Source organism: Lipophrys pholis (genome assembly GCF_963383615.2).
Source record: "Lipophrys pholis genome assembly, chromosome: 23".
NCBI classification, from domain to species: Eukaryota; Metazoa; Chordata; class Actinopteri; order Blenniiformes; family Blenniidae; genus Lipophrys; species Lipophrys pholis.
Genome location: NC_137645.1, coordinates 2,770,168 through 2,842,256, shown reverse-complemented (window position 1 = coordinate 2,842,256; position 72,089 = coordinate 2,770,168). Strand labels below are relative to the sequence as shown.

Below are 72,089 nucleotides of genomic sequence, written 5' to 3'. Positions count from 1 at the left end.
TAAAAAATGGGAGGATGATGGAAATGGGTCAGAATTGGGTCAGAAATGATGGTAAGGCTATAGACTTACCAAAAATGCTGGAAAATATGAAAAATTGGGATGATGATGGAAATGGGTCAGAAATGATGGTGAGGCTATAGACTTACCAAAAATTGTGAAAATATGAAAAATGGGATGATGATGGAAATGGGTCAGAAATGATGGTGAGGCTATAGACTTACCAAAAATTTTGAAAAAAATAAAAAATGGGAGGATGATGGAAATGGGTCAGAATTGGGTCAGAAATGATGGTAAGGCTATAGACTTACCAAAAATGCTGGAAAATATGAAAAATTGGGATGATGATGGAAATGGGACAGAAATGATGGTAAGGCTATAGACTTACCAAAAATGGTGAAATTTGTACACATTTAGCCAAATTGGGATGATGATGGAAATGGGTCAGAAATGATGGTAAGGTTATAAAATGCTGAAAATATGAAAAATGGGATGATGAATGAAATGGGTCAGAAATGATGGTAAGGCTATAGACTTACCAAAAATTTTGAAAATATGAAAAATGGGAGGATGATGGAAATGGGTCAGAATTGGGTCAGAAATGATGGTAAGGCTATAGACTTACCAAAAATGCTGGAAAATATGAAAAATTGGGATGATGATGGAAATGGGTCAGAAATGATGGTGAGGCTATAGACTTACCAAAAATTGTGAAAATATGAAAAATGGGAGGATGATGGAAATGGGTCAGAATTGGGTCAGAAATGATGGTAAGTCTATAGACTTACCAAAAATGGTGAAATTTGTACAAATTTAGCCAAATTGGGATGATGATGGAAATGGGTCAGAAATGATGGTAAGGTTATAAAATGCTGAAACTATGAAAAATTGGGATGATGATGGAAATGGGTCAGAAATGATGTTGAGGCTATAGACTTAACAAAAATTGTGAAAATATGAAAAATGGGATGATGATGGAAATGGGTCAGAAATGATGGTGAGGCTATAGACTTACCAAAAATTGTGAAAATATGAAAAATGGGAGGATGATGGAAATGGGTCAGAATTGGGTCAGAAATGATGGTAAGGCTATAGACTTACCAAAAAATGTGAAAATATGAAAAATGGGAGGATGATGGAAATGAGTCAGAAATGATGTTGAGGCTATAGACTTAACAAAAATTGTGAAAATATGAAAAATGGGATGATGATGGAAATGGGTCAGAAATGATGGTAAGGCTATAGACTTACCAAAAAATGTGAAAATATGAAAAATGGGAAGATGATGGAAATGGGTCAGAAATGATGTTGAGGCTATAGACTAAACAAAAATTGTGAAAATATGAAAAATGGGAGGATGATGGAAATGGGTCAGAATTGGGTCAGAAATGATGGTAAGGCTATAGACTTAACAAAAATTGTGAAAATATGAAAAATGGGATGATGATGGAAATGGGTCAGAAATGATGGTAAGTCTATAGACTTACCAAAAAATGTGAAAATATGAAAAATGGGATGATGATGGAAATGGGTCAGAAATGATGGTAAGGCTATAGACTTACCAAAAATGGTGAAATTTGTACACATTTAGCCAAATTGGGATTATGATGGAAATGGGTCAGAAATGATGGTAAGGCTATAGACTTACCAAAAAATGTGAAAATATGAAAAATGGGATGATGATGGGAATGGGTCAGAAATGATGGTAAGGCTATAGACTTACCAAAAATTGTGAAAATATGAAAAATGGGAGGATGATGGAAATGGGTCAGAATTGGGTCAGAAATGATGGTAAGGCTATAGACTTACCAAAAAATATGAAAATATGAAAAATTGGGATGATGATGGAAATGGGTCAGAAAGACACTTAGCTCAGTGGGAAGCTCTGCTGTCTCCGGTCCAACATGTCAAGGGTTCAAGTCAAGAAGGGACTGAACTTTGGTCCTCGAGACTTTATGATTTTCATAGTGCAAAAAATATAACAGACAAAAGCGCCAGGAGAAGTGAGAGAAGAAGAAGACACAGTGGTGAAGTGGTTTAAGACTGTCATGCACGCTTTGGTGCTGGTGGACAGGTGGAGGTTCAAGTATTCCTCATGGTGGTTCCTGATCACTAAAGGGCCTGAGAATACAGATTGAGGTCAATGGGGTGGGGTAGGGCAGGAGAGGGTAAGTTGGATGGAGACAGGGGAGGGAGATGGGTGGCAAAAAAAAAGACAATGGTCATTTTTTTCTAAACACAAATTCCAAAAGTTCTATTCGATGTGTTTCTATATCCATAGAAAGGTGTTTAAGGTTGTAACGGAGTTCAGATCGTGGACGTTATATGTCTCTTTCTGGAATTGTTTTATGAGACCATCCTGTTTAGCTCGGTGAGGAAGGACGCTGCTCCTGGTGCAGCAGGACGTGGGTTCTGTTCCACTTGAAGAACTTATGTCTCTTTATTGTTTGAGATAAGAGTGTGACTATAGAGCTGAACCCGTCCATGTGTCCCTGAGACAGACTGATGGCTCAGTGGACAGCACTGCTGTCACTAAACTTACACAACAAGCGAAGGGTTGATGGTTCAAACTTTACCATTTTCAAAGTGCAACCTGTAGAAAATAAAAGACAAAAGCGCCAGGAGAAGTGAGCAAAGAAGAAGACACGGTGGTCAAGTGGTTTAAGACTGTCATCCACGCTTCGGTGCTGGTGGACGGGCAGCGGCTCAAGTCCTCCTCACGGTGGTTACTGATCACCAGAAGACTCAGAGGGCTTGTTGTCGGGGTGTGGCAAGCCAATGGGGGTGTGTGGCAAGCCAATGGGGGTGTGTGGCAAGCCAATGGGAGTGTGTGGGAAGCCAAAGGGGGTGTTTGGGAAGCCAAAGGGGGTCTTTGGGAAGCCAATGGGGTGGGGTCAAAGGATAGGAGAGGGTAGGTGAGTAGGATGGGAGAGGGAAGGCAACAACAAAAGACCATGGTAATTTTTTTAAAATCACAAAAAAGGGTTGTTAATAATCATATTTGCCAGCCCTTTTTCCCCTCCCTCTCTTTCCCTGTACTCCCCTACCCTACCTCACCTGGACCCACCCACCACAAACTCCTAACTCCATAATTGGCCAAAATGTGAAAAATTGGGATGAAGATGGAAATGGGTCAGAAATGATGGTAAGGCCATAGCCTATAGGTAGGGTTCCGCTTAGATTCAGTTCCTGGCCTGTTCAGGGCCTACATTTAGTTCCTGGTCTTCCAGACCAGTTCCTTCAGACCAGTAACTGAACCTAACCCTAACCCTAGCTTTAGGGACCCGGGATTACAGAAGGTGAACCTCAGTCTCCCACACCAAGGTCGTTGGTCTTTGGTCATTTTTCTTCAACCACTAAGGACAAAGGCTGAAGTGTCCAGAGGGACACCTGTCTGATGTTTAGCTCAGTGAGAAGCACCGCTCTCATTGTCATAAAGTGTCAGTGGTTCAAGTTCTGGTCAGGGAGCACCCTGATTCCAAAAGTTCTATTTGACGTGTTTCTATATCCATAGATCGGTGAGACCGATGACACCATCCTGTTTAGCTCAGTGAGGAAGGACGCTGCTCTTTGATGCAGCAGGACGTGGGTTCAATTCCACTTGACGAACTTATGTCTCTTTATTGTTTGAGATAAGAGTGTGACTATCAAGCAAAGGGTTGATGGTTCAAACTTTACCATTTTCAAAGTGCAACCTGTCGAAAATAAAAGACAAAAGCGCCAGGAGAAGTGAGCAAAGAAGAAGACATGGTGGTCAAGTGGTTTAAGACTGTCATCCATGCTTCGGTGCTGGTGGACGGGCGGTGGTTCGAGTCCACCTCACGGTGGTTCTTGATCACCAGAAGACTCAGAGATGCGGGAAGCCAATGGGAGCGTGCGAGAAGCCAATGGGAGCGTGCGAGGAGCCAATGGGAGCGTGCGAGGAGCCAATGGGAGTGTTTGAGAAGCCAATGGGAGTGTGTGGGAGAAGCCAATGGGAGTGTGTGGGAGAAGCCAATGGGAGTGTGTGGGAGGAACCAATGGTGGGAGGAGCCAGTGTGTGAGAAGCCAATGGGAGTGTGTGGGCTTAAAACAGGAGGAGGGAAAAGGGTGGTAAGTAGGAGAGGGGAAAAAATGACAAAGGTACTTTTTTTTTTTTTAATTTATAAACTCAATAAGGGATTTAGTTTTGCCAGCCCTTTTTCGCCTCCCCCTCCCCTTCCTCTCTCTCTCTCTCCCTCTCTCTCTCTCTTCCTCTCCAGACCCATCCACTCTGACCAACCATCCGAACCTGACCAACCATTCCAATTCCTGCTATCCAACACACCCCACTTGGGGAAGTGTCCTGGTACTGGAGGGATTCGAACCTCCGTCTGTCTGAGTCCTCCAAAGCGAGGAACCCAGAACAAACCGCTATGCCACAAGCACCTGGATACAGAGAACACTTCTCCTGGCGTATTTAAGTCTTCGATTTTAGGTTTGACCATCAAAATTTGGCACATCAAAGACTTGAACACCCTGCTATCTAACACCACCCACTTGGGGAAGTGTCCTGGTACTGGAGGAATCGAACCTCCGCCTGTCTGAGCCCTCCAAAGCGAGGAACCCGGACCAAACCGCTGCGCCACAAGCACCTGGATACACAGAACACTTCTCCTGGCGTATTTAAGTCTTCGATTTTAGGTTTGACCATCAAAATTTGGCACATCAAAGACTTGAACCGTGACCTCTCAAACACGAAGCGCCATCCTGACTGTGTGAGCTACACATCCTCACACACTGCTGCTCTTCATTACAGCTTTTCATGCTTTGAGTGGAGAACAGCAAAGCAGAATATTTCTGCACCAACCTTTAAATGCAGAGGGACAGAGTGATGGTAAGGCTATAGACTTACCAAAAATTGTGAAAATATGAAAAATTGGGATGATGATGGAAATGGGTCAGAAATGCTGAAATTTGTATGGTAGGTAAGTTGGAGGAAGCGAGAGAAGTGAGAGGAGAGGAGAGGAGAAGGAAAAAAAAAAGCCAACACTGCTTTTTCCCTCTCTCCCTCTACCCTACCTCACATGGACCCATTCACCACTAACTCCTACCCTGACTGACCATCCCAATCCCTGCTATCCAACACCCCCCACTTGGGGAAGTGTCCTGGTACTGGAGGAATTGAACCTCCGTCTGTCTGAGTCCCCCGCAGCGAGGAACCCAGACCAAACCACTACACCACAAGTACTAGGCGCCATCCTTACTGTGTGAGCTACACATCCTCACCAGTGACGTGCGGTGAGGTTCATGGCTGGTGAGGCACTGACTTCATCACAGTCAGATTTAAAAACATATGAACCCTAAAGAGTATCTTATTCACCATTTGATTGGCAGCAGTTAATGGGTTATGTTTAAAAGCTCATACCAGCATTCTTTACACATACAAACTGGAGCACACAAAAAAGCACATTTAATAAAAAAAAAAACGTTATTATGGTCTTACCTTTACTTATAAATGAAGTCGAGAGGAAAAAATAAACGATCGCTGCCGCTGCACTTGACTTGCTAACTGTAGCTTGTTGTCACTTATTCTGCAGCCGACGAGTCGCAAGAAGGAACCCTGGGATCACTAGCGCCCTCTACCATGAGGCAGGAGAACTGCGTGCCTCACCCAGTGCGTCTTCGCAGCCGTTTTATGATTACTCAGCACAAGAAACACGTTACACACATACAGTTGTTGACAAAATACACTGTACATTATATACCTCAGTTAACTAAACTATGGAAATTTATAATATAATTCATATAGCAAAAGTGTTTGAACATTTTAATAGCGACATACAGAGAGATAGCAATACGGTCTCACTGCACAGCAGGCCAGCAGTTAGCCGAGTCATTGCGCAATCCATGGTGAGGCTCAGCTGGCTGCTGCCTCACCGCAAGTCTGAAATGTGAAAATTCAGCGATTTTGAATAAAAATAATCTAAAACTGGTGAAGGTAAATGGAAAATAACTTTATAGTATAATCACTGGATACATATAACAATTTAATACATTTTTTTTCTTTTTACATTTTTTTTCTTTCCATGATGGCAGGTGAGGCACTGCCTCACCTGCCTCCCCTGACTGCACGTCACTGATCCTCACACACTGCTGCTCTTCATTACAGCTTTTCATGCTTTGAGTGGAGAACAGCAAAGCAGAATATTTCTGCAATATTTCTCCATGTCTGAAATCGTTGCACCTCGACATTTGTTTTTGCTTTATTCTCCGTTGCCACATGTATTCATCATTACATCAAAGTATTTTTCCAGATCACTTTTTCCTGCGTCAAGTAGTTTATTTTCCCCCCCATACATTTAAGTCACAGTGAAATTGTTATGATAAATAAATAAGAATAAATAAATGTACGATTAAATACATTTATATAAGTGAATGAAAACATCATGAAACGTGGAGAGAAATATTGAAATAATAGAGGTTTAAAATCAGAATAAAAACACTTTAAAAAGGGTCAAATCTGGTCAATTTGGTTATATTTACAATTAATTACTGTCAAGTACAACAAGTACACACAATGAAGCACTTTGACCAGTTTGAGGATCTGTTTTAAATTAATTCCAGACTTGATTTGAGCCTCAGAATAACTTCTGGACAGGATGAAGTTGAAAGAGTGTTTAAGGTGCGTTTGTTTTCCTCACTGTGTCCGCAGGAGCGGGCGGGGTAGAGACCTTCTGACACATATACACACACAATCACACCCAAACAAACGCATCTGATCCAAGAATGAAGTTAATATGAATGTTGTGGTGTTTACAGAGTGAAACCTGGAGTTTGAGGAGGTTTCTGGACGTTGGGAGTTTGTAGTTTGGTGGAGTTAAAACAGTCACATGTTTGGTTTTATAAATATATATATTTAAGGAACTATTGCAGGGTACGACTAAGATATTGTATAGATGTATATATTTAAGATATTGCTTTTTTTTTTCTTTAATTATATCTGAATGTTTGGTGAATTAATGTCTCAAACACCCCCTGATGTTTTGGTTCAGCCCGTCCTGTCCTGATTGGACCAATTAGTGGGTTTGATTTAATCACCTGCAGACGCAGAGGTTCCTCTCTCACGTCCTCTTCCTCTTCTGGTGACACTGCGGATCCCTCAACTCCAGATTAAAAACCAGGCCCTGACCATCTTTGGATTGTAAACAATTTTCACTGAGAAAACAGATCCAGCAGAAGCTGAGGCCTCCAACCGTCTGCAGCTCTCCCCCCTTTGTTTTTCTACCCCCGCAACCAACCAACAAGTTCCCCCCTCCCCCATTACTGACCTTATCAGGACATTCAAATTGCAAACTGGGAAAAACAAACAAACTGCTGCATTCCAAATTCTCTGTTGCCTCTCCAACACTAACTGATCCGGTCTGCCGTCATGAAGGAGGCTGTTACATAATGATATTGCCGCTAACACTGTTTTTAACAGAGTGACAATAAAGACTTAATCTATTCTTTTTTATTTTATTCTTTTTTTCCGGCAGAAGAACGTCGTACTTTAGATTTCACTGAACTTATTTGCAGAGCCAACTGGTGACGATATGGACCGTTGTTGTAATTCCCACATTCGTCCACAAGATGGCAGTAAAAAGGCGCTGTCAACTGAGAAATGGAAGTTTGCCATCTGGTGAAAATGTATTTGTTATGTCCTTTGAGATGATATTGTCATCCTGGCATCCACTGGGTCAGTAGTTACTTTCACTGATGTCACTATCCAATGTCAAGGGTTCAACTTCTGACCAACTTGTATCTATATTGTGTACTCATAAACTCTGTATATACATTAAGGTGTGTTCATGGTTTGCTTTCATTAGAGGTGTGGCTCAGTGGGTAAGACCTCAAACTGGAGAGGAGCACTTCAGAAGGTCAGTGGCCTCCCTCCTTATATGTTTTCTATATCATGAGTTGCTATTACATAGATGTGTGTATCAAGTTGTAGCTGTTCATCCATCAGGGAGACAGAGAGGTATCTCAGTGGAGAGCACTGCTGTCACTGATCCAACACCTTCAAGTTTAAGTCATGAGAGTTTTTCTCAAACTGTTTCTATCACGTGAAAGTATAAAGGTGAATCTTTCTGCAGGTGTCAGAGTAAAGGTTCAGCTCAGTCGGTAAGGCAGATGTAACACCAACGTTTGGGACAGAAACTTTGTAATTTTCAAGAAGTGCAACCTCAAAAAAATGAATGACAAAAGCGCCACGAGAACAAAGTGAAGAGGAACACATGGTGGTGAAGTGGTTCGAGGCTGTTGCGCACGCTTTGCTGCTGGTCGATGGGCGGGGGTTTGATTCCCCCCTGCTGGTTGGGATGTTGGAAAGGAGGGTGTTATGTCGAAAGGAGTCATTTTAAAAACTAACTTACATGACAAAAGTTGCCAATGTTGGAGTTTCATTTTGAAAGAGCTGAAAGGAAATTGAGTGTCTGTGTACAGTGTGTAAATTACACTGCGTGTAGTTGCTGTGTATGGCCACAAGAGGGCAGAAACACACCCACAAGACGTGAACGTTAATATGATTTTATTTGGTCAAACTTGTTTTGCTCCTTAAACTACAAGACAAACACAGGGACACACTACTTTACTTTAAGACTTTAATCCTGAATTCAACTGAAAACCAGCTGAAAGTATTTTATTTACAAGACAGCCGGCCACAACACCTTTCATGGTCGCTGAATGAAGAAATATGTGAGGTCGTTTTGGCAAATTAATCAAAGTTTGTTTAAAGCAATACAGACAAGTAGGAGAAGAAAATGCCATCCTGTGATTGTTGTTCCTGTTCTACAAAAAAGAAATATATATATATATGACTGTATTCATTTTACAGATTCAATATATATAATATTATTTCTATATCTTCCTGCATGTTTTCAATGTTCCACTTCATCACTGTTATAGCTTATGTAGCCCAGCTATTCCTATTCTCTATTGTAACGGGCTCTGAGTTCTGTGACACATAACTCTTGTATTTTGTTAAGTCTCACGTGACTATCTTTTGTGTCTTTCTGTGCTTGGGCTTCTGATATTGTTTACACTAATGGCACAACTACTTATTTGAAATGAATACTTCCTGGAAAACAGTTAACTAAAATCATTCCCATTTTAATAAACAAACAAACTCCATTAAACAGGCGCGTAAACAAAAGATACTGGCACCAATTCACAATAACTCAAAATTATCCAATTGATATAATCAGGTTAAATAAAATGTATTTTCTATCAGAGTGTGCACACTGGTAATTAGTTCATAATCATTTTAACCCAAAAAACTCAAAGCGCAGGCCTGCTTCGTTGCCCGGGATTCCACACAGCAAAATAAGGAATATCCTCAGTCCTTTTCCTCACTGAGGAGGAGAAAAAAACAAAACAAAGTGGTACCTGGTCCCACGGAACTGGAAGGATTCCCTCCTACCCGTCTGACAGGCTCAGTCCGGGAACAGCTGATCGGCGCCACTGCAGCACCAGCGGAGCGTCCTTCCCGTTGCCAGAGGAACTCTCCGGTCACTCAGAGCTATCTGGTTTCGTCTCGCTGTCTCCAGGTGGGAAACAGCAGGGTGAGCTACCTGCTCAGCTGGGGTGGCTGCCCCTGAAGCCGCTGGCCGGTGGTGAGGTGAATCAATCACTCACTGAACTAGTGAGTCATCTTCCAGCTGTCAAAGCCACAGATCGCAACTTCGGGTGGAAGTTATCTGTTGCGCATCCAGCGGTCCTTTCACAGTCCTCTCCCAGATCGTCTCACCGACAGATCTGTCCACCGCGGCACGCAAAACACCCGCTTCGCTCCCTGGGTGCGGACCGGTGTGTCTCAATCACCAACGCCCCTCGAGTCTCCAGCTGACCTCCTAATTAAATCAACAACTCCCTTCACCTGATCTCTGACGCTCCTTTCCCCGTCACAGGTGAAGGTTCACACAACAAATCAAAACAGAACAACCTGAAGCATTACTGCCATTGAAATAAAAAGGAACTAAAAAATCACAGACTTGAAATTGACATTTTAACTTAAATGAAATACATGAAAAAAAAACCCCATTATTTTACACAATTTTCAACCTGGCTACACACTCCCCCTTCTAAATGTCTGTTGTCCTCACCAGACTTGAAGAACAATATCTAGTCGAGTTAATATTAGGGCTCAGTTTCAATCAGATTCAATTTAAAATTTCCCCTATGCTTATGGTAACACCTCTGTGTACGATTGTGAGGGGTTTATCTCAAGATTTTCCTTGTTCATCGTACGTGAGTCTCACCACTGGTTTGATTGATCTTTTAGGCCCAGTCTGTGTCTGAGTCACTTTTCGACCAGAACTGCTTGGCTTCTGAGATCTTCACTTGAACTACTTTCTGGTTCAGAATGAGTCTTTGGATCATTTGTATTGGTTTCTGGTTCTGAATCAGCATCAGTAGCAGGATGATCTTCCAGAACAAGATTAGTTCTCCCAGGTAGATGGTCATCTGGGGAAAGGCAGATTTCGGACCCTTCATGCCTATTGATGTTAGTTTTGCGTCTTCTTTGAATCATTTCCTCCAGAACTTTAGACAGTTTTGAGTTTTTTCTCTCTCCTGTAATTAGAACAAAAACAGACACACAAGCAGTCAAAAAAAAAAACCTTTAATAGTGAACATTGATATTTTGTAAAAATGCACAGTATTGTAAAAATTACAGTTTATACCGTCAGTATTTGTGTCTTATAATCCGCTTGTTTTCTCTCTTCCATACTCACTGCATGCGTCTGTTGTTCTTCAGGCGTTTCTCTGTCCGCAGGCAAATTAAAACGGCCTCTGCATCAGGAGCGAACGTGCTTTGTTGTAGCTGATGATCCTTTGTGTGTCCTCCCGCGCTCAGAAAGATTTGTGGGGGGGTGAAAATTCTGGATCTCCATGATCTCTGACCTCCACGGATGCAAAGATGTAAAAGTTTCTGTAGGTCCTCTGCGGCCGGACACACTCAAGCTCAGAAGATTCTGTTGATGACTTATACTTCAGCCGTGCCGAGTGATCTGAAGCACCTCTCGTGTGCGTGGGTGCGTTCACTCGAGTAGAGAGCTGGTCTGGTCCCTCTTCCAAGTCCTCCCACACTGGGAGGCGCACCAGGTCTCCTATTGACAGAATATTGTCTCGGTGCAACGTCTTTAACTTGCCTTTTCCCGTCTGAGGCTTCAGCTTATAAACAGGCAAATTTGGCATCTTCTTCACGATGACATAAGGAACGTCACACCACCGATTCTGAAGTTTGTGCTTCCCTTTCACTCCCAGATTCTTCAGCAACACTCGATCCCCAGGCTCTAGGTTCTGGAACCCAAGCCTCTTGTCATATGCCATTTTGTTGCGCAGGTGTGTCTGGTTGGAAGTCTCTGTAGCCATCTTGTATGCCTTTTGCAGACTTTCCCTCAGCTTGGCAACGTACGATGAGTGCTTTTCTCCATTTCCATCAGAGCCTGTTCCAAAACATACATCCACTGGGAGTCTGGCTTCTCTTCCAAACATCAGAAAATATGGGGAGTAACTGGTGGCATCACATTTAGTGCAATTGTAGGCATGCACAAGGTGTACCACATGTTGGCTCCATTGCCGTTTCTTCTCCTGGCCAAGTGTGCCCACCATGGATAGTAATGTTCGATTGAATCTTTCCGGCTGAGGGTCACCCTGAGGATGATAAGGAGTAGTCCGAGATTTTCTTATGCCCAATATCCTCAGCAGCTCTTTGATGAGCCGGGATTCAAAATCCCTCCCTTGGTCAGAATGGATTCGAGTGGGTAGTCCATAATGCACAAAATACTTCTCCACCAGGACCTTGGCAACTGTAAGGGCTTTTTGGTTTTTTGTCGGAAAGGCTTGTGCATATCTGGTAAACTGGTCAGTGATGACCAACACATTTCCGAGACCTTTGGAATCAGGTTCCACGGAGAGGAAGTCAATGCAAACCAAATCCATTGGTCCGTTGCTTACAATTTGATGCAATGGAGCGACTCTTTTGTATGGTATTTTCCTCAGGATGCACTCTCCACAATTTATGTATCTTTCAGCATCTGTAGACATCTTGGGCCAAAAGAATCTACGTCTGAGCATGTCAACAGTCCTTTCTGCTCCTAAATGACCCAAGTCATCATGCAATGATTTGAGTACAACTTCCCGGAATTCCGCGGGTAGCACCAGCTGATGAATTTTCTCTCCATCACGACCAGTACTCACACGGTGAAGAAGTCCATTTCTCATGACCAACTTTCCTTTCTCTCTTTTCATAGCCAGCCCCTGCGGGTTTGACTTTAAATCATCTGGCCATTGGCCACTTTTTACAGCAACGATGGTTGGTCCAATCAACAAATCTTGGCTTTGACCTGCCATCAACTCCTGCCTGGACAGTTGACCCAGCGTGTTAAACTGTATACGGGTAGGAAAAGCATACACATCAGGAATGCATTCAGGAGGAGCTCCCAACTGTTCTGCATAGCTAGCGAAGTCATTAACAGGATTAAGAACCCCAACTCGATGACATATGGATTTAACTCCAGCCTGGGAGATACTTTGCCATCCAGTCTCTCCATTGCATGAGTCTCTTCTTGACAACAAATTGGCATCAATGTTATTCCTACCCGGTCGGTAGAGAATGTCAAAGTTGTGGACTGATAAACCTGCTCACCAACGATGCCCGGTGGCATTAAGCTTTGCTGTGCTGTGGTCAAGGGATTGTTATCGGTGCGTACCGTGAAACGGGCTTCATAAAGGTAGTCATGGAATTTGTCAACAACAGCCCACTTGAGAGGCAGGAATTCCAGCTGATGAATAGGATGGTTCTTCTCTGAAGTGCTCAGTTTACGACTTGCAAAGGCTACTGGACCGAGTCCTTCTGAGTGTTCCTGATAAAGAACAGCTCCAAGGCCAACTAGACTGGCATCCACATGTAGCACATATGTTTGCTGGGGTCAGCAAAAGCTAGTACCGGGGCATTGGTAAGGCATTGCTTTATTTTTTCGAAAGCTTCCGTGCACAGGTGGTCCCATCTATCTCCAAATGGAGCTCTATCATCCAGGTAAGTGTTTGATTTTCCTTGGTTCTGTTTCTTTACACGGTGAGTGGGGCCGTACCCTCTTGTGAGATCAGTCAAAGGACGAACGACAGATGAGTAATTGTGGATGAAGCGTCGATAATATCCACAAAATCCTAAAAAGGAACGCAAAGTCTTCAGATTTGTGGGCTTGGGCCACTTGGTGACAGCTTCGATCTTTGCTGGGTCGGCTGCGACACCCTCTGCCGAGACGATGTGACCCACATATTTCACTTTTGATTGACAGAACTGGCATTTGTCAAGTGAAATCTTTAATCCAAAATCTTTGAGTCTGTCAAGCACTTTCAGCAGTCTCTCCTCATGTTCCTCTAGTGTCCTCCCAAATACAATCAGGTCATCAAGGTAAACGAGCACTTGGAGCAAATTCATATCACCCACTGCCTTCTACATCAACCGTTGGAAAGTTGCGGGGGCACCTGTGATTCCTTGAGGCGTCCTCTCAAACTCAGAAAATCCTAGAGGGCAAATGAAAGCAGTCTTTTCCTTGTCCTCTTCATTCATAGCGATTTGGTAATAGCCACTTCTGCGATCTAAAACAGAGAACCACTTACTGCCTGATAGACAGTCCAGAGCTTCATCGATGCATGGTGTGGTATACTGATCGGGGACTGTACGGCTGTTAAGTGTGCGGTAATCAATGCACATCCTCACGTTTCCATTTTTTTCCCGAACAATCACTATTGGTGACGCATATGGACTTCTGGACTCTCTAACGATGCCTGCTGCTAACAACTTTTGGATGTGACGTCGTACATCATCAATATCTGCTGGAGCGAAACGTCTAGAACGCTCACGGAAGGGTCGGGGATCTGACATACAAATTGTGTGTTCCACACCCCTGGCCAGTCCAACATCCCATTCATATACAGAAAAAACACCTGCTCTCTCCGACAGTTTCTGACGAAGTCTTACTTTCCACTCCTCACTGACAGTTGAGTCCCCAAAGTTAATCATGCTGCCATTAAACTCAGTCCCGGGCTGCTGTGAGGTTGTGGTCGCTACATCAGCAATATACAACTGACCTATGACCGTGCCAACTGGTATAGTTGCCTCTTTTAAAGATTCATTCTGGATCAGGACTGTGAACTGACCAACATCAACAGCATGGCTTGGAATGACCATGGATTGTAATAACAAACCGTTAGGAAGAGGATTGGTGGTTGAGGCTTCAACCATCAAAATGTCATTAGGGAGTGACTGCTCCAACACAACCTGGCATATTGCTTTACAGCTGCCCCCTGCAGCTATCATGAGGGATCCAGGGCCCTCCCATTTCACACATCCCACTCTGTCATCTTCATCCACTAACTCTGCAGTGCTCAACAGTCCCTCTTTTACTGGGCAAGTGCTTTGTATCCCTAAGGCCTGGGCTACAGACCTTCCAGAGTTATCCACACATAACTGAGCCAATCGTTTCAGGAGATTGGCGTTAACATTAGTCCCTATAATTACTGGTGTCTGATCTGGGCCTGGGGGGTCAGGACAAATCAACGCTAGGCCAGACATAGTGGTGGGGGCTCCAGCCACTTTCCTAGGAAATTCCATATTCACCACTGCATAGCCAAGATAGGGATAACTCGAGTCACTCAAGCCCCATATGTCAAGTTTGCTCACAGGATTGATGGGGACGTCTGACAAATATCTTTTGTGCCAGGACTCAAATATTTTGGTCACTCGAGAACCGCTGTCCAACAATGCATCACACGGGTGGCCATTAACTCTCAGGGGTTCTAAGGATGGCGGCCCTACCAATCCCTCTGGTATACTGACCGACTCACACCTGCCCACTGCACTTTTCCTCACTGTGCATCCTGTTCCTTTTGATGCCCCATCACTAGACTGTGAGTTGGTATTCTTAGCTTTTTTTTAGAGCTTGGATCAGTCTCTGAATTACTTTATTTTGATTTTCAGGATTTCTGCATTTTCCTGCCATGTGCCCATTTTCACCACATCAGTAGCAGAAGCGTTCCTCAGACTCACCAATGGGTCTGTTTAATGTGTTAACCGTCATAGTGTGTGGAGTATGTGTGGCTTGATGAGAAACCTTTGACTTTACTTTTTGTTGTAACTGCTTCACTTGTTTTCTTAAGGCTGCTACTTCCGGGTCTACACTGTTCTCAGCGGGTAGCTCTCGGCTAACTGAGCCTTTTCCACTACTGTCCTCAGCATCTAGAAAAGAATGAGTGGTGAGAGATGCAAACATTGATTTTATGGCTTTAATCTCAGCTCTCAGACTTTGTATTTCAGATTGTTTAGCTTCAGTCGGCTGTTTGATTTGAACTGTGCGCACTGATTGGTTCAACTTTGCCTGGGAAGCCTCATATTCCTCTTCTGTGCGTATTTCACGCAGGAGTTCCAGGAACGTTGGAGGGTTAGTACGTCTCTCTCTCAACCGCAGCTGAAATAACATGAGATCAGAACCCACTGCACCTTTTAGCAGCTGATCTATCCGTGCTCTATCCATAGTAATAGCTGGGAGTCCTCCTTTTTGGACAACTTTAGACAAACAGCGCTCCAGTCTCCTCATGAACTCGGACAACTTTTCCCCCGGGTGTTGCTGCTGAAGTCTAAAGGTAAAGTACAAGTCATCACCTGACTCTGCCAGTCCAAATGCACTTTCAAGCGCTTCCAAGCATCTATCTGGGTCAGATAAACGTACAGCTTTTATTACCTCTAAGGCTGGACCCTTTAAACTTTCCATAATTCTCCGCCGCTTATCTTTTGCAGATCCATCACTCTCTTCCACCATCAGATAGGCTTGCTCCAACCAATGGTCAAATTGTTCCTCTCCAGCAGGAGTGGGCACAATACCTGAGAAGATTCGCAGGCGGCGGTATCCTCCACTTTCCTGAGTCGATCTGTTAGTTTTGTCCAACAGGTCACCAACCGCACGAAGGATGGATTCAGTGGGAGAAGGAGCCGACTGCAGCCCAGGAAGTAGAGCTTGCACATCATCCATAGTTTTCCCTTCAGCCTTTAATAGAGCAATCAGTTTTATGTTGAAGTCATCTTCAGAGTTTGCACTTTCAACGCTTGTAGCTACAGTGATTGGCCAAGTTGTTTGTCCATCTGGTGCCAACACTTCTGGTGGCAGATTTGCATCAGTCGTCTTTTCTCTGCACTCACAGAGCACCAACACTTCATTTCCTGCTTCACTCAACGTTCGGCCCATAACACGTACACGTCCAAGACATTGTATAGTCTGCAATATCTCTTCTATTAATGCAATGTCTGTGTTTTCTGGAACCACTACAAGTAAGGCATGACTCTCATCCAATGCTTCTCCTCTGCTCCAGTTCTTCAACTTATTAATAAACATCATGCAACTCTGTGTTAATTATTTTGTTTTGTTTTGAGAACTACAATCACTGAAAGGTTTGGCGTAATTTTAGTGTAAATCAGACCCAAGACACCTATGAACATCCCAGCAGTGCCTCCATTTATGTAGCCCAGCTATTCCTATTCTCTAGTGTAACGGGCTCTGAGTTCTGTGACACATAACTCTCGTATTTTGATAAGTCTCACGTGACTATCTTTTGTGTCTTTCTGTGCTTGGGCTTCTGATATTGTTTACACTAACGGCACAACTACTTCTTTGAAATGAATACTTCCTGGAAAACAGTTAACTAAAATCATTCCCATTTTAAGAAACAAACAAACTCCATTAAACAGGTGCGTAAACAAAAGATACTGGCACCAATTCACAATAACTCAAAATTATCCAATTGATATAATCAGGTTAAATAAAATGTATTTTCTATCAGAGTGTGCACACTGGTAATTAGTTCATAATCATTTTAACCCAAAAAACTCAAAGCGCAGGCCTGCTTCGTTGCCCGGGATTCCACACAGCAAAATAAGGAATATCCTCAGTCCTTTTCCTCACTGAGGAGGAGAAAAAACAAAACAAAGTGGTACCTGGTCCCACGGAACTGGAAGGATTCCCTCCTACCCGTCTGACAGGCTCAGTCCGGGAACAGCTGATCGGCGCCACCGCAGCACCAGCGGAGCGTCCTTCCCGTTGCCAGAGGAACTCTCCGGTCACTCAGAGCTATCTGGTTGCGTCTCGCTGTCTCCAGGTGGGAAACAGCAGGGTGAGCTACCTGCTCAGCTGGGGTGGCTGCCCCTGAAGCCGCCGGCCGGTGGTGAGGTGAATCAATCACTCACTGAACTAGTGAGTCATCTTCCAGCTGTCAAAGCCACAGATCGCAACTTCGGGTGGAAGTTATCTGTTGCGCATCCAGCGGTCCTTTCACAGTCCTCTCCCAGATCGTCTCACCGACAGATCTGTCCACCGCGGCACGCAAAACACCCGCTTCGCTCCCTGGGTGCGGACCGGTGTGTCTCAATCACCAACGCCCCTCGAGTCTCCAGCTGACCTCCTAATTAAATCAACAACTCCCTTCACCTGATCTCTGACGCTCCTTTCCCCGTCACAGGTGAAGGTTCACACAACAAATCAAAACAGAACAACCTGAAGCATTACTGCCATTGAAATAAAAAGGAACTAAAAAATCACAGACTTGAAATTGACATTTTAACTTAAATGAAATACATGAAAAAAAACATTCTTTTACACAATTTTCAACCTGGCTACACTTATTTCACTTTTATTTAACATGTTTTTTTTAAAACATGTGTTTAAAAAAAACAAAAGTGAAAATGTTAAATAGCTAGAATGTTCCACAGCTCCATAACATCTGGATCCCCTGTTTCCAGCAGAAGGACGTCTCCTTTAGATTTCACTCGAAGCTTCTTTGCAGAGCAACCTGTCGAGTCTGTTCCGTTGTTGTAATACACACATCTGGCCACAAGATGGCGATAAATCAGGAGCTGCCCTTTAACAAAATGGAGGTTTGCCCTCTAGTGGTCAAAAGTAGTAACTACTACCAGGGTATAGCAGAGAACTAGTGACCACAGGAGGTCAGTAAATCATCTTAGCGAGTCTGGATGAGAAATATTTACTTTATGGATCAGTTTTGTTTCTTGTGTTGTATTTGCAGATGATGTCCTCCGGGCATCGTCACATGAGAGCGCTCAGTATTCACTGCTGTGACTTTGTGGAGGACATAGCTCAGTGGTCACCTCCACTGACGTCACTGTCCAACGTCAAGGGTTCAAGTCCACCTCTGATTGGATAGTGTCTTTATTGTGGAATATTGTGTGTTCATATACGTATGAAGGTGTGTCCATAGCTTGTATTGGTCCGAGCTGTAGCTCAGTGGGTGAGACCGCTGACCTGAGTGTCACACACCAAGAGTTCAAGTCCTGGTCAGTGACCCCCCCCCCCCCCCCCCCCCCCCCCCTTCTTATACATGTTCTATGTTTCTATTGCGTAGGTATAAATATAAAGTTGTACCATTCATGCATGTCTCAAGTAAAGAGTAATAGCTCAGTGGGAAGCACTACTGTCACTCATCCGTCACGTCCAGGGTTCAAGTCCCCAGATTCTAGTGTTTTCTCAAACTGTTTCTAACACGTGGAAATATAAAGGTGAACCTGTCTTCAGGAGTCACAGTGACTGTTTAGCTCACAGCGTAAAACCAAAGGTAACAAGGTTGTGTTAGAAAATTTATGATTTTCAAAGTTCAACCTCAAAAAAATAAAAGACAAAAGCACCATGAGAAGTGGGTGAAGCTGAGCAGGTGGTGGTGAAGTGGTTTAATACTGTCGTGCACACTGTGGTGCCGGTGGACAGGCGGAGGTTCAAGGACAGGAAACAAGCTCAGAGTTCTACAATTGATCCAGTGATTTATTGTAAAGATCAGAGATCATCACTGTGTTGATGTTTTTTTATATTGTGGTTCAGGTTGAAAGAATTCATGAATGGAATCCTTGTTTGATTTGGGTGGGGGGTAAACAGTGGCCTCTTATCTCCACAGGCATGGACTTCATAGATGTCCAGTATTTCCTCACTGCGGCAGCAGCAGCGGATGTCACGTGACCCCAGTAGGAACGTTCGTTCACTGTCACTGTTGCGCTGAACTGCAGTGCCTCTCTCTGACTCAGTGTGTCAGGTTGTGGGTGTGGCTTCCAGGCTGAAGGCAGCAGCTCAATTGCATCAGGTGGAGGTGATCTGCTAATCAAGGAGGTGTGGAGGCGTTCACTCAGAAAGCAGTGAGCAGGGAGTCTGGACTGCAAAATCAAGAGGAACGGAGACTGCGACAGAAAGCTTGCATCAAAAACAGGAAGAAGGAGCCGGTGAGCTTTGGGCATGAGTGTTTCTTGCATTTGGACTGCCATGCGCTGTTGTTAGGCATGTGGTTTAAAAGGCCATTAAAATGTTATGGTAACATGTTGGTGGGAGAGACATTTAAAAGAATGTGTATCTTTAAAAGTAATTTAATATTCTTGTTCTCCTATAATGATGTCACTGCATATAAACCTTGATTATTCAAAATAACTCATCGATTCAGGTGATTCTTCTGCTCCACATTCTCACTGATGATAATTTGGAAGTCATTCAGAGTCTTCTAGATGAATCTCCAACTAAAAAACAAAAATAAAACTTGTCTAAAATCCAATCTGAAACTTCTCTGAAAAAGTGTTTACTTGTGTTTCCTTGTTGTACTTGACAATAATTAATGATAAAGATAATTGGCTGTAAAGAAAGGCAGTGGACTCTGTCTCCTTCTTGTTGCAGAATTATGTCTCTGCATTCTTTGACACGTTTCCAGATTTTCTTTTGGAGGAAACTTTGTTTTTTGTACTCAAATATAATGTTTGTACTGTTAATTGTTATTGTGAATACTGTATATTGGCTTTAAGATGATAAAAATCTGAAAGTATACTTTACATAATTGACTGAATTGATTATTTCTTTGTCATGCAGCTTCTTGTTGTTATGTTTGTATTGAGCCACCAGGTGGCGCCACAGACTGTCAGAGGATCTGTGTAGAAACCTGAGTGTGTTTTCTGAACGTGTTGTTTCTGTGTTCAGGGTCCTGAGTGACGTCACCACCTGGGTTGATCGTGGAGCGACAAACAACGTCCAGCCCTTCCTTCCAGAGCGGCGAGTGGAACATGTGGAAATGAACTGTAGTCCTCTGTCTGACTCCTCCCACTGTTCCACTTCCCTCCGGAGTGGAACCCGAGCTAACCCTGGAGAACCGGCAGCACTACCAGATGATCTAGAGCACACGTGTCGAACTCCAGGCCTCGAGGGCCGCAGCCCTGCAGGTTTTGCATGTCTCCCAGCTTCAACACAGCTGATTGCAATGAGCAGCTCGTTATCTGGCTTTGTGCTGAATGTGATGATGAACCATCAGGACATTCAGGGGAGGGAGACATTGAAAACGTGCAGGGCTGCGGCCCACGAGGATCTGAGTTTGACACCCCTGATCTAGAGGGAGGACCAGGAGACCGCCGTGTGACCGCCGACCGCCACCCCCCGCCGTGCCAAACGCAGATCCAGTCATTCCAGCGGTTTGTTCCTGAGGCAGTCAAAAACTGTCATATCAAAGAAATTCCAGCCCGGCTGACGTTCCGTGTTTGTGTTCCATGAATGGACTCGTCGAATGCGATCAAAACCAAAGCAGCAGTGCATGCTGGGACGTGAACCCTGTCAGGCGGTGAGTTTGAGCGCGGCGGGACGCCTGTCGGCGTGAAGCGTCACGCCTGGGAACACGCAGCGATTCCAAAAAAAGACCTGCAGACCTTCATTCCGTTTGTGCCAAATGAAGACGTTGGATTAAAGGAGATCAGACTTCATTACAGCTTTTCATGCTTTGAGTGGAGAACAGCAAAGCATAATATTTCTGCACCAACTTTTAAATGTAGAGTGACAGAGTGATGGTAAGGCTATAGACTTACCAAAAATGGTGAAAATATGAAAAAGTGGGATGATTATGGAAATTGGTCAGAAATTATGGTAAGGCTATATAGACTTACCAATAATTATGAAATTTGTACAAATTTAGACAAATTGGGATGATGATGGAGATGGGTCAGAAATGATGGTCAGGCTATAGACTTACCAAAAATGGTGAAAATATGAAAAATTGGGATGATGGAAATGGGTCAGAAATTATGGTAAGACAATATATACTTACCAAAAATTTGGAAATTTGTACAAATTTAGCCAAATTGGGATGATGATGGAGATGGGTCAGAAATGATGGTAAGGCTATAGACTTACCAAAAATGCTGAGATTGGTACTAATTTAGCCAAATTGGAATGATGATGGAAATGGGTCAGAAATGATGGTAAGGCTATAGACTTACCAAAAATTGTGAAAATATGAAAAATTGGGATGTTGATGGAAATGGGTCAGAAATGATGGCCAGGCTATAGACTTACCAAAAATGGTGAAAATATGAAAAATTGGGATGTTGATGGAAATGGGTCAGAAATTATGGTAAGACAATCATTACTTCCCAAAAATTTGGAAATTTGTACAAATTTAGCCAAATTGGGATGATGATGGAGATGGGTCAGAAATGATGGTAAGGCTATAGACTTAACAAAAATGCTGAGATTGGTACTAATTTAGCCAAATTGGAATGATGATGTAAATGGGTCAGAAATGATGGTAAGACTATATAGACTTACCAAAAATTAGGAAATTTGTACAAATTTAGCCAAATTGGGATGATGATGGAGATGGGTCAGAAATGATGGTAAGGCTATAGACTTACCAAAAATGCTGAGATTGGTACTAGTTTAGCCAAATTGGAATGATGATGGAAATGGGTCAGAAATGATGGTAAGGCTATAGACTTACCAAAAATTGTGAAAATATGAAAAATTGGGATGTTGATGGAAATGGGTCAGAAATGATGGCCAGACTATAGACTTACCAAAAATGGTGAAAATATGAAAAATTGGGATGTTGATGGAAATGGGTCAGAAATGATGGTAAGTCTATAGACTTACCAAAAAATGTGAAAATATGAAAAATTGGGATGATTATGGAAATTGGTCAGAAATTATGGTAAGGCTATATAGACTTACCAAAAATTATGAAATTTGTACAAATTTAGACAAATTGGGATGATGATGGAGATGGGTCAGAAATGATGGTCAGGCTATAGACTTACCAAAAATTGGGATGATGGAAATGGGTCAGAAATTATGGTAAGACTATAGACTTATCAAAAATGCTGAGATTGGTACTAATTTAGCCAAATTGGAATGATGATGTAAATGGGTCAGAAATGATGGTAAGGCTATAGACTTACCAAAAATGGTGAAAATATGAAAAATTGGGATGATGATGGAAATGGGTCAGAAATGATGGTCAGGCTATAGACTTACCAAAAATGGTGAAAATATGAAAAATTGGGATGTTGATGGAAATGGGTCAGAAATGATGGTAAGACTATGTAGACTTACCAAAAATTAGGAAATTTGTACAAATTTAGCCAAATTGGGATGATGATGGAGATGGGTCAGAAATGATGGTAAGGCTATAGACTTACCAAAAATGGTGAAAATATGAAAAATGGGATGATGATGGAAATGGGTCAGAAATGATGGTAAGGCTATAGACTTACCAAAAATGCTGAGATTGGTACTAATTTAGCCAAATTGGAATGATGATGTAAATGGGTCAGAAATGATGGTAAGGCTATAGACTTACCAAAAATTGTGAAAATATAAAAAATTATGGTAAGTCTTACCATAAATGGTGAAAATATGAAAAATTGGGATGTTGATGGAAATGGGTCTGAAATGATGGTAAGGCTATAGACTTACCAAAAATTGTGAAAATATGAAAAATTGGGATGTTGATGGAAATGGGTCAGAAATGATGGCCAGGCTATAGACTTACCAAAAATGGTGAAAATATGAAAAATTGGGATGTTGATGGAAATGGGTCAGAAATGATGGTAAGGCTATAGACTTACCAAAAATGGTGAAAATATGAAAAATTGGGATGATGATGGAAATGGGTCAGAAATGATGGTAAGGCTATAGACTTACCAAAAATGGTGAAAATATGAAAAATTGGGATGTTGATGGAAATGGGTCAGAAATGATGGTAAGACTATATAGACTTACCAAAAATTAGGAAATTTGTACAAATTTAGCCAAATTGGGATGATGATGGAGATGGGTCAGAAATGATGGTAAGGCTATAGACTTACCAAAAATGCTGGAAAATATGAAAAATTGGGATGATGATGGAAATGGGTCAGAAATGATGTTGAGGCTATAGACTAAACAAAAATTGTGAAAATATGAAAAATGGGAGGATGATGGAAATAGGTCAGAATTGGGTCAGAAATGATGGTAAGGCTATAGACTTACCAAAAATGGTGAAATTTGTACAAATTTAGCCAAATTGGGATGATGATGGAAATGGGTCAGAAATGATGGTAAGGTTATAAAATGCTGAAACTATGAAAAATTGGGATGATGATGGAAATGGGTCAGAAATGATGGTAAGGCGATAGACTTACCAAAAATGGTGAAAATGTGAAAAATTGTGATGATGATGGAAATGGGTCAGAAATGATGTTGAGGCTATAGACTTACCAAAAAATGTGAAAATATGAAAAATTTGGATGATGATGGAAATGGGTCAGAAATGACGGTAAGGCTATAGACTTACCAAAAATGGTGAAATTTGTACAAATTTAGCCAAATTGGGATGATGATGGAGATGGGTCAGAAATGATGGTAAGGCTATAGACTTACCAAAAATGGTGAAACTATGAAAAATTGGGATGTTGATGGAAATGGGTCAGAAATGATGGTAAGGCGATAGACTTACCAAAAATTGTGAAAATATGAAAAATGGGAGGATGATGGAAATGGGTCAGAATTAGGTCAGAAATGATGGTAAGGCTATAGACCTACCAAAAATTGTGAAAATATGAAAATTGGGATGATGATGGAGATGGGTCAGAAATGATGGTAAGGCTATAGACTTACCAAAAATGCTGGAAAATATGAAAAATTGGGATGATGATGGAAATGGGTCAGAAATGATGTTGAGGCTATAGACTAAACAAAAATTGTGAAAATATGAAAAATGGGAGGATGATGGAAATAGGTCAGAATTGGGTCAGAAATGATGGTAAGGCTATAGACTTACCAAAAATGGTGAAATTTGTACAAATTTAGCCAAATTGGGATGATGATGGAAATGGGTCAGAAATGATGGTAAGGTTATAAAATGCTGAAACTATGAAAAATTGGGATGATGATGGAAATGGGTCAGAAATGATGGTAAGGCGATAGACTTACCAAAAATGGTGAAAATGTGAAAAATTGTGATGATGATGGAAATGGGTCAGAAATGATGTTGAGGCTATAGACTTACCAAAAAATGTGAAAATATGAAAAATTTGGATGATGATGGAAATGGGTCAGAAATGACGGTAAGGCTATAGACTTACCAAAAATGGTGAAATTTGTACAAATTTAGCCAAATTGGGATGATGATGGAGATGGGTCAGAAATGATGGTAAGGCTATAGACTTACCAAAAATGGTGAAACTATGAAAAATTGGGATGTTGATGGAAATGGGTCAGAAATTATGGTAAGACAATCATTACTTCCCAAAAATTTGGAAATTTGTACAAATTTAGCCAAATTGGGATGATGATGGAGATGGGTCAGAAATGATGGTAAGGCTATAGACTTAACAAAAATGCTGAGATTGGTACTAATTTAGCCAAATTGGAATGATGATGTAAATGGGTCAGAAATGATGGTAAGACTATATAGACTTACCAAAAATTAGGAAATTTGTACAAATTTAGCCAAATTGGGATGATGATGGAGATGGGTCAGAAATGATGGTAAGGCTATAGACTTACCAAAAATGCTGAGATTGGTACTAATTTAGCCAAATTGGAATGATGATGGAAATGGGTCAGAAATGATGGTAAGGCTATAGACTTACCAAAAATTGTGAAAATATGAAAAATTGGGATGTTGATGGAAATGGGTCAGAAATGATGGCCAGACTATAGACTTACCAAAAATGGTGAAAATATGAAAAATTGGGATGTTGATGGAAATGGGTCAGAAATTATGGTAAGACAATCATTACTTACCAAAAATTTGGAAATTTGTACAAATTTAGCCAAATTGGGATGATGATGGAGATGGGTCAGAAATGATGGTAAGGCTATAGACTTAACAAAAATGCTGAGATTGGTACTAATTTAGCCAAATTGGAATGATGATGTAAATGGGTCAGAAATGATGGTAAGACTATATAGACTTACCAAAAATTAGGAAATTTGTACAAATTTAGCCAAATTGGGATGATGATGGAGATGGGTCAGAAATGATGGTAAGGCTATAGACTTACCAAAAATGGTGAAAATATGAAAAATTGGGATGATTATGGAAATTGGTCAGACATTATGGTAAGGCTATATAGACTTACCAAAAATTATGAAATTTGTACAAATTTAGACAAATTGGGATGATGATGGAGATGGGTCAGAAATGATGGTCAGGCTATAGACTTACCAAAAATGGTGAAAATATGAAAAATTGGGATGATGATGGAAATGGGTCAGAAATGATGGTAAGGCTATAGACTTACCAAAAATGGTGAAAATATGAAAAATTGGGATGTTGATGGAAATGGGTCAGAAATGATGGTAAGACTATATAGACTAAGCAAAAATTAGGAAATTTGTACAAATTTAGCCAAATTGGGATGATGATGGAGATGGGTCAGAAATGATGGTAAGGCTATAGACTTACCAAAAATGGTGAAAATATGAAAAATTGGGATGTTGATGGAAATGGGTCAGAAATGATGGTAAGGCTATAGACTTACCAAAAATGGTGAAAATATGAAAAATTGGGATGATGATGGAAATGGGTCAGAAATGATGGTAAGGCTATAGACTTACCAAAAATGGTGAAAATATGAAAAATTGGGATGTTGATGGAAATGGGTCAGAAATGATGGTAAGACTATATAGACTTACCAAAAATTAGGAAATTTGTACAAATTTAGCCAAATTGGGATGATGATGGAGATGGGTCAGAAATGATGGTAAGGCTATAGACTTACCAAAAATGCTGGAAAATATGAAAAATTGGGATGATGATGGAAATGGGTCAGAAATGATGTTGAGGCTATAGACTAAACAAAAATTGTGAAAATATGAAAAATGGGAGGATGATGGAAATAGGTCAGAATTGGGTCAGAAATGATGGTAAGGCTATAGACTTACCAAAAATGGTGAAATTTGTACAAATTTAGCCAAATTGGGATGATGATGGAAATGGGTCAGAAATGATGGTAAGGTTATAAAATGCTGAAACTATGAAAAATTGGGATGATGATGGAAATGGGTCAGAAATGATGGTAAGGCGATAGACTTACCAAAAATGGTGAAAATGTGAAAAATTGTGATGATGATGGAAATGGGTCAGAAATGATGTTGAGGCTATAGACTTACCAAAAAATGTGAAAATATGAAAAATTTGGATGATGATGGAAATGGGTCAGAAATGACGGTAAGGCTATAGACTTACCAAAAATGGTGAAATTTGTACAAATTTAGCCAAATTGGGATGATGATGGAGATGGGTCAGAAATGATGGTAAGGCTATAGACTTACCAAAAATGGTGAAACTATGAAAAATTGGGATGTTGATGGAAATGGGTCAGAAATGATGGTAAGGCGATAGACTTACCAAAAATTGTGAAAATATGAAAAATGGGAGGATGATGGAAATGGGTCAGAATTAGGTCAGAAATGATGGTAAGGCTATAGACCTACCAAAAATTGTGAAAATATGAAAATTGGGATGATGATGGAGATGGGTCAGAAATGATGGTAAGGCTATAGACTTACCAAAAATGCTGGAAAATATGAAAAATTGGGATGATGATGGAAATGGGTCAGAAATGATGTTGAGGCTATAGACTAAACAAAAATTGTGAAAATATGAAAAATGGGAGGATGATGGAAATAGGTCAGAATTGGGTCAGAAATGATGGTAAGGCTATAGACTTACCAAAAATGGTGAAATTTGTACAAATTTAGCCAAATTGGGATGATGATGGAAATGGGTCAGAAATGATGGTAAGGTTATAAAATGCTGAAACTATGAAAAATTGGGATGATGATGGAAATGGGTCAGAAATGATGGTAAGGCGATAGACTTACCAAAAATGGTGAAAATGTGAAAAATTGTGATGATGATGGAAATGGGTCAGAAATGATGTTGAGGCTATAGACTTACCAAAAAATGTGAAAATATGAAAAATTTGGATGATGATGGAAATGGGTCAGAAATGACGGTAAGGCTATAGACTTACCAAAAATGGTGAAATTTGTACAAATTTAGCCAAATTGGGATGATGATGGAGATGGGTCAGAAATGATGGTAAGGCTATAGACTTACCAAAAATGGTGAAACTATGAAAAATTGGGATGTTGATGGAAATGGGTCAGAAATTATGGTAAGACAATCATTACTTCCCAAAAATTTGGAAATTTGTACAAATTTAGCCAAATTGGGATGATGATGGAGATGGGTCAGAAATGATGGTAAGGCTATAGACTTAACAAAAATGCTGAGATTGGTACTAATTTAGCCAAATTGGAATGATGATGTAAATGGGTCAGAAATGATGGTAAGACTATATAGACTTACCAAAAATTAGGAAATTTGTACAAATTTAGCCAAATTGGGATGATGATGGAGATGGGTCAGAAATGATGGTAAGGCTATAGACTTACCAAAAATGCTGAGATTGGTACTAATTTAGCCAAATTGGAATGATGATGGAAATGGGTCAGAAATGATGGTAAGGCTATAGACTTACCAAAAATTGTGAAAATATGAAAAATTGGGATGTTGATGGAAATGGGTCAGAAATGATGGCCAGACTATAGACTTACCAAAAATGGTGAAAATATGAAAAATTGGGATGTTGATGGAAATGGGTCAGAAATTATGGTAAGACAATCATTACTTACCAAAAATTTGGAAATTTGTACAAATTTAGCCAAATTGGGATGATGATGGAGATGGGTCAGAAATGATGGTAAGGCTATAGACTTAACAAAAATGCTGAGATTGGTACTAATTTAGCCAAATTGGAATGATGATGTAAATGGGTCAGAAATGATGGTAAGACTATATAGACTTACCAAAAATTAGGAAATTTGTACAAATTTAGCCAAATTGGGATGATGATGGAGATGGGTCAGAAATGATGGTAAGGCTATAGACTTACCAAAAATGGTGAAAATATGAAAAATTGGGATGATTATGGAAATTGGTCAGACATTATGGTAAGGCTATATAGACTTACCAAAAATTATGAAATTTGTACAAATTTAGACAAATTGGGATGATGATGGAGATGGGTCAGAAATGATGGTCAGGCTATAGACTTACCAAAAATGGTGAAAATATGAAAAATTGGGATGATGATGGAAATGGGTCAGAAATGATGGTAAGGCTATAGACTTACCAAAAATGGTGAAAATATGAAAAATTGGGATGTTGATGGAAATGGGTCAGAAATGATGGTAAGACTATATAGACTAACCAAAAATTAGGAAATTTGTACAAATTTAGCCAAATTGGGATGATGATGGAGATGGGTCAGAAATGATGGTAAGGCTATAGACTTACCAAAAATGCTGAGATTGGTACTAATTTAGCCAAATTGGAATGATGATGTAAATGGGTCAGAAATGATGGTAAGGCTATAGACTTACCAAAAATTGTGAAAATATGAAAAATTGGGATGTTGATGGAAATGAGTCAGAAATTATGGTAAGTCTATAGACTTACCAAAAAATGTGAAAATATGAAAAATTGGGATGATGATGGAAATGGGTCAGAAATGATGATAAGGCTATAGACTTACCAAAGATTATCAAATTTGTACAAATTTAGCCAAATTGGGATGATGATGGAGATGGGTCAGAAATGATGGTGAGGCTATAGACTTACCAAAAATGGTGAAAATATAAAAAATTATGGTAAGTCTTACCAAAAATGATGAAAATATGAAAAATTGGGAGGATTATGGAAATTGGTCAGAAATTATGGTAAGGCTATATAGACTTACCAAAAATTTGGAAATTTGTACAAATTTAGCCAAATTGGGATGATGATGGAGATGGGTCAGAAATGATGGTAAGGCTATAGACTTACCAAAAATGCTGAGATTGGTACTAATTTAGCCAAATTAGAATGATGACGTAAATGGTTCAGAAATGATGGTAAGGCTATAGACTTACCAAAAATGCTGAGATTGGTACTAGTTTAGCCAAATTGGAATGATGATGTAAATGGGTCAGAAATGATGGTAAAGCTATAGACTTACCAAAAATGGTGAAAATATGAAAAATTGGGATGTTGATGGAAATGGGTCAGAAATGATGGTAAGGCTATAGACTTACCAAAAATGGTGAAAATATGAAAAATTGGGATGTTGATGGAAATGGGTCAGAAATGATGGTAAGTCTATAGACTTACCAAAAAATGTGAAAATATGAAAAATTGGGATGATTATGGAAATTGGTCAGAAATTATGGTAAGGCTATATAGACTTACCAAAAATTATGAAATTTGTACAAATTTAGACAAATTGGGATGATGATGGAGATGGGTCAGAAATGATGGTCAGGCTATAGACTTACCAAAAATTGGGATGATGGAAATGGGTCAGAAATTATGGTAAGACTATAGACTTATCAAAAATGCTGAGATTGGTACTAATTTAGCCAAATTGGAATGATGATGTAAATGGGTCAGAAATGATGGTAAGGCTATAGACTTACCAAAAATGGTGAAAATATGAAAAATTGGGATGATGATGGAAATGGGTCAGAAATGATGGTCAGGCTATAGACTTACCAAAAATGGTGAAAATATGAAAAATTGGGATGTTGATGGAAATGGGTCAGAAATGATGGTAAGACTATGTAGACTTACCAAAAATTAGGAAATTTGTACAAATTTAGCCAAATTGGGATGATGATGGAGATGGGTCAGAAATGATGGTAAGGCTATAGACTTACCAAAAATGGTGAAAATATGAAAAATGGGATGATGATGGAAATGGGTCAGAAATGATGGTAAGGCTATAGACTTACCAAAAATGCTGAGATTGGTACTAATTTAGCCAAATTGGAATGATGATGTAAATGGGTCAGAAATGATGGTAAGGCTATAGACTTACCAAAAATTGTGAAAATATAAAAAATTATGGTAAGTCTTACCATAAATGGTGAAAATATGAAAAATTGGGATGTTGATGGAAATGGGTCTGAAATGATGGTAAGGCTATAGACTTACCAAAAATTGTGAAAATATGAAAAATTGGGATGTTGATGGAAATGGGTCAGAAATGATGGCCAGGCTATAGACTTACCAAAAATGGTGAAAATATGAAAAATTGGGATGTTGATGGAAATGGGTCAGAAATGATGGTAAGGCTATAGACTTACCAAAAATGGTGAAAATATGAAAAATTGGGATGTTGATGGAAATGGGTCAGAAATGATGGTAAGACTATATAGACTTACCAAAAATTAGGAAATTTGTACAAATTTAGCCAAATTGGGATGATGATGGAGATGGGTCAGAAATGATGGTAAGGCTATAGACTTACCAAAAATGCTGGAAAATATGAAAAATTGGGATGATGATGGAAATGGGTCAGAAATGATGTTGAGGCTATAGACTAAACAAAAATTGTGAAAATATGAAAAATGGGAGGATGATGGAAATAGGTCAGAATTGGGTCAGAAATGATGGTAAGGCTATAGACTTACCAAAAATGGTGAAATTTGTACAAATTTAGCCAAATTGGGATGATGATGGAAATGGGTCAGAAATGATGGTAAGGTTATAAAATGCTGAAACTATGAAAAATTGGGATGATGATGGAAATGGGTCAGAAATGATGGTAAGGCGATAGACTTACCAAAAATGGTGAAAATGTGAAAAATTGTGATGATGATGGAAATGGGTCAGAAATGATGTTGAGGCTATAGACTTACCAAAAAATGTGAAAATATGAAAAATTTGGATGATGATGGAAATGGGTCAGAAATGACGGTAAGGCTATAGACTTACCAAAAATGGTGAAATTTGTACAAATTTAGCCAAATTGGGATGATGATGGAGATGGGTCAGAAATGATGGTAAGGCTATAGACTTACCAAAAATGGTGAAACTATGAAAAATTGGGATGTTGATGGAAATGGGTCAGAAATGATGGTAAGGCGATAGACTTACCAAAAATTGTGAAAATATGAAAAATGGGAGGATGATGGAAATGGGTCAGAATTAGGTCAGAAATGATGGTAAGGCTATAGACCTACCAAAAATTGTGAAAATATGAAAATTGGGATGATGATGGAGATGGGTCAGAAATGATGGTAAGGCTATAGACTTACCAAAAATGCTGGAAAATATGAAAAATTGGGATGATGATGGAAATGGGTCAGAAATGATGTTGAGGCTATAGACTAAACAAAAATTGTGAAAATATGAAAAATGGGAGGATGATGGAAATAGGTCAGAATTGGGTCAGAAATGATGGTAAGGCTATAGACTTACCAAAAATGGTGAAATTTGTACAAATTTAGCCAAATTGGGATGATGATGGAAATGGGTCAGAAATGATGGTAAGGTTATAAAATGCTGAAACTATGAAAAATTGGGATGATGATGGAAATGGGTCAGAAATGATGGTAAGGCGATAGACTTACCAAAAATGGTGAAAATGTGAAAAATTGTGATGATGATGGAAATGGGTCAGAAATGATGTTGAGGCTATAGACTTACCAAAAAATGTGAAAATATGAAAAATTTGGATGATGATGGAAATGGGTCAGAAATGACGGTAAGGCTATAGACTTACCAAAAATGGTGAAATTTGTACAAATTTAGCCAAATTGGGATGATGATGGAGATGGGTCAGAAATGATGGTAAGGCTATAGACTTACCAAAAAATGTGAAACTATGAAAAATTGGGATGTTGATGGAAATGGGTCAGAAATTATGGTAAGACAATCATTACTTCCCAAAAATTTGGAAATTTGTACAAATTTAGCCAAATTGGGATGATGATGGAGATGGGTCAGAAATGATGGTAAGGCTATAGACTTAACAAAAATGCTGAGATTGGTACTAATTTAGCCAAATTGGAATGATGATGTAAATGGGTCAGAAATGATGGTAAGACTATATAGACTTACCAAAAATTAGGAAATTTGTACAAATTTAGCCAAATTGGGATGATGATGGAGATGGGTCAGAAATGATGGTAAGGCTATAGACTTACCAAAAATGCTGAGATTGGTACTAATTTAGCCAAATTGGAATGATGATGGAAATGGGTCAGAAATGATGGTAAGGCTATAGACTTACCAAAAATTGTGAAAATATGAAAAATTGGGATGTTGATGGAAATGGGTCAGAAATGATGGCCAGACTATAGACTTACCAAAAATGGTGAAAATATGAAAAATTGGGATGTTGATGGAAATGGGTCAGAAATTATGGTAAGACAATCATTACTTACCAAAAATTTGGAAATTTGTACAAATTTAGCCAAATTGGGATGATGATGGAGATGGGTCAGAAATGATGGTAAGGCTATAGACTTAACAAAAATGCTGAGATTGGTACTAATTTAGCCAAATTGGAATGATGATGTAAATGGGTCAGAAATGATGGTAAGACTATATAGACTTACCAAAAATTAGGAAATTTGTACAAATTTAGCCAAATTGGGATGATGATGGAGATGGGTCAGAAATGATGGTAAGGCTATAGACTTACCAAAAATGGTGAAAATATGAAAAATTGGGATGATTATGGAAATTGGTCAGACATTATGGTAAGGCTATATAGACTTACCAAAAATTATGAAATTTGTACAAATTTAGACAAATTGGGATGATGATGGAGATGGGTCAGAAATGATGGTCAGGCTATAGACTTACCAAAAATGGTGAAAATATGAAAAATTGGGATGATGATGGAAATGGGTCAGAAATGATGGTAAGGCTATAGACTTACCAAAAATGGTGAAAATATGAAAAATTGGGATGTTGATGGAAATGGGTCAGAAATGATGGTAAGACTATATAGACTAACCAAAAATTAGGAAATTTGTACAAATTTAGCCAAATTGGGATGATGATGGAGATGGGTCAGAAATGATGGTAAGGCTATAGACTTACCAAAAATGCTGAGATTGGTACTAATTTAGCCAAATTGGAATGATGATGTAAATGGGTCAGAAATGATGGTAAGGCTATAGACTTACCAAAAATTGTGAAAATATGAAAAATTGGGATGTTGATGGAAATGAGTCAGAAATTATGGTAAGTCTATAGACTTACCAAAAAATGTGAAAATATGAAAAATTGGGATGATGATGGAAATGGGTCAGAAATGATGATAAGGCTATAGACTTACCAAAGATTATCAAATTTGTACAAATTTAGCCAAATTGGGATGATGATGGAGATGGGTCAGAAATGATGGTGAGGCTATAGACTTACCAAAAATGGTGAAAATATAAAAAATTATGGTAAGTCTTACCAAAAATGATGAAAATATGAAAAATTGGGAGGATTATGGAAATTGGTCAGAAATTATGGTAAGGCTATATAGACTTACCAAAAATTTGGAAATTTGTACAAATTTAGCCAAATTGGGATGATGATGGAGATGGGTCAGAAATGATGGTAAGGCTATAGACTTACCAAAAATGCTGAGATTGGTACTAATTTAGCCAAATTAGAATGATGACGTAAATGGTTCAGAAATGATGGTAAGGCTATAGACTTACCAAAAATGCTGAGATTGGTACTAGTTTAGCCAAATTGGAATGATGATGTAAATGGGTCAGAAATGATGGTAAAGCTATAGACTTACCAAAAATGGTGAAAATATGAAAAATTGGGATGTTGATGGAAATGGGTCAGAAATGATGGTAAGGCTATAGACTTACCAAAAATGGTGAAAATATGAAAAATTGGGATGTTGATGGAAATGGGTCAGAAATGATGGTAAGTCTATAGACTTACCAAAAAATGTGAAAATATGAAAAATTGGGATGATTATGGAAATTGGTCAGAAATTATGGTAAGGCTATATAGACTTACCAAAAATTATGAAATTTGTACAAATTTAGACAAATTGGGATGATGATGGAGATGGGTCAGAAATGATGGTCAGGCTATAGACTTACCAAAAATTGGGATGATGGAAATGGGTCAGAAATTATGGTAAGACTATAGACTTATCAAAAATGCTGAGATTGGTACTAATTTAGCCAAATTGGAATGATGATGTAAATGGGTCAGAAATGATGGTAAGGCTATAGACTTACCAAAAATGGTGAAAATATGAAAAATTGGGATGATGATGGAAATGGGTCAGAAATGATGGTCAGGCTATAGACTTACCAAAAATGGTGAAAATATGAAAAATTGGGATGTTGATGGAAATGGGTCAGAAATGATGGTAAGACTATGTAGACTTACCAAAAATTAGGAAATTTGTACAAATTTAGCCAAATTGGGATGATGATGGAGATGGGTCAGAAATGATGGTAAGGCTATAGACTTACCAAAAATGGTGAAAATATGAAAAATGGGATGATGATGGAAATGGGTCAGAAATGATGGTAAGGCTATAGACTTACCAAAAATGCTGAGATTGGTACTAATTTAGCCAAATTGGAATGATGATGTAAATGGGTCAGAAATGATGGTAAGGCTATAGACTTACCAAAAATTGTGAAAATATAAAAAATTATGGTAAGTCTTACCATAAATGGTGAAAATATGAAAAATTGGGATGTTGATGGAAATGGGTCTGAAATGATGGTAAGGCTATAGACTTACCAAAAATTGTGAAAATATGAAAAATTGGGATGTTGATGGAAATGGGTCAGAAATGATGGCCAGGCTATAGACTTACCAAAAATGGTGAAAATATGAAAAATTGGGATGTTGATGGAAATGGGTCAGAAATGATGGTAAGGCTATAGACTTACCAAAAATGGTGAAAATATGAAAAATTGGGATGATGATGGAAATGGGTCAGAAATGATGGTAAGGCTATAGACTTACCAAAAATGGTGAAAATATGAAAAATTGGGATGTTGATGGAAATGGGTCAGAAATGATGGTAAGACTATATAGACTTACCAAAAATTAGGAAATTTGTACAAATTTAGCCAAATTGGGATGATGATGGAGATGGGTCAGAAATGATGGTAAGGCTATAGACTTACCAAAAATGCTGGAAAATATGAAAAATTGGGATGATGATGGAAATGGGTCAGAAATGATGTTGAGGCTATAGACTAAACAAAAATTGTGAAAATATGAAAAATGGGAGGATGATGGAAATAGGTCAGAATTGGGTCAGAAATGATGGTAAGACTATATAGACTTACCAAAAATGGTGAAATTTGTACAAATTTAGCCAAATTGGGATGATGATGGAAATGGGTCAGAAATGATGGTAAGGTTATAAAATGCTGAAACTATGAAAAATTGGGATGATGATGGAAATGGGTCAGAAATGATGGTAAGGCGATAGACTTACCAAAAATGGTGAAAATGTGAAAAATTGTGATGATGATGGAAATGGGTCAGAAATGATGTTGAGGCTATAGACTTACCAAAAAATGTGAAAATATGAAAAATTTGGATGATGATGGAAATGGGTCAGAAATGACGGTAAGGCTATAGACTTACCAAAAATGGTGAAATTTGTACAAATTTAGCCAAATTGGGATGATGATGGAGATGGGTCAGAAATGATGGTAAGGCTATAGACTTACCAAAAATGGTGAAACTATGAAAAATTGGGATGTTGATGGAAATGGGTCAGAAATGATGGTAAGGCGATAGACTTACCAAAAATTGTGAAAATATGAAAAATGGGAGGATGATGGAAATGGGTCAGAATTAGGTCAGAAATGATGGTAAGGCTATAGACCTACCAAAAATTGTGAAAATATGAAAATTGGGATGATGATGGAGATGGGTCAGAAATGATGGTAAGGCTATAGACTTACCAAAAATGCTGGAAAATATGAAAAATTGGGATGATGATGGAAATGGGTCAGAAATGATGTTGAGGCTATAGACTAAACAAAAATTGTGAAAATATGAAAAATGGGAGGATGATGGAAATAGGTCAGAATTGGGTCAGAAATGATGGTAAGGCTATAGACTTACCAAAAATGGTGAAATTTGTACAAATTTAGCCAAATTGGGATGATGATGGAAATGGGTCAGAAATGATGGTAAGGTTATAAAATGCTGAAACTATGAAAAATTGGGATGATGATGGAAATGGGTCAGAAATGATGGTAAGGCGATAGACTTACCAAAAATGGTGAAAATGTGAAAAATTGTGATGATGATGGAAATGGGTCAGAAATGATGTTGAGGCTATAGACTTACCAAAAAATGTGAAAATATGAAAAATTTGGATGATGATGGAAATGGGTCAGAAATGACGGTAAGGCTATAGACTTACCAAAAATGGTGAAATTTGTACAAATTTAGCCAAATTGGGATGATGATGGAGATGGGTCAGAAATGATGGTAAGGCTATAGACTTACCAAAAAATGTGAAAACATGAAAAATTGGGATGATGATGGAAATGGGTCAGAAATGATGGTAAGGCTATAGACTTACCAAAAATGGTGAAACTATGAAAAATTGGGATGTTGATGGAAATGGGTCAGAAATGATGGTAAGGCGATAGACTTACCAAAAATTGTGAAAATATGAAAAATGGGAGGATGATGGAAATGGGTCAGAATTAGGTCAGAAATGATGGTAAGGCTATAGACCTACCAAAAAATGTGAAAATATGAAAAATGGGATGATGATGGAAATGGGTCAGAAGTGATGGTAAGGCTATAGACTTACCAAAAATTGTGAAATTTGTACACATTTAGCCAAATTGGAATGATGATGGAAATGGGTCAGAAATGATGGTAAGGCTATAGACTTACCAAAAAATGTGAAAATATGAAAAATGGGATGATGATGAAAATGGGTCAGAAATGATGGTAAGGCTATAGACTTACCAAAAATTGTGAAAATATGAAAAATTGGCATGATGATGGAAATGGGTCAGAAATGATGGTGAGGCTATAGACTTACCAAAAATTGTGAAAATATGAAAAATGGAATGATGATGGAAATGGGTCAGAAATGATGGTGAGGCTATAGACTTACCGAAAATTGTGAAAATATGAAAAATTGGCATGATGATGGAAATGGGTCAGAAATGATGGTAAGGCTATAGACTTACCAAAAATGGTGAAAGTTGTACAAATTTAGCCAAATTGGGATGATGATGGAAATGGGTCAGAAATGATGGTAAGGTTATAAAATGCTGAAACTATGAAAAATTGGGATGATGATGGAAATGGGTCAGAAATGATGGTAAGGCTATAGACCTACCAAAAATGCTGGAAAATATGAAAAAATGGGAGGATGATGGAGATGGGTCAGAATTGGGTCAGAAATGATGGTAAGGCTATAGACCTACCAAAAATTGTGAAAATATGAAAAATTGGCATGATGATGGAAATGGGTCAGAAATGATGGTAAGGCTATAGACTTACCAAAAATGGTGAAATTTGTACAAATTTAGCCAAATTGGGATGATGATGGAGATGGGTCAGAAATGATGGTAAGGCTATAGACTTACCAAAAAATGTGAAAATATGAAAAATTGGGATGATGATGGAAATGGGTCAGAAATTATGGTAAGGCTATATAGACTTACCAAAAAATGTGAAAACATGAAAAATTGGGATGATGATGGAAATGGGTCAGAAATGACGGTAAGGCTATAGACTTACCAAAAAATGTGAAAATATGAAAAATTGGGATGATGATGGAAATGGGTCAGAAATGACGGTAAGGCTATAGACTTACCAAAAATGGTGAAATTTTTACAAATTTAGCCAAATTGGGATGATGATGGAGATGGGTCAGAAATGATGGTAAGGCTATAGACTTACCAAAAAATGTGAAAACATGAAAAATTGGGATGATGATGGAAATGGGTCAGAAATGATGGTAAGGCTATAGACTTACCAAAAATGGTGAAACTATGAAAAATTGGGATGTTGATGGAAATGGGTCAGAAATGATGGTAAGGCGATAGACTTACCAAAAATTGTGAAAATATGAAAAATGGGAGGATGATGGAAATGGGTCAGAATTAGGTCAGAAATGATGGTAAGGCTATAGACCTACCAAAAATTGTGAAAATATGAAAAATTGGCATGATGATGGAAATGGGTCAGAAATGATGGTAAGGCTATAGACTGACCAGAAAATATGAAAAATGGGATGATGATGGAAATGGGTCAGAAATGATAGTAAGGCTATAGACTTACCAAAAAATGTGAAAATATGAAAAATTGGGATGATGATGGAAATGGGTCAGAAATGGTGGTAAGGCTATAGACTTACCAAAAAATGTGAAAATATGAAAAATTGGGATGATGATGGAAATGGGTCAGAAATGATGGTAAGGCTATAGACTTACCAGAAAATGTGACCTGCAGTCCTTCGTTCCGTTTGTGCCACATGAAGATGTTGGATTAAAGGAAATCAGACTTCAGAGGAGATCAGGAATCAGCTGTAACTCCTGAACGAGGACAGAAACGACTTCATTTAGTTGTGAATGTTTTCTGTGTCTTCAGCTTCGCAGTCATTTCTTGCACGTGCTGCATAACAGTGAAGTAACGTTATTAAGATATTTGGTTTTTTAAATACAAATCTGTGGCTACTGCCGTTTTGACAACAGTTTCTTGGAGAGCGACTCCTGGTGTCCTCGTAGTGGACGTAGCGATCTCGTAGTGGGCGTAGCGATCTCGAAGTGGACGGGCTCACCAAAGCTTTTCTTTGCACAGAGTCACCCTGACAGGCTTCCAGACAAATCACTGATATTCTTCACACCAGGGAATAAATACATTCACACACCTTGGACTTGGACGGGGATCCACAGTCGGCTGTTCCAGGCCCTCGCGATCCCCCCCCTGCTGTCCTGATGACACACACCACAGGAAAATATAATGTAGATAGTGTGAGTGTCTTCGTCTCTCAGAGCTGTAGCTCAGTGGGTGAGCCCTCGTACCTGAGTGCAACACGTCGAGGGTTCAAGTCAAGAAGGGACTGGACTTTGGGCCTCGAGACTTTATAATTTTCATAGTGCAAAAAATATAAACGACAAAAGCGCCAGGAGAAGTGAGAGAAGAAGAAGACACGGTGGTGAAGTGGTTTAAGACTGTCATGCACGCTTTGGTGCTGGTGGACAGGTTGAGCCTCAAGTCTTCCTCATGGTGGTTCCTGATCACTAGAGTGCCTGAGAATGCAGATTGACGTCAATGGGGAGGGGTAGGGCAGGAGACGGTAGAACAGAACAGGAGAGGGTAGGACAAGACAGGAGAGGGTAAGATGGATGGAGACAGGGGAGGGAGATAGTAATTTTTTTTATAAACACAAATTCCAAAAGTTCTATTCGATGTGTTTCTATATCCATAGAAAGGTGTTTAAGGTTGTAACGGAGTTCAGATCGTGGACGTTATATGTCTCTTTCTGGAATTGTTTTATGAGACCATCCTGTTTAGCTCGGTGAGGAAGGACGCTGCTCCTGGTGCAGCAGGACGTGGGTTCTGTTCCACTTGAAGAACTTATGTCTCTTTATTGTTTGAGATAAGAGTGTGACTATAGAGCTGAACCCGTCCATGTGTCCCTGAGACAGACTGATGGCTCAGTGGACAGTAGTGATGTCACTAAACTTACACAACAAGCGAAGGGTTGATGGTTCGAACTTTACCATTTTCAAAGTGCAACCTGTAGAAAATAAAAGACAAAAGCGCCAGGAGAAGTGAACGAAGAAGAAGACACGGTGGTCGAGTGGTTTAAGAATGTCATCCACGCTTCGGTGCTGGTGGACAGGCAGAGGTTCGAGTCCTCCTCACGGTGGTTCCTGATCACCAGAAGACTCAGAGGGCTAGATGTGGGCGTGTGGGAAGCCAATGCGGGTGTGTGGGAAGCCAATGGGGGAGTGTGGGCAGCCAAAGGGGTACGGTAAAAGGACAGGACAGGAGAGGGTAGGATAGGAGAGGGGAGGCAAAAAAAAAAGTCAATGGAAATTTTTTTAAAAACACAAAAAAAGGGTTGTTAATAATCATATTTGCCAGCCCTTTTCCCCCTCCCTCTCTCCCTCCCTCTCTTTCCCTGTACTCCCCTACCCTACCTCACCTGGACCCACCCACCACAAACTCCTAACTCCATAATTGGCCAAAATATGAAAAATTGGGATGAAGATGGAAATGGGTCAGAAATGATGGTAAGGCCATACCCTATAGGTAGGGTTCGGGTTAGATTCAGTTCCTGGCCTGTTCAGTTCCTACATTTAGTTCCTGGTCTTCCAGACCAGGGCCAACCCAGTTCCTTCAGACCAGTAACTGAACCTAACCCTAACCCTAGCTTTAGGGACCCGGGATTACAGAAGGTGAACCTCAGTCTCCCACACCAAGGTCATTGGTCTTTGGTCATTTTTCTTCAACCACTAAGGACAAAGGCTGAAGTGTCCAGAGGGACACCTGTCTGATGTTTAGCTCAGTGAGAAGCACCGCTGTCATTGTCATAAAGTGTCAGTGGTTCAAGTTCTGGTCAGGGAGCACCCTGATTCCAAAAGTTCTATTTGATGTGTTTCTATATCCATAGATCGGTGAGACAGATGACACCATCCTGTTTAGCTCAGTGAGGAAGGACGCTGCTCTTTGATGCAGCAGGACGTGGGTTCAATTCCACTTGACGAATTTATGTCTCTTTATTGTTTGAGATAAGAGTGTGACTATCAAGCGAAGGGTTGATGGTTCGAACTTTACCATTTTCAAAGTGCAACCTGTCGAAAATAAAAGACAAAAGCGCCAGGAGAAGTGAGCAAAGAAGAAGACACGGTGGTCAAGTGGTTTAAGACTGTCCTCCACACTTCGGTCCTGGTGGACGGGCGGTGGTTCGAGTCCACCTCACGGTGGTTCTTGATCACCAGAAGACTCAGAGATGCGGGAAGCCAATGGGAGCGTTTGAGAAGCCAATGGGAGCGTGTGAGAAACCAATGGGAGCGTGTGAGAAACCAATGGGAGCGTGCGAGGAGCCAATGGGAGTGTGCGAGAAGCCAATGGGAGCGTGCGAGGAGCCAATGGGAGTGTGTGGGAGGAGCCAATGGGAGCGTGCGAGAAACCAATGGGAGTGTGTGAGGAGCCAATGGGAGCGTGCGAGGAGCCAATGGGAGTGTGTGGGAGGAGCCAATGGGTGTGGAGGGAAAAGGGGGGTAAGTAGGAGGGGGAAAAAAAAAAATGACAAAGGTGCTTTTTTTTTTTTTTTAATTTATACAATAAGGGATTTGGTTTTGCCAGCCCTTTTTCCCCTCCCTCTCTCTCTCCCTCTCTCTCTCCCTCTCTCTTCCCCAGACCCATCCACTCTGACCAACCATCCGAACCTGACCGACCATTCCAATTCCTGCTATCCAACAGCCCCCACTTAGGGAAGTGTCCTGGTACTGGAGGGATTCGAACCTCCGTCTGTCTGAGTCCTCCGAAGCGAGGAACCCAGAACAAACCGCTATGCCACAAGCACCTGGATACAGAGAACACTTCTCCTGGCGTATTTAAGTCTTCGATTTTAGTTTTGACCATCAAAATTTGGCACATCAAAGACTTGAACACCCTGCTAGCTAACACCCCACACTTGGGGAAATGTCCTGGTACTGGAGGAATCGAACCTCCGTCTGTCTGAGTCCTCCGAAGCGAGGACCCCAGAACAAACCGCTATGCCACAAGCACCTGGATACAGAGAACACTTCTCCTGGCGTATTTAAGTCTTCGATTTTAGTTTTGACCATCAAAATTTGGCACATCAAAGACTTGAACACCCTGCTAGCTAACACCCCACACTTGGGGAAATGTCCTGGTACTGGAGGAATCGAACCTCCGTCTGTCTGTCTGAGTCCTCCAAAGCAAGGAACCCAGAACAAACCACTGTGCCACAAGCACCTGGATACACAGAACACTTCTCCTGGCGTATTTAACTCTTCGATTTTAGTTTTGACCATCAAAATTTGGCACATCAAAGACTTGAACCGTGACCTCTCAAACACGAAGCGCCATCCTGACTGTGTGAGCTACACATCCTCACACACTGCTGCTCTTCAGTACAGCTTTTCATGCTTTGAGTGGAGAACAGCAAAGCAGAATATTTCTGCACCAACCTTTAATTGCAGAGGGACAGAGTGATAGTAAGGCTATCGACTTACCAAAAATGATGAAATTAGTACAAATTGGAATGATGATGGAAATGGGTCAGAAATGATGGTAAGGCTATCGCCTTACCAAAAAATGTTAAATTTGTACAAATTGGGATGATGGTGGAAATGAGTCAGAAATGCTGAAATTTGTAGGGTAGGTAAGTAGGAGGAAGCGAGAGAAGTGAGAGGAGAGGAGAGAAAAAAGAAGCCAACACTGCTTATTTCTGCACCAACCTTTAAATGCAGAGTGACAGAGTGATGGTAAGGCTATAGACTTACCAAAAATGGTGAAAATGTGTAGGATAGGTAACTAGGAGGAAGCAAGAGAAGTGAGAGGGGGGAAAAAAATAAATAAATAAAAAAAAGACAACACTGCTTTTTCCCTCCCTGCCTCTACCCTTCCCTACCTCACCTGGACCCACCCACAACTAACTCCTACCCTGACCGACCACCCCAATATCTGCTATCTAACACCCCCCAATACCACCCCTTTTCCCCCTCCCTCTCTCTCCCTACCCTAACCCACCCCACCTGGACCCATCCACCCTGCCCAAACATCCCAATCCCTGCTATCCAACACCCCCCACTTGGGGAAGTGTCTTGGTACTGGAGAATTCGAACCTCCATCTATCTGAGTCCTCCGCAGTGAGGAACCCAGACCAAACCGCTGTGCCACAAGTACCTGGATACACAGAACACTTCTCCTGGCGTATTTAAGTCTTCGGTTATAGTTTTGACCATCAAAATTTGGCGCATTGAAGACTTGAACACCCTGATATCCAACACCCCCCACTTGGGGAAGTGGCCTGGTACTGGAGGAATTGAACCTCCGTCTGTCTGAGTCCTCCACAGTGAGGAACCCAGACCAAACCGCTATGCCACAAGTACCTGGATACACAGAACACTTCTCCTGGCGTATTTAAGTCTTCGGTTATAGTTTTGACCATCAAAATTTGGCGCATTGAAGACTTGAACACCCTGATATCCAACACCCCCCACTTGGGGAAGTGGCCTGGTACTGGAGGAATTGAACCTCCGTCTGTCTGAGTCCTCCACAGTGAGGAACCCAGACCAAACCGCTACACCACAAGTACTAAACGCCATCCTGACTGTGTGAGCTACACATCCTCACACACTGCTGCTCTTCATTACAGCTTTTCATGTTTTGAGTGGAGAACAGCAAAGCAGAATATTTCTGCACCAACCTTTAAATGCAGAGGGACAGAGTGATGGTAAGGCTATAGACTTACCAAAAATCGTGAAATTTGTACAACTTGGGATGATGGTGGAAATGGGTCAGAAATGCTGAAATTTGTCGAGTAGGTAAGTAGGAGGAAGCGAGAGAAGTGAGAGAAGAGGAGAGGAGAGGAAAAAAAAAAAAGCCAACACTGCTTTTTCCCTCTGCCCTACCTCACATGGACCCATCCACCACTAACTCCTAACCTGCCTGACCATCCCTATCCCTGCTATCCAACACACCCCAATACCACCCCCTTTTCCCCTCCCTCTCTCTACCTAACCCACCCCACCTGGACCCATCCACCCTGCCCAACCATACCAATTCCTCCTATCCAACACCCAGACCCAGACCAAACCACTGCACCACAAGCAGCTGGATACACAGAACACTTCTCCTGGCGTATTTAAGTCTTCGATTTTAGTTTTGACCATCAAAATTTGGCACATCAAAGACTTGAACACCCTGCTATCTAACACCACCCACTTGGGGAAGTGTCCTGGTACTGGAGGAATTGAACCTCCATCTGTCTGAGTCCTCCACAGTGAGGAACCCAGACCAAACCACCACACCATCCTGACTGTGTGAGCTACACATCCTCACACACTGCTGCTCTTCATTACAGCTTTTCATGCTTTGAGTGGAGAACAGCAAAGCAGAATATTTCTGCAATATTTCTCCATGTCTGAAATCGTTGCACCTCGACATTTGTTTTTGCTTTATTCTCCGTTGCCACATGTATTCATCATTACATCAAAGTATTTTTCCAGATCACTTTTTCATGCGTCAAGTAGTTTATTTTTTCCCCCCATACATTTAAGTCACAGTGAAATTATGATAAATAAATAAGAATAAATAAATGTACGATTAGATACATTTATATAAGTGAATGAAAACATCATGAAACGTGGAGAGAAATATTGAAATAATAGAGGTTTAAAATCAGAATAAAAACACTTTAAAAAGGGTCAAATCTGGTCAATTTGGTTATATTTACAATTCATTACTGTCAAGTACAACAAGTACACACAATGAAGCACTTTGACCAGTTTGAGGATCTGTTTTAAATTAATTCCAGACTTTATTTGAGCCTCAGAATAACTTCTGGACAGGATGAAGGTGAAAGAGTGTTTAAGGTGCGTTTGTTTTCCTCACTGTGTCCGCAGGAGTGGGCGGGGTAGAGACCTTCTGACACATATACACACACAATCACACCCAAAACAAACGCATCTGATCCAAGAATGAAGTTAATATGAATGTTGTGGTGTTTACAGAGTGAAACCTGGAGTTTGAGGAGGTTTCTGGACGTTGGGAGTTTGTAGTTTGGTGGAGTTAAAACAGTCACATGTTTGGTTTTATAAATATATATATTTAAGGAACTATTGCAGGGTACGACTAAGATATTGTATATATGTATATATTTAAGATGTTGCTTTTTTTTTCTTTAATTATATCTGAATGTTTGGTGAATTAATGTCTCAAACACCCCCTGATGTTTTGGTTCAGCCCGTCCTGTCCTGATTGGACCAATTAGTGGGTTTGATTTAATCACCTGCAGACGCAGAGGTTACTCTCTCACGTCCTCTTCCTCTTCTGGTGACGGTTGACACTCTTCATCACGGTGAAGAGCAGAAGATTCACTACAAAGCGCAAACTGGTGACAATCTGGACAGTTGTAATTCCCATATCTGTCCACAAGACGGCGTAAAGAACAGAAGGAAGTCCATTGAGAATAAGAGTATGCCCTCTGGTGGTCAAAAGTAGTAACTACTCCCACATTGTAAACCGAGAATAAACAGATTACAATCAAACTTCCTGGATTAAATTTACAGTCAGCTTCATGGAGATGATCCAGTAAAGATTTTAGATCAACTTTCCATCAATATTTTACAGATGATGTCGTCGTCACATGACAGCTCTCAGCATTCTGTGGTTTTGTTACAAAGGGAGCTCAGTGGTTCAAGTCCTGGTCAACCGCTGACCAACTTGTATATTTACAGTGTAATAGTGTGTGCCCATGGATTGTTGTGTCGAAGCGAGTGTGACCTCTGACCCCGGAGTGTGACACAGCAAGATTTCAAGACATGGAGAGATAAGCAGGGAGAGAGCGGGGGAAGAAATAGGAAAACAATAGAGGACACAATGTGTGATGTCCAGCCCTTCCCCCAGAGGAGGTGGAGAAGGAGGGGGCTGAAAAGAGACTCTTTCGTCAACCACATTTATTCAACTTGAAGGTAAAACACTGCGGATCCCTCAACTCCAGATTAAAAACCAGGCCCTGACCATCTTTGGATTGTTAACAATTTTCACTGAGAAAACAGATCCAGCAGAAGCTGAGGCCTCCAACCGTCTGCAGCTCTCCCCCGCTTTGTGTTTCTACCCCCGCTCACACAACCAACCAACAAGTTCCCCCCTCCCCCATTACTGACCTTATCAGGACATTCAAATTGCAAACTGGGAAAAACAAACAAAACTGCTGCATTCCAAATTCTCTGTTGCCTCTCCAACACTAACTGATCCGGTCTGGAGTACGTCGTGCCCCCCCCCCCCCCCACATGCCGAGTTATCAACAAAACAAACACACTTGGATGGTTTAACGAGTCCAAACTCCACATTCAGCCGGGTTAAAGCGTCACTAATTCGACCCAGTGATGGGGATGGACTCCTTCAGCAGGATGTAGTCGGTGATGCAGGACGGCATGTACGACATCGGCAGCCAGAAGAACTTGGCGTCCCAGCCCGGAGAGTAGCGCGTGCGCGGCCGGACGGCGGCCACGGCGTGCTCCATGCAGCGGACCACCTTCATCAGGTCCCCGTCGGATATCTTGGCCACTTTGCCGGATATCATTGCCAGAGCTAGCACCAGCGAGGAGACAGGCAGAGGACATATGAGAACTGTTAGTTTCCTCAAATCTAAAAACATTCCTTCTTTACATTTGAGCGGAAAAAACTTCAACCAACACAGCTAATACCGCTTTCTACCACCAGGTGGTGTTGCGAGTGACTCAAGACGAACATCTTGTCGCTTTTGGTGACTGGATCTTCAGAGTCATCTCGAGTCACTCGCACCACCATCTGGTGGTACAAAGCGGTATTGCAAGTTATTCCAGATGAATCTGAACATCTTAAAATAGCAGAAAACTCAGAACCGTGACGGATAAAAGTGCTGCGGTGCAAAGCTGAAGGAGAGAGAAGAGGTGCCTACGAACCCTTGGGCAGGAATTCGGGTCCGTACTCGTCCTTGACCTGCTGCGGCAGTCGGTCCCACAGCATCCGGGTGCTCCTGCTCAGGATGTCCACGTTGGTCACGTTGGTTTTGAAGAAGCCCGGCTCGATGCAGAGCACCTTCACTCCGAACTGCGCCATGTTTAACCTGAGCGGGAGATTCGGTCCAGTCAGCGTTTGGGCACCAAACTTGAAAAGTAGAAAAAAATAAAATGCCAGCGAGGCGTCACCTCAGGCAGTCGTTGAAGCCCTCCACGCCGTATTTGGAGACGGTGTAGGGACCGCCGGTGGGGCTGATCCTCCCGAACACGCTGGCCACGTTCACCACCCTCCCCTTGGCCTTCTTGATGAGCGGCAGGACGCTGAGCGTGACGGCGATCACGCCGTTCAGGTTGACGTCCAGCATGCCTTTGTAGTCCTTGATGGTCAGCCAATCACACGGCGCAGAGGGAACGGACACGCCGGCGTTGTTCACCACGGCCCAGAGACCTGAGGAGGGGGAGGGGCAAGTCATCGCGTGACTCAAATAAATTCCTTCTTAATCAGATGAGCGAGCCAGCGCATGCTGGATTATGTGCGGGGGAAACATCAGCCTCTGTGTGGTAAGAGTCAGCGGTGAGATCAGGCCTCACCTCATCCTGAAGTTCTACCTGCTGGAGCTCGAATAAATACAAACCTGTTAAAACACGGCTAAAGTCACGAGGCTAAAGTCACGAGGCTAAAGTCACGAGGCTAAAGTCACGAGGCCAAAAGTAGTGAAGGTAGAGTTCTACTAAGGAACGTCATTTCTAAACAAAACTAAGTCAAGCAGCTGAAAGTGTTCAAAGTATCTCAGAAGTGGTTCCTGATCCAGTTTAAAAATGGATAAACGGCTGGAACCACTGCTTTATCATAATCTGGATTAGAGGAGGAAGATGCTCTATAACCTGATGTTAGAGGAGGACAATGCTCGATAATCTGATGTTAGAGGAGGAAGATGCTCTATAACCTGATGTTAGAGGAGGACGATGCTCGATAATCCGATGTTAGAGGAAGATGCTCTATAACCTGATGTTAGAGGAGGACGGTGCTCTATAACCTGATGTTAGAGGAAGATGCTCTATAACCTGATGTTAGAGGAGGACGGTGCTCTATAACCTGATGTTAGAGGAGGAAGATGCTCTATAATCTGATGTTGGAGGAGGAAGATGCTCTATAATCTGATGTTAGAGGAGGAAGATGCTCGATAACGTGATGTTAGAGGAAGATGCTCTATAACCTGATGTTAGAGGAGGACGGTGCTCTATAACCTGATGTTAGAGGAGGAAGATGCTCTATAATCTGATGTTAGAGGAGGACAATGCTCGATAATCTGCTGTTAGAGGAGGAAGATGCTCTATAACCTGATGTTAGAGGAGGGAGATGCTCGATAATCTGATGTTAGAGGAGGAAGATGCTCTATAACCTGATGTTAGAGGAGGAAGATGCTCTATAATCTGATGTTAGAGGAGGACGATGCTCGATAATCTGATGTTATTGGAGGACGATGCTCGATAATCTGCTGTTAGAGGAGGAAGATGCTCTATAACCTGATGTTAGAGGAGGGAGATGCTCGATAATCTGATGTTAGAGGAGGAAGATGCTCTATAACCTGATGTTAGAGGAGGAAGATGCTAGATAATCTGATGTTAGAGGAGGACGATGCTCAGTAATCTGATGTTAGAGGAGGGAGATGCTAGATAATCTGATGTTAGAGGAGGACGATGCTCAGTAATCTGATGTTAGAGGAGGGAGATGCTCGATAATCTGATGTTAGAGGAGGAAGATGCTCTATAACCTGATGTTAGAGGAGGAAGATGCTAGATAATCTGATGTTAGAGGAGGACGATGCTCAGTAATCTGATGTTAGAGGAGGGAGATGCTAGATAATCTGATGTTAGAGGAGGACGATGCTCAGTAATCTGATGTTAGAGGAGGGAGATGCTCGATAATCTGATGTTAGAGGAGGAAGATGCTCTATAACCTGATGTTAGAGGAGGGAGATGCTCGATAATCTGATGTTAGAGGAAGAAGATGCTCGATAATCCTTGTTTGTTTCTTAGTAGTTTTATCCACTTTGACGACAATAACCTCTGTCCGTTCTTCCGAGTCGACACATCTCAGAGCGACAGCAGCTCCCTGCACCCAGAATAAAAAAAAAAACCAACCTCGCTCTCCCACTTTGTCCTTGATCATGGCGGCCACTCGGTCCACGCTGTCCTCGGACGCGACGTCCAGGTGAGTGGTGGTCAGGCTCCCGGAGCAGGCCTTCCTCAGCTCCTCCTCGCCCTTCTCGCTGTAGCAGCCGGCGATCACCCGGAAGCCCTCCTTGTCCAGGTGGCGAGCCAGCAGGTTGCCGAAGCCGCTGTCGCAGCCCGTGATGTAGACGTACTTGCGGTCCTTGTCGGAGACGCGGGGAAGCTCGCGGATCCAGCGGTACACATAGTACAGGACCGCCAGGCAAAGCAAGTAGACAAACATGGCTGCAACTACGCAGGGCAGAGGAACAACAACACATCTTCAGCTTGGTATTAGTGGACAAGATTCTACTTGGAAAAAAAACACATTTTATCAACAAGTCTTTAATCTCTGTTGGAAAAGCTCCCATGCAATATAAGTACAAGCAATAATATCTACGTTTGCATGTGAAAAATGAATATTCTCATGAAGATTTAAATAGATAAACATATTTCTAAGTACGTTTTCACTTAAACTATGTGATGGAGCGGCTCCATCAGCAACGGGGCAACGACACACGCACGCGCACGCACTCAGCGCCCCTGCTGTCACGCAGGCAGCGGAGATCCTCGGTCAGTAAGAGCGCAGTGGCACCCGAACGCGCGCGCACACACACGCACCCGAACGCGCGCGCACACACACACCCTGCGTAGCCCACTGCACACACCGATACACGCCACACTCATCCCCTCCGTATTGTTCATGACATCATTCATCCTTCGCTCCCCACCCGTCAGCAGTGATCCAGGGGTTGCACACCTGGACTGCCTATGTTTTACCCGTGCAAACATCCAAACATCCTCACGCGCACACAACACTGACCGGTGACGTGACGCCGCGGAGCTGGTGACCGACAAGACGCGGTGGAGTTAACCCCGGGTTTATAACAAAGCCTGAGCGCGACTTTAGGGTCATGTGATCATTTGGTGTTTTGTTTAATTACTCATTTTTGGTTATAAGGGATTATTTCGTGACTTTATTTGGAAAATGTCTTGTTCATTTTATTAGAAAAAGGAAGTGAATATTATTTGTTTTATGAAATAAGGATTGGTGAATCTAACTCCCCCCCCCCCCCCCCCCGGGAGGGGGGGCGGAGCAGGATAAAAGCAGTGGGCCAAGCTGCAGAAGGGAGTCATTCCCTGAAGTTGCACAGTGGAGCAACACGACTCACACTAGAACTTCTTTCCAAACCCACCAGCTGAATGAAGAGCTGGGATCAGGTTCGGTTTTTCCGGCACTATTGGGACAATAAAAGGAAAGTCGACTCGCCATTTGCAGTTGTTGTGGTTGTTCTTTGAACGTGGAGCGAACCCCGCCACAAACTAATAATAAAGATGTAAAAACCTCTAAAAAGTCTAACTTATCTAATAATAAAAAAGAAATAAAAAAAATGCAAAGCGGTATTTGTTTATATTTCTAACTGCGAACTTTGCTCTTGGGGTCAAATTCCTGTGCACCCTGCTGCGTGGAACAATACTGTTCTGGGGGGATTAAACAAAGAGTCCAAAGAGAAAAGTTGCTTTTCCTCCCCGAGACAGAGAAAAACAACTAATGTGGGACTAAGTGTTTGTTAAACGAAAGGCTAGAAACACACCATGTCTTCATTTAATCCCACAGAGTCACCAGACGCTTCAACAGGCGGTTTAAGTTACTTGGACGTCCTGTAACGAGTTTGGTTATTTCAGCAATCTGGCGCGTGTTGCGTTCGAAGCACGAGGAGAACCGTTCTTTTCCGTTTAAAGAGTCGGTGGTTCCGAAACGCGGCGACAGTTAATCAACTGTTAAACTATATTTACAGATAGATCTTACCCGGGGAGAGAAGAGAAGAGGCGCACAAAGCCAGTCCGCCGCTCCGTCTGCACTTCAATCATGCGCAACAGAGACCGAAGGAACAAAGTCCGACGGCCCCTGAAGGCAACACGCCAGCTTCCTCTTGATACTGCAGGAAAACAAACAGGGTCGACGTAGCCTCAGGGGGAATTGTTTGGGAGGGGGAGGGGGGGGGGCAATTATACTTAATAATCCTTCCAAATGTGTCAAAAATACTTTGAAATCCAATCCTTCAAATCAATAATGCTGAAAAAAATGTGTCGTGGACGAGTTGTCCTTGCAACCTCACACATACACACGTTATTACTTAGTTTTCTAAGTAATTCCTCACGTTACCTCTTGTTACTTTTTAAAAACATGATGCTATTTACTTTAGTTGCTTTTTCAGTTCAGACCAGTGGTGCAGGTTGTCACCAGTGCCTCGGGCTTCTTTGCAGGATAGTTGTGAGTTTCTTTGGGATGCTGTTCTTCCTCAGACAGCCTCATTCTATTGGCTCCACAGATTCCCTCACAGAAAACTCAATCCAATCAAACTGGATTTTGATAAACCGGATTTCAGTCAGCTGAATTAAAAGTCTTTTTGTCACCTTTTACTGAGTCATATCAAAGTAATGTCTGTACTTTGGAGTATTAACCGCTGCAGGTCCTGCTCTCTCCTGACCTCCATGTTGTCTCCTGTTGATCGAGAAGCTGTGGCCGTTTCTCAGTTCCACTTGGAGGTACTTTCTCTGAAGTATAAGGACTTTGGGAATTTCTTGCCAAATGCATTATGGGTAATTTGGCTCCCCAAGTCTTGATGCATCTTTGATGGAGTGAGTACTCATCTGTGTATTTCATGTGTACTCTGAATTGGGTTGGTACTTGGTCGCTGACTGTCGACGTTTCATAAGAAAACATTAACGTTTGGACAAAGTGTTAGTAACGCCTGCCTACGGGAAAGTAATGGTAATCTAATTACTATCTTTGCAAATGTAATCCCTTACTTTACTAGTTATTTGGGAAACATTTTTACAAATCATTAAACAAAATGACATTACCATAAGTCCAAAAATCCTTCCTTCCTTCCAGTTTGAAATACTCATTAACAGAGATGCTTTACTACTGGGAACAAAGTCTGAAACACATGAAGATAAATTGAATACAACTGAAGTCTACGGAGAAACACAGAGTGGAAATTTAGAAACAAACATGAAAAATAGTATTTAAAAACATACAAAACAATGAAGAACTATGGAGAGAAAAAAACAAATAAATAAATAAATTTCACAAGCTGGTGAAGAAACAAGTCTAATAAAAGGGCCGGTGAGGAAACAAGCAGCGCTGAAGTTCAGAGATGAAGACGTGATTTACCTGAGGTCATATTTTCACCACAAGATTGTTCTGGAGTCCCAACATGACAGAAAGAAACGCAGTATGGAAGATTAAAAAATATAAAATAAAAAATACAATTAAGAAATCTGAAAAAAACACCAATCAATAAAAATTCATAGATATAAAAATTTGAATCAAAAATTACAAAATAGCTTTAATAAGATATCCCTTTATTCATCTCGCATGTGGAGAAATTTGCAGTGGTACAGCAGGATAGTACAGAGAAAGAAGCACACATAGCAGGAACTAAAAAAAAGCAGATAAAAATACAATATAATAGAAACAATATGCACACGGGGCCTACAAGTGTGGACATGTACAGAATATGGGGGTGGATGTATTTTACATAGTAAATACGTTCTTATAGATTATTATAGTTATAGCACCACTTATTGCCCAGTTGGAGTGGAGTGATATTGTCCGGTGGTGGTGTGCAGTGGTCTACTGGGAGCAGGCTTGGTTGAAGAGTCTGACTGCAGCAGGGAGGAAGGACCGGCGGAGTCTCTCCTTCAGACACCGCGGGTGGAGAAGCCTGTCACTGACGGAGCTGCCCAGTGATGTGACGGTACCATGTAGGGGGTGGGAGACGGTCTCCATCAGGGATGAAAGCTTCCTCAACATCCTCCTGTCTCCCACCACCTCCACAGGGTCCAGGGGGCAGCCCAGGACAGAGCTGGCCTTCCTCGCCAGTTTGTTCAGTTTGTTCCTGTCTGCAGCCGGAGTGCTGCTGCTCCAGCTGACCACTCCATAGAAGATGGCTGATGCCACCACGGAGTCATAAAAGGTCCTCAGGAGCGCTCCCTGCACTCCAAAGGACCTGAGTCTCCATAGCAGATGGAGTCTGCTCTGGCCCTTCTTGTAGAGAGCTTGTGTGTTGTCAGACCAGTCCAGTTTATTGTTCAGGTGAACACCCAGGTACTTAGAAGAGTCCACTATCTCTTATAAGTTTTAGTATTAGAAAAACAGAAACAAATAAAACAAATAAAAAGAGAGAAGTTAAATGTAAGAAATATGAATAGAAAAAGATGCAACAACATAATAAATTATACAAAAAGTTAAAATGAAATATGAAAAACAAATGAACATAATAAAAAAGTCGAAAATTAAAAAAGCAATAAAAGAACAGAAAAGGCAAAACACACATTTTTTGAAAAATGTTCCATTTTCAAATGAAAATTTTGAAATTGAACAGAAATGTTATCAAAACACTCACAACAATCGACATTAAAATCATAAATAGGATGAGACGGAGAGGACACTTGGAACAAGGCAGCACACAGGAAACAAAGCAGAGGAACTAAGTAAAGATAAAGAGATCATGTGATGAACTTCACACACTCAACCACTAGATGGCAGCAGGACTGTGGGCAAAAGGCGGAAGGCTCTGCCTCAGCTCACAATATATCGCAGCATCAATTCACATTTGACCTTTTCTCTTTAAGACTGAGCAGTTTTTGCATTTCCCCCCTATTGAGGCCTTCAGACGTTGCAGGGTACAGGATGAGCTCCTGGACCGAGATCACGATGGAAACACCAGAAACAAACATCCCAAATATGAAGAATAAACTGACATGACATCCTGGAATGAAACAAGAACATTATTTCAATTTGTTGTGATTCCAAACGTTTGTTGTTCTCTATTTCATATGTTTCATAAAGGTTCGTAAAGATCGGAAACAACAATGGAAGCTGAGAATGACATTAAAATTTGAACCGAAGGTTTATGACCTCATGAGTACACACACACACACACACACACACACACACACACACACACACACACACACACACACACACACACACACACACACACACACACACACACACACACACACACACACACACACACACACACACACACACACACACACACACACACACACACACACACACACACACACACACACACACACACACACACACACACACACAGTTAACCTTCAACCTTTACAGACACATCGTTGTCCCAAAAACTAACAAAAGTCAACAGCGGTGTTAGACACTCACCAAGGAGCCAAAATGTAGGAGAGGCCACAGGGTATTGTCAAACAACCGAGGAAAACCACAAAGGAACAGGGAATAACTACAAACAGACACAAAAACCACATAAATGGAAACATAGAGAAACAAAGTCGACACCAAACATGTAACAATACCAACACAGAGACTAAAATATTCCTCTAAACCACCACAAAAAGACACAAAGAACATAGAATACCAACAGGGGGAAGAAATGCAGCTAGAAAAATATATAAGACAATCACAAAGTCATGCTCCGCTACAAAGATGAGAAACTAAAACAAATGATGGAAAAGTATCACTAAGAGATACGAAAGCCGGGGTGATCCGACTCCCTGCCTCCGTGGGAGAACCACTGCCACAGTTACCAAAGTCCCAAAATGTGTTACAAAGATGGACAACGTGTTACAAAGATGGACAAAGTGTTACAAAAATCCCAAAAAGTGTTACAAAGATGGACAAAGTGTTACAAAAGTACCACAAAGTGTTACAAAAGTACTACAAAACAATTTGATACAAGATGCAAAAGTAGTAAAAGTGATGAAAAAGTACCAGAAAGTGTTATAAAAAGATGCAAACGCCCCCAAAACCCAGCAAAATTATATAAAGAATCACAAAGTGTTATCAAAGGACCAAAAAGTGATACAAAGTATTTTAAAAGTATTAGCTTGATAGAAAAAGTACCTAAATTGCAGGAATGAAGAGGAAAAGACGCGACAAGGCGACACAGAGACGCGACGTGAAAAATGAAACGGCCACAAAACAAAGAGGTTGAATCAACGTGACCTCCAGGAGCCTCCGACTGGAATTCATTGATTGAAAGTCATAAAAACAAGCGGCGGCTCCGTCCTCTCGGTCGTTCACCTTCATGTTCAAGAACTTTCAGGGAATCACATCCAGCGAACGACACAGAGAAACGCCAGACGAATTCCACAAGTTAAACACAATAAAGACAAAACTGTTGGTATCATTTATAAAACCAGCGACTTTGTGAAGAAGAAATGTTTGTGCTTATTGTATTTCTCACTTATTATGCCATATAGTGTTGAGGTTTGGGGAAATACATATAGACCCTCATTAAACTCCAGAAAAGGCTTATCAGAATAATAAATAAAGCTTCCTATCTTGAAAACACTAATAAACTATTCATAGACTCTTGCACCTTAAAATTCATAGATATTGTAAACTTAAAAACATTTGAAACACTTTCGAGTGAAAAATAAAAGTCTTCCCACAGCTATTCAAATATTGTTAAATTAAGAGAAAACAACTATAATTTAGGAGGATTGTGTGCATTTGAAAGAGGTAGTTAAATATAGATGTGTTTCCTTTCTGGGAGTCATTTTATGGAACGGACTTAAAATTGTGTAAATCTTTGTTGTGCTTCATAAAAACATTAAAAGGTAAAATGATGAATGGTTATAGTGAAAAATATGTTACTTTTGCTTTGTTTTTCTCTTGTATTACTTTTGTTATGTTCTGTATGTATGTATGTTTTTTTCCTGTCTCTTCTGTGATGGTTAGTGTGTTTTATCTTGGCGTTCTGGGGAACTTTAAAGTCGCCTTGACCCATTTCAGCTACATTTTCATTAACCTGCACTGTCCCATCCAAATGAACAAATAAATGAAACGAAAAACAAGAGAGGGACCACAAATTCAAATCATCACCGCAGTGACACAAAACGTCCAGAAACAAGCCCCGCCTCCTCAGCATGCCCCGCTCAGCGGGAACGACGCGCCGCCGTCCAGGCGATACCTCATTGCTTCCTGCAGATATTTTGGATTTGCCTTTTGTATCAGAGTATTTCTGGCCTGCCTTGTCGGTGCCAGGTGAGTTGCAACACATCAGTCAGTCTGGAGGAAACCTTGAGAGGCGTTCAGAGGATCATTGTTTGTTCAGGAGAGTTCAGTGACCTGGTCAGCAGGAGGAACCGACAGGACAATTACCTCCCGGCAAAACATCACGAGAGCGCCGGATAACAGCAGGTGAACTCCCGTCGAGGCCACACAGAGATTCCCCGTCCCGTCGAGGCCACACAGAGATTCCTACAGCCCGGACCGCCGCTCGCCGCCGCCACGACCACAGCCGAGCCTCTGCTGGCGGCTTCCTAAAAGTCCACACGAAACTCAACCTGACCATCACCATGCCGACGGGCTCGGTGAAGCTGCAGAGCATCAAGAAGCTGGGGCAGGACAACCACAGCTACGACGTGTCGGACGACGGTGCGTCCTTCCTCTCGAGCACACAGCCCGTCACTGTCACCTGCCAAATGTTTAAAACCTTCTTTCCCGTTCTGTTGCAGAACCGGCCGGCTCCTACATGTGAGTGTCACTTCCCTCTGACTCCTGACCGATTGTAGATAAACCTTTTAATTTGAGAGAAAGCTGCAGACATTTACTGCCAAAACACTAAAAGTCTTGTGGAAAACAACTGATTTACTTGACGCGTCGAGAGGTGTAAAGATTAACAAGCATCACCCAGTAGCAGATACAGTGTTTGTCTTTTCCTCCTTACAGGACGATGACAAACTCCAAGAAAGGCAACAAGTGAGTACCAAAAGACAAGCCAACAGTTTAACATCTCATCAGGGCAAATCCGTCAAATGACCAAAACATTTTTAGATAAAAAACACAAGCAAGGAGGGTTTTTTTTTTGTTGCAAAACGCCAGCAGCTCTAAAAGCACCGTGATGTCTTGAGACTTCATGGACCATCTCTGTTTGTCAAGCAGCACTCAGGAGGACGCGGGGAAGCCAGCCATCAGAGTCGGCTTCTTCCAGTTGGTAAACGCTCCCTCCCATATTCGCCAGTTGTCCTCTGCAGGAGCGTTTTCCTGATGCCGACGCCGGCGTGTGCTTTGTCGACCCAGTTCCGCTTCTCCACGTGCAAAGACATCGCCATGATGGTGGTGGGCAGCTGCTGCGCGGTGCTGCACGGCTCGGCTCAGCCGCTCATGCTGCTGGTGTTCGGCATGCTCACCGACACCTTCATCGAGTACGACGTGGAGCTGAACGAGCTCATGGACGAGCGCAAGGAGTGCTTCAACAACACCATCGTGTGGAAGAGGAACTACACCGGGGCCTTCGACCCCACGGCGCCCCCCCAGTCGGGCTGGGGCCTCATCAACAACTCAACATGGGAGATGCTCACCCCTCTTAAGGTCATGAGATGTGGGTAAGTGGCTCTAACGTCCTGTAGCCAACGGCGAACATCGGGTACGACCCCATTTTAATAGTTCAACTCGTGTGGTGGTGTAGTCTGCATTCTGATTCAATCGTGTGTGTGTGTGTGTGTGTGTGTGTTCAGGATTCTTGACATCGAACATGAAATGACCTTGTTTGCCTTCTACTACGTTGGAATCGGCGTGGCGGTGTTCCTGCTGGGATATCTCCAGGTCAGTCTCCATTCACCTTGTTCCAGCGCTCTACGACCCTGATGACCGAACTTGACCTACTGACCTCTTTATTCATTCAATTAATCTGAGCCATAAAACTTGTTTAACCTCAGCATTTTATTTCTAATAGTTAAATTTTTGTCATTTTTAGCAGTTACACATCTTTTTCCAGTGGATTTATCTGATTTTATCTTAGCTTTTTTTTTGCGGTTTCATATCATTTAATGCATTTTAGCCATATTCACAGTTTTACCTGTAAAACATTGTTTTTTGTGGCTTTATAACCTGTAAAACTCAGTGTCCATTCACTCTTTCACCCTTCAAAAGGTCAGAAAACCTTCACTTTTCTCTGTGACAATGACTAAATGTGAGTTTAACCCCTGGCAGATCTCCCTGTGGGTGACGGCAGCTGCCAAGCAGATTCAGCGCATCAGGAAACTGTACTTCAGCAGAGTGATGAGGATGGAGATCGGCTGGTTCGACTGCACCTCTGTGGGGGAGCTCAACACTCGGCTGTCGGAGTGAGTGGGGAAAATGGACTTTCACCACCGTGGGGGGATCAGCAGCGCCTCCGTCTGCCTCATGCCGGCTCCATCTGTTTCACAGTGACATCAACAAGATCAACGACGCCATAGCCGACCAAGTTTCCATATTCGTACAGCGCTTCACCACTTTCATTTGCGGTTTCTGCATTGGGTTCGTGAAGGGCTGGAAGTTGACGCTGGTGATCGTCGCAGTGAGTCCCATGATCGGAATCGGAGCTGGTCTCATGGCCTGGGTAAGACTCGCCTGGCTTCTCCCCTCCACTTCCGTCGGTTGTTTCCAGCTCACCTCCTGTGCTTTCCCCCCAGTTTGTGGCGAAGCTGACCGGGATGGAGCTGCAGGCGTACGCTAAAGCCGGCGCCGTGGCCGACGAGGTCCTCTCCTCCATCAGGACGGTGGCGGCATTTGGTGGAGAGCAGAAAGAAGTGCAGAGGTACACATGACTTAGTCTAAATGAACACTTCATTCATCAATCAAGGCCTCAGGTTGATATTACAGAGAGCGAGTTCTAGTTCATGCATGTTGTTAACTGGACTCTACATGCATGTAGATGTATTAATCTAAATACACCGTTTTGTTTGGACCTCTTCTTCTTGAATGTGAATCCCGACGTTCTGGTCTTGTGCAGGTACGACAGGAACTTGGTGTCGGCCCAGCAGTGGGGCATCAGGAGGGGTCTGATCATGGGTTTCTTCACCGGATACATGTGGCTGATCATCTTCCTCTGCTATGCTCTGGCTTTCTGGTACGGCTCCACGCTTGTGCTGGACAGTCAGGAATACTCACCGGGAACACTGCTGCAGGTACTCACAGATACCCGATGTGCATCGTCAGAGGTTGAGGTTTCCCTCGTTCACAAACGGCCTTCGAATTTCCTCTTCGCTCAGTTTTTTCTTGTTCAAAACAAAAGAGTGCTGCTTGCAATAAAGGACCGTTTCGCCACTCTCGAGCGGTTCCTAATTGGGGACGCTGAGGAGTGCAGCTCATTTGCATGTGATTTGTACAGCCAGAGGAAGCTTTGCTGACTCCTGCCTTGTATTATTATTCTTGGTTTTTTTCCCAGGTGTTCTTCGGGGTCCTGGTAGCAGCCATGAATTTGGGGCAGGCCTCGCCGTGCCTGGAGGCGTTCGCCGCCGGCCGCGGAGCCGCCACCATTATCTTCGAGACCATCGACAGAGTGAGGCCACTTCATCGCAGACACTTGGAGCCGCTTTGCCCCGCTGTGGGAAATGTATTTTCGGAGCAAGCCTGTTATTTACAAGTGTCTTCAAATGTCCTGCCTCCAGGAGCCGGAGATTGATTGTTTATCCGAGGCGGGCTACAAACTCGACCGAGTCAAAGGAGATATTGAGTTTCACAATGTGACCTTCCACTACCCTTCCAGACCCGAAGTCAAGGTACTTGTGAGCCTCTGATTAGATTCTCAGTGAGAGATTCTGTGTCAATACTTCTCTGCCCTGCTCAGATATTAGACCAGCTCAACGTTGCGGTGAAGTCGGGGGAGACGACGGCCTTCGTGGGGCCGAGCGGCGCCGGCAAGAGCACTGCGGTCCAACTCATCCAGCGCTTCTACGACCCCAAAGAGGGCATGGTAGGCACGAAACCCTGACAGGTCCCGCTTGCAATCAGTTTCCAGTTTTCAAACGAAGGAATACAATGTATTTTAACAATCTGATCCTAAATAACCCCAAAACCCCCTAAAATTTACTTAATTAGAAAAGAAGACAGGGAAGGTTTTACTTCTTACAAAAAATAAATATCTGTGAGCATCTTTAAGGCTTTCAAGATCTCAAACACCTTGTTTCAACAGTTTCTTTCATACATGAACTGCTCAGTATGCTTAGTATGTGAATGCTGAAAACAACACAGCATGCAGGTCAACTCACTGAAGCCCACATGGAAATCCAATAATAGTGTTGAAAAAGCCTCATGTACTGGCTGCTTTTTGTTCCCTCAGTGTCTTCATCAAAACATTGATTTTCAATATTGTAACATATTATTTTAGTTTCACATCATTTTAGAGAGAAAAAGCTGAACTTGCCTTTTGTAATGGAGCTGCTGTTCTACCTCTGGTACTGGAGGCCACCTCTCACAGATATTCAACTTTCCGACCTCTAAAGTTCTGATGTGTCCAGATCAAATGTGAAATACTCCACCTTTCAGATGAAACAATCATAACTGCCTCTAAGACACATTTCATCATCACTGAAGTTTGATTCTCTTCACGTAGTCACACTAGCCGGTTGATCTGTTCTTCCTTCTAAAGATCTTCCCGGGTGCGGAGGACTGTGTTCTTCTATCAGACGTCCTATCTGACACATCCTGAGCCTGAAGAGTTCCTCGACACTCTCTCTTCTGCCTCCTTCCTTTCAAGCTTTACTTTAGTAGTTTCAAAAATAACCATCCCCGAGGGGGATGATAATCTCTTTCATTATTCAGCCAGTGGTTCCTAACAGCCTCATTTTTCACTTTTACTGGGATTACAGGCGCGTACACACCTTTCTTTATTTTTTCCTTTCAGCTCTGCGAGAAGGAAATAGGCTCTTGTTGTGCAGTGAAGGTTATCCATAAGACTAACACCCTTCCTATCTGTGTAACAACAAAAAAAAAGAAAAAAAAAGAAAGGAGAGCTGTGAGGAGATTTAATAGCGTCGTCCATCATTTTTGTTTTATCTGCTCTGTGTGCCGTCTATCGCAGGTGACCCTGGACGGCCACGACATCAGAGGGTTGAACATCCAATGGCTGCGCTCGCTGATTGGCATCGTGGAGCAGGAGCCGGTGCTGTTCGCCACCACCATCGCCGAGAACATCCGCTACGGTCGACCGGGCGTCTCCATGGACGACATCGTCAGCGCCGCCAAGGAGGCCAACGCCTACAACTTCATCATGGACCTGCCGCAGGTAGCAGACGGGACGGAGGGAACAGCGTGAACGGTGTGAGCACAGGCTGAGTCCTTTCCCTGTACCTCTCAAAACGGGCAGAAATTCGATACCTTGGTGGGGGAGGGGGGAGGCCAGATGAGCGGCGGACAGAAGCAGAGGATCGCCATCGCCCGCGCCCTGGTCAGGAACCCTCGGATCCTGCTGCTGGACATGGCCACCTCCGCTCTGGACAACGAGAGCGAGGCCATCGTGCAGGAAGCTCTAGATAAGGTGGCACAAAGTTCTCAAAACAGCTCAAGATGTCCAGGGGGCGGATAACCCCAACAAACCTGATTCCCTTCCAGGTACGCATGGGCCGCACCACCATCTCCATCGCTCACAGGCTGTCCACCATCAAGAACGCCGACGTGATCGTGGGCTACGAGCACGGCCGCGCCGTGGAACGGGGAAAACACGCCGAGCTGCTGGAGAGGAAGGGCGTCTACTTCACCCTCGTCACCCTGCAGAGCCAAGGAGACAAAGCTCTGAACGAAAAGACCCAGAAGGGTAAACAAACAAGGGAAGACCAAACTAAACCCAGGCAGCAGGGGGGTGTCGTTCTCAGTCAGTGCTCATTGGACAAATTAAATTGTCAAGAGGTCGAGGTTTGGTTTTCTAATATTCGGATTTTACAGGAGACAATTTTGTTTAAAAAAAAAAAAGAAAGTAGATTTGCATCAAGTTGATTCCACGGTGTTGAGCAATTTCTCACAATATAACATGAAGTTTTGTTATATTTTTTTACTTTATTGAAAAACTTTTCTTCTGTATTTCACTTAATGGATGACGCCTTTCAGACAGGAAGTAAGGACTGGCGGCTTGACGAAATAAGCTTGTGAGCGGAACGTCGCTGGTTTGAATGATTGGAAAGTGAGAACTGTGACTTGTTCTCACCTTCATCAACACTACTGTTGGCTCAAGGAAATATTCTCAAAGTAAAAAGAGAAATCCACATGTTTAAAGGATGAAGTTCAATGAATAATAAGAATTTAAGGTAAAAGTTAAGGCTTGTTTCAGGGTCGCGGTTTTCGGTTCAGACCAAATGAAACCATCACATCTAGTTTTGAGACGCTTTGTCTTTTCAAACTTTGATTTAATCAATCCTAAAGTTTACATCCAGTAAAAATAGTTTGGTTTCAAGAGTTCAGGTGTAGTTTAAAAAGACAAATAAAACTTAAAAACAAGAAAATCAACTCCTTTCAGGAGTCCACATCTTTACAAAAACAGGAAACAAAACAAAACAAAACACCTCCTATTAAACAAATAGAACATATATTTAAAAAAAAAAATAAAAACAACCAGTGAAGTGCAGACAGAGGCGTGATGAAGCTGGAAGACTCACTAGGAACTGATAAAATTAACGATGCATCGTTCCAAGAAGCTCAGTTTAAATACTAAAGCCTCAGTCTTCATTTTAAAAGTCCATCAACCTCAATATCTTTACTGATTAGGAATTTTTCCAACACCTCAAAATGTCTGGTTGATCCACTGACTTATTGCACGCTATGTCGTGAACCTTCTCCTCAATTTCTCCTGGATCTTTTCCATCAGTGGCCGACAAGGAAGGCGACCCAGAGAAGCTGAATCTGTCCAGATCCTGCAGCTACCGAAGCAGTCTCAGGTATGGACGCGTCCCTCACCACTCGCTCATCCACTCTGCAGCCAAACAGTCATCTGCAGATACGAGACTCTTTCCTTCCCAGAGCTTCTGTTCGCCAGCGGTCCCGGTCCCAGCTGTCCAACCTGATTCCAGAATCATCCGTCAACATGGCCGGAGAGATCGGCCCCAGGACCTACTCCATCTCCAAACCCGACAAGGTATTCAGACACACGTGGATGTGCTTTCATTCCAACTGCTTAATCACTCATTAAAATCAATGAACAGCACTGCTGAGCTTTGTATTTTTCTTACCCGGGGATCAGAATGACGTCCTGGACGAGGAGGAGGAGGAGGAGAAGGTGGAACCGGCGCCTGTTGCCAGGATCCTGAAGTACAACAGCCCCGAGTGGCCTTACATGCTGTTCGGATCCATCGGGGCGGCGATCAATGGGGGCGTCAATCCCGTTTACGCTCTGCTGTTCAGTCAAATCCTGGCGGTGAGGTTCAATGTTTGAGTAAATGTTTCACTGGGTTATTCGCATTACGCCAAGACAAGTTGTTCCAGTAACTCGAGAGAGAAAACTCTTGTTTTCTGGTCAAATTGTATCTGAACCTGCTCATTATTACTGAGTTAAAAGGAGGTGTTCGTTTTCACTTTCACCTGCCAACTAATGCGACTCAGTATGGCCTGGAAAATATGGAATCATCTGCAAAAGACTGAACATTGCTGAACCAGGGGGGTTTCTCGTCACCTGAACCACAGTGTTTACCGTTCGCCAAAGCCGAATGAATATTGTTTCCTATTAGATACTCAGACCTTGACACACTAATTAAGCCTTTCAGAATCTCATGACGACTGGTAAATATTTGGCTGGATCGTTAAGAAGGTGTGGAGGAGCAACGTCTCCAGTTCTCGACAGAGAACACCACCAAAGTTTCCTCATTAGCTCATATTGGACTGCCCACAGTTAATAATAATGACCAGTTAATATCTTATCAGCTCTTTTAAGAGGAGCAGTTGATGCTAACACGACCACATCACACATTGTGTTTTCCATTGTTTAAACTTTCATCTATTATCACCGACGCCAGTTTTTGCTCGTTCGTTCTCACTGTTTGACCTTCAACAGTTTTATTAAAATGTTAACGAATTTGCCAGTTCGTCTGGCGCTAACAGCGATAGCTACGACCAATGTTTCCTTTACTTATTAAGTAAGTGAGCCCACTTGTACTTCTGTTGTACTGATGTTTTAACTTCCACCGGGAGGAACAATCAACCCCAAACAGGTTTTGACACTGAGCAGCAGACACGACACTACACTTACCCACCATGACAAACCAACAAAATATTCCACGTGACTCTTGATATTGTGTGGTTTTTTGTGTGTGTGTGTGTGTGTGTGTGTGTGTGTGTGTGTGTGTGTGTGTGTGTGTGTGTGTGTGTGTGTGTGTGTGTGTGTGTGTGTGTGTCTGTACAGACCTTCTCAATAACAGACCCCGTGGTTCAAACGCAGGAGATTAATAACATCTGCACGTTCTTCGTCCTGGTTGGCGTCGTCTCCTTCTTCACTCAGATGCTGCAGGTAGAGTACAGCCGAGTTCTTCGACCGGACGGATTGGTTCAGCGCTCAAAGTTACAAAAGAGCTGGTTTAGTGTTGTTAAAGAATTCCTCATTAGGTAAAATAACAAAAAAAAAAAAAAACTGCTCTGATTCACAGGTTCTGACCTTTCTGAACCTGTGAACAATCGAGACGTCGTGATCGTCCGTTAACTTATAAGCCCAGCGTCAGGGTGTGACAGCAGCTCCTCTGTTTCCAGGGTTACGCCTTCTCCAAGTCTGGAGAGCTGTTGACCCGCAGGTTGAGGCGCCTCGGCTTCAACGCCATGATGGGCCAGGAGATCGGCTGGTTCGACGACCACAGGAACAGCCCCGGGGCGCTGACCACGCGCCTCGCCACCGACGCCTCGCAAGTGCAGGGGGTGAGCCACGGCGGGCCGAGGAACAGCGAGAACCTACTCGGTGGTGAATTGGCATCTAATGGGGAAAATGAATCATCTAATCACACAGTAAAGTTTATTTTGGGTCAGCTAATTGTTTTCCTTTTCTGAAAACTAATGGCTTTCAGACGGGTAAACACACAGAAACGCCCCGATTTAATCCAAATAATTGAACTACTTTAATCAAAGGCGTCACTTTTATCGCTCTGCAAGTTTTCTGTTTGCTTTGCATTCCATTTAAACTCAATTATGATTATATTATTATTATGAGTGCAATCAGTGGGAACACTGAAGTGTGAAAAACCTCAGAAAGCTAATGAAAATCCAAGAACAAACAATTTTTCAAATTAGTATTTAATAAATTTTTTTGGAGTATATTGTTTTCTCTTGAGATAGTTGAACTATTGACAAACATACTGTCTTTGATTTTAAAACATTGTCTCATCAAGAATCATCATTTTGTTTTCATTTTTTTGATTTACTTTTAATATATATTTTTTGCTGATGTGTTTCTAATTTGGTTGATTTAGATAAAGTTTTAGATTTCCATCAATATTGTCATTTCCTCAGATGTATTTTCTCCTTTATCTATCCATCCATCCATCCATCTATAGAGAGAGAAAGAGAGTGTAGTAACTCACATTAAAATTATTGTGAAGTCACATAATTTCTTTCCTGTTAACATTGTCCTCCATAATAGTGTGATTTTAATGGAGAAATATATTTTCTTTTCCAAATCCAACTGTAAACTGAAATCTAAAAAATGCAAAGTTAAGCGGTACCTCTTCCTCGTTCCCGCCAGGCCACGGGCTCGCAGATCGGCATGATCGTCAACTCCCTGACCAACATCGGCGTGGCCGTCATCATGTCCTTCTGGTTCAGCTGGAAGCTCACGCTGCTCATCCTCTGCTTTCTGCCCTTCATCGGGCTGTCGGGCGGCTTCCAGGCCAAGATGCTGACGGGCTTCGCCAAGGAGGACAAACAGGCCATGGAGGCGGCCGGAAGGGTCAGACGCCGAAACCTCTTCAGTCGGAAAACACAGCCAGGACACCAAAAGTCTTTTGTTCACAAATCAAAGAGAAAGTTAATTTTCACTGAAGTTTCTTGACGCTATCTTAAAGAACCCGGAGCAGCCTGTACAAGTGAAGTGGATTAGATGAGAATGTAATGATCCCTGTCGGGGGGCGGGGGGTTGGGTTGGGGGTTGTTTTCCTGCAGCAGCAAAGAGCAGAAGACAGATAAGACAAGCGCTTTATCTACATCACACATTAAAACTCTTTCCCTGACAGATTTCCGGGGAGGCTCTGAACAACATCCGCACCATCGCCGGCCTGGGGAAGGAGAGGAGCTTTGTGGAGATGTACGAGACCCAGCTGGACATCCCGTATCGGGCGGCGCTCAAGAAGGCCAACGTCTATGGCGCGTGCTACGGCTTCGCCCAGTGCGTCGTCTTCTTCACCAACTCCGCCTCCTACAAGTTCGGAGGCTACCTGGTGCGACAAGAGGGGCTCCATTTCAGCCTGGTGTTCAGGTAGACACACAATTCGGATTAAAATCTCTTCATCTCCCTCTTACTTTGGTAACTCCGCAGATGAAGACTCATTCAGGCCTACAAGAAGCAGCAAACAGTATTGATCATTTTATGTGTCGATCAGCAGTTCAAGCATATTTTCTTTGAAATATTTGAGGAGAAATCTGGATTAAACTGTAAACTTGTTCACAGAAAAGGAAAATGCTGACTAAAAAGTGAGATTGATGAGGGGGAGAAAAGGTAAATGGAGAGTGTAAAGTCATAAAACGTAATAGAAAAATGAAGAAAGGTCCAAATACAATAAAGTACAGAAGCCAAATGAGGTCCAGAGGGCGATGAGTATTACAGGATTATTGCCATCGTTTTAACTTTACTCGAAAGGAAGGAAAAATTAGAAGTGAAACGATGGTTTCTATCATAATGCTGCAGAAATGTTCAGTTTTATGTCTCTCTGCTGGAGGCTCTTGGGTTCACAGCTCGTCTGTCCCATCCCTCCGTCCTCTGGTAACGTCTTCACACACGACTCGCTTTCCTCAGAGACGATGTGGTAAAATTATGGTCGCTTAGGTTCTGGTGTTATTGCTGCAAAATGTTTCAGACAAACAGGAAGGGACAAAGGAGAAAGACTTTAGGTAGGATTTGTCTTCGATGCAGCTTGGTTAAACATTACGGGCTAATTTACTGTTGTACTAATGTACTAATGTGACGTTATCATGCCGAGGGAACAAAGTATCGAAGACAAGACTGTCCAGTCTTCAATCTGAATGACTAAATCTAAAAATACAAAACCTCACATTACCGCCTCAGCTTGAATAAAACTTGTTTTGACACCCGAGTTCCTCTCCTGAACTGTCAGACCGGGTTTGTGGTAAGAGGAGTCACGGTGCGCCGCTGTCTCCGGCAGGGTCATCTCGGCCATCGTCACCAGCGGCACGGCGCTCGGGAGGGCCTCCTCCTACACCCCCGACTACGCCAAGGCCAAGATATCGGCGGCACGCTTCTTCCAGCTGCTGGACCGCGTGCCTCAGATCAGCGTCTACAGTGACAAGGGCGACAAGTGGGTACGTTCTGGAGTGTCAGTGCCACCGTGTATCACCGTTACCTAACCGCTCGGAGGAGCGAGAGAACACAAGAGTTGGAAGCTTCATCTAATCAGAGACAATGTGGAGGGTCTCCAGAGTACGTATCTTGACCGAACGTCACGTCAGAGCTTCTCAGTGTCCTTACTGTCAGGACCGTACACGGACTTCCTGATGGCGTTTGTGTGCTACTTTGTGAAACGCACAAGAAAAGATGGTCAAAGGAAACATCTTCAAGTCTTTCATGACTATAGACGTTGGGAAGCACCGCTCCAGCTCATGATTTGTGTGCAGAAGGCTGTTTGGTTCAGAGTCAGGAGAAATCTGAACCATTATCGTGGTAGGAAAGTGTGTGATCATAAGATTTTGCATTGAAATGAAGGCCGGCATGTTTTCTTTAACGGTGACAACCTAAGAGCTCGAACCTTTGGACTCTCGTTTCCAGGATAACTTCAAAGGAAACCTTGACTTCATCGACTGCAAGTTCACGTATCCGACCAGGCCCGACATCCAGGTCCTGAACGGGCTCAACGTGTCGGTGAAGCCCGGAGAGACGCTGGCCTTTGTGGGCAGCAGCGGCTGCGGGAAGAGCACCAGCATCCAGCTGCTGGAGAGGTTTTATGATCCCGACCACGGCCGAGTGGTGAGGAGGACTGAGTGTTTTCAGAATTAAGTAATACCATTGTCATTCGATATGCCACCTTATTGTGGGTTAACAGAAAATGTCCTTGAATTCTTTATAACAGCTAAACAGTTTCTATAAGCAGAAGTAGATCAACAGTTTCCGAAAATATGACAATTTTTCACCTATTCACGCGAGCTGATGTGCAATAAAGACGTTGGGTTTTAAAGCAGTGGAAGCGACAGCGTCGCAGCGGATGCTGACCTTTTTCAAAATGCCAGACATCTCATTCTGGAGCGAGTAAGTCGCTCCCGCAGTCTGCTTTCAGCTCCCACTTTCCTCTGCCTCGTTTTTATACCTTGAGCGCCACAGTGAAAGTGAAACCTGCAATTTGTCACAGTCAAAGAATAATTGCCAGACGCTCAGTGATGGAAGTATTTCACGTCACTTCCATTCATCTATCAGTCGGACCGTTGTGCTGACGCTAGGCTGTTTAAAAAAAAAAAAGAAAACCTGGGCTTTCTGAATCGGTTGGAAGCTCACGGCTGTGCCAGTGAAGGAATCCCTGCCAGGAATCAAATGGCCTTAATTGAGTTGGAAGTGGTTTGGAAAGCCATCGTCCTGAATCTCTGTCTGAGATTTAAAAAGGACGGAATCACCTCTGTATAGTTAGGAGAGAAATTACAGTAGAGATAGTCGTATGATAGCTCATTAAGTAGATTGTATTTCCAGTCTGTGGTTATTATATTGCTTCTGACTAATGGGGAAATCAATTCCTTCCCGCAGCTGATTGATGGCCACGACTCCACGCATGTCAATGTGCCCTTCCTGCGCTCCAAGATTGGCATCGTCTCCCAGGAGCCCATCCTGTTCGACTGCAGCATCGCCGAGAACATCAAGTACGGCGACAACTCCCGGGAAATCAGCATGGACGAGGTCACGGCGGCCGCCAAGAAGGCCCAGCTCCACGACTTCGTCGTGTCGCTCCCCGAGGTACGAGGAGTGGCGTTTGAGGCAGGCCGGCGTTCAGGAGAGGCGGGCAGGCGGTTTGTAAACTGAGAGGGAGGGAGAGGGTGCGTGCGTGCGTGCGTGCGTGCGTGTGTGGTTATCCAACAACTGAACGAGGTCAAGCACCGATCAGTCAGTCCACTGGTTACAGGAGGGAACAAGATGTACAAGAACTGGAATCTTTTAACTTTATTTGTAATTGTTTGTTTTTTTTGTTAGTTTTTTTCACCGTTGCCACGTCGTCGTGTTCCTGCACTTCTCAAACACACAGATTGTTGTTGATGATATGGGTTCCTTGTGATCTCCGGCATCGCCTCCACATCAGCGACCCACCGCCAACATAATGTAATTGTGGCATGTACAAAAGTCAGATCTTCAAAAACTCATTAGGCGTTAATTGGCTCATTGGTCGGCGCACGGCAATCTGAGAGCCGCCATTAGGAATCAGCAGCCGGTGACGATTCCTGAGCTAATAAAACAACGAAGCAGCTGAGTGAGCTAACCGATGCTACGGAGCAGGGGAAAGGCTATAAAAAGACATCAAAGCTTCCTTTTTCACTGTCATCAGGAAATGGCAGACATAGAGGAGTGTGGAAGTGATGTGAAGATAGAAAAAAAACCTCTTAAGTGACTTCAAAGGCGGCGTCGCGGTGCAGGAGCATGTAATCTCATCTGCCACCTCGAGCGCGCAAACAAGTGCTCAGGCCCTAAACACCAAAGGTATGTTTGGAGATGAGAAGAAGCTGCGTGCGACGAACAGCCGGGTAAATCTTCAGCACGAAGTCGAACATTGGGGTTGTGGAGTGACGCCGCGAAGGGAGGCGGCGGGCTCAACCACGTGTCGGCGAAAAGATACGTTGAGAGCATCTGAACAGGAAGAGAGTGAAATGTACGAAAAACCAACTGCTTCAACTCGTGTGGAAAAGTTGTGATTTGACTGCCACCAGGTGGACAACAGGGGAAGTTACACACAATGGAATTATTTCGATAAATATTAAGATATTAATGGCCCAGGTCAAAATGCACCCAGTATATACTGTATAATATATATATAATGAAGTCATTTTTGGTATTTGAAACCACGGTGGATGCTCAAGTTTTGTATATAAACTAGTTCTTCAAACTAATTCAACTTTTCAATCGGATTAATCACAGGGTTGCGTTGGATTAATTCTGATGAATCACAATTAAAAATTTGTTTTACATCAACAGATTTAAGAAGAAAGGAACATGTCTGCACTTAACATGTTTATTAAAACTGTTCATGTTAACGAGTCACAAACTCTTATTACTAAAAAACGTCCTGGAAACATTTGATGAGAAATAAGCTGTGCAGCTGCTGACTCGTTTCTACTTTCTACTTTCGTTTTTACTTTATGCAAATGAGCTCCGGGCAGCTCAAAAAACGCGCCACCCCGCTAACAGCTTGCATTGTTCCGGTCATATCGCCTCCAGCCACTAGAGGGTGTCACGTCTTCCATCTTTGTCTCCCACAGAAATACGACACCAACGTGGGTGCTCAGGGTTCCCAGCTGTCCCGCGGTCAGAAGCAGCGCATCGCCATCGCCAGGGCCATCATCCGCGACCCCCGGATCCTGCTGCTGGACGAGGCCACGTCGGCCCTGGACACGGAGAGCGAGAAGGTAACGCCACGAGCTCGTTATTATGACCATTGACGTTGGTCGTCGCTATTATTATCACCAGCAGCGCCTCTATAAGAGGAAGAGGAGCAGCGAGCAGGCCTCCGCTAATGATAGTAATCAGCGCCTGCTTGTGCGATTGCTCGTGGGGCGGTTGCTCGTGGGGCGGTTGCTGTGCGGTTGCCGCGGCGGTGACGAGCGCAATTCCTGTGTGTCTCTGACAGACGGTGCAGGATGCCCTGGACAAAGCCAGGGAGGGCCGGACGTGCATCGTCATCGCGCACCGACTCTCCACCATTCAGAACTCCAACATCATCGCCGTCATGTCGCGTGGCATCGTGATCGAGAAGGGAACGCACAACCAGCTGATGGACCTGAACGGAGCGTACCACAAGCTGGTCACCACGGGGGCGCCCATCAGCTAAGTGATGTGATCAGCTGCGGTCACACCCAGAGGTCGGACACACGGCCAAACGGCTCTGGAAATGGGATTTATTCCCACGAACGCAGAAAGTTCGCAGAAAGTCTTGCTGGAGGTTTGGGAGTGTTAATTCTGCTCGAAGTCCTTACAGCCAACAATTGATAAATAAAGGCCGATATTAAAGTCATTACTTTGAAACTGTTGGTGCTAAATGACAAATGACTCAATTACTCAAAAGTAGAGTTTTGTTTCAAGAACTGGTCTGACACAGATGATGAAAGGTTTTAGTTTTCACATGATTCTCAACAAACATGTGGCACATTTGTGACTCTGGACTATTTTACAAGCCGACGTTTCAAAACTCCTACAAAGTTCAAGCTTCTGGCTTATTGTTCTGCAGCTCACAGCTCCGGAGCAACACTTTACCTTTGAGTTAATACAGTTAAAATGGATAAAACTATTTCATTGAATGCATAAGTATTTGTTTTTTTTTTATATCTGGTTGTGTATGTTGTTCAGTCTCAAGCATATTGATTATGGATACACATGGAAAAAAAACTGTGTTGAATTTTACTATGTGATTAAAGATCAACGTGTATTGTGCTTTTCTTCACATTATTAATTGCATATATATATATATATATATATATATATATATATATACACACACACACACACCAGAAAGGTTTCAAGTCGTTTGTCACTTAATTGTCACGCCGGTGAAGCTCAGAGCGTCTGAGGACAGAAATTAATGTCTCGCCACTTTCAAAGCACTTAAGGTCTGAGGCCACATTTACACAGAGTCTTGTGCTTTTCTCTAACTTTATTGTGGATTATACCAGTTGGTTTTCCGTTTCTGTTATTGTTTAATACAACTACAAGTATGTATGCACGTAACCCTAAAATCTGATTCAGGCAGCAAATCCTGCAGTGCAAATGTCTCCTTGGCTCCAGAGGTTAAACATTAAAGGGGTCATATTATACTGATGTAACACTTTCACATGGTCTGGTCGGTCCAGAAACTTTCAGTATTTAAAGT

The 72,089-nt window shown here is 42.3% G+C and overlaps 2 protein-coding genes across 3 annotated transcripts; one reads left to right on the top strand and one right to left on the bottom strand.

The window, feature by feature from the left end:
• Window positions 1–45,794: 45,794 nt before the first annotated feature.
• Window positions 45,795–51,002, bottom strand: LOC308127880 (retinol dehydrogenase 7-like). Its single transcript, XM_080493272.1, has 5 exons — window positions 50,881–51,002; window positions 49,002–49,322; window positions 47,046–47,304; window positions 46,800–46,963; window positions 45,795–46,446 (listed from the first exon to the last, which is right to left on the bottom strand). The coding sequence occupies exons 2-5, from the start codon at window positions 49,312–49,314 to the stop codon at window positions 46,226–46,228; spliced, it is 957 nt and encodes a 318-aa protein (XP_080349398.1). The 5' UTR covers window positions 49,315–49,322; window positions 50,881–51,002; the 3' UTR covers window positions 45,795–46,225.
• A 5,433-nt stretch (window positions 51,003–56,435) lies between these two features.
• On the top strand, window positions 56,436–71,653 carry LOC308127757 (bile salt export pump-like; the record flags this gene model as incomplete). 2 transcript variants are annotated; one of them, XM_080493062.1, is made up of 28 exons in its annotated part: window positions 56,436–56,514; window positions 56,595–56,613; window positions 56,809–56,838; window positions 57,022–57,073; window positions 57,160–57,464; window positions 57,597–57,684; window positions 58,072–58,205; window positions 58,291–58,462; window positions 58,536–58,660; window positions 58,856–59,030; window positions 59,291–59,404; window positions 59,514–59,624; window positions 59,693–59,818; window positions 60,926–61,129; window positions 61,211–61,381; window positions 61,456–61,657; window positions 62,702–62,771; window positions 62,854–62,968; window positions 63,074–63,247; window positions 64,229–64,333; window positions 64,570–64,731; window positions 65,552–65,755; window positions 66,039–66,280; window positions 67,185–67,341; window positions 67,805–68,002; window positions 68,768–68,974; window positions 70,486–70,632; window positions 70,854–71,653. In XM_080493062.1, the coding sequence occupies 28 exons, from the start codon at window positions 56,436–56,438 to the stop codon at window positions 71,052–71,054; spliced, it is 4,089 nt and encodes a 1,362-aa protein (XP_080349188.1). In that variant the 3' UTR covers window positions 71,055–71,653. The 2 variants fall into 2 exon arrangements, with proteins under 2 accessions (XP_080349188.1, XP_080349187.1); XM_080493061.1 differs by lacking the exons at window positions 56,436–56,514; window positions 56,595–56,613; window positions 56,809–56,838; window positions 57,022–57,073 and having other exon boundaries at window positions 57,166–57,464.
• Between the last annotated feature and the right edge of the window lie 436 nt (window positions 71,654–72,089).

What these genes read in the sequence shown, in the direction of transcription:
- LOC308127880 (XM_080493272.1), bottom strand. Translation starts at nt 49,314, where the DNA reads ATGTTTGTCTACTTGCTTTGCCTGGCGGTCCTGTACTATGTGTACCGC. An exon ending in GGACAAAGTGGGAGAGCGAG is followed by an intron (nt 47,305 to 49,001) that starts GTTGGTTTTTTT and finishes CCCCCTCCTCAG; the next exon opens with GTCTCTGGGCCGTGGTGAAC. An exon ending in GGCTTCAACGACTGCCTGAG is followed by an intron (nt 46,964 to 47,045) that starts GTGACGCCTCGC and finishes TCTCCCGCTCAG; the next exon opens with GTTAAACATGGCGCAGTTCG.